The sequence below is a fragment of the Agelaius tricolor genome, unplaced genomic scaffold (genome assembly GCF_023055355.1).
Source record: "Agelaius tricolor isolate 1412-34295 unplaced genomic scaffold, bAgeTri1.0.p SCAF_2, whole genome shotgun sequence".
NCBI classification, from domain to species: Eukaryota; Metazoa; Chordata; class Aves; order Passeriformes; family Icteridae; genus Agelaius; species Agelaius tricolor.
In genome coordinates, this window is record NW_027269262.1 from 12,134,099 (window position 1) to 12,206,187 (window position 72,089).

The window sequence follows — 72,089 nt, forward strand, 5'->3', positions numbered from 1 at the left end:
ACTTGAGGGATTTTTACACGCTGCACAGACAAAAATCAGGTCAATAGCAAAGAAAGCCTGACAGGAACAGGGAGCAAAACAAGTCTGTCACCGTATGAGAGGACCTGAAAACATCCCATGCTGGCTGCTCCAACTCCACTGCAGTTTCTTCAATGGAAACACCAGCCCGAGCAGAAGTGAGTGTGAATTCAGATTCAGACCAGGCTCTGGTTTTAAGCGCTTTTTTGAGGAAAGATTTAGCTTTCCAAATAAACATATTTTGTTCCTGAGACTTTTCCCCCCTATAACTGATTTATTTCTTTCAGGCTTGAATGTTTAAACGTGCTTTAAAGCAGGGGGAAAAAATAATATCTGACAATCAAAATATTTTCATCAAATATTTTGGGCAGCTTCTCCATATCCTGCTCCAACTATGGCAGATAGTGATTAAAATGGTTACCTGAATAATGTTAGTCCTAGCCACTTTCCTACATCTCTTCAGATTTTAAACTGGTGAGCAGCAGAACTGCATAAATTTCTCCTGAATGGAATAAGACCAAATTAATGCAAAGGAGATGTTTAAGCAGAATTTTGTGTACTTGAGGAATTAATGGCTGCCAAACAGGAAGTCCTAGAAGAAATAAGCTTGCAAAAATGATCTGTAGATAACAGTTTGCATATATTAGATCGAGTCCACGCAGCAGGATAATACAATAATACTGTGCCTATTCTCCTCTGCAGTGGAGGCAAAGTGTTTAACTCTTGTATTTCAGTGGAGGCATGCCAGCAGGACAGCCTTTTGATTGTTATTTTCCTGTCAGATTAATTAACCCAAATTTTCACTATCCCGATTTGATGAAGCCTGAAATTTGCTTTCAGTTTACCTTCCAAATCACCCATAAGATGGCATAAGTATCCTGTCAGTATCCATAATGCTACTCAGGAAGGAATCCACTGAAATAAATTTTATTCAACAGCCAGCTCAGCACAGCAGTGCTAGCTACAAAACTCAGTTTAACACAGATCTTTAAAGAAGGCTTCTGAGGAAAAAAGTGCTGCCCTTCCTATCATACTAGATGCTGAGAAGACCAAAAAAAGTTGGGTAGAATTTTGTCTTGGGAATTTGCAGGTTTTTCTTCCCCAAACCATTTTTCAAAATGGTGATTCTTAAGGGCTGGATGTTTCAGGAACAGAAGACCCTTAGAAAAAGAAATTCCATCCCAGAAAAGGCACATTCAAAGGACTCAGATTCACAGGGCCTTCATTTTTCACACCATGCCTTAAAAAGCCCAAGGTGAAACTTCCTACACAAGAGCAAGGAGAACAACCACAGCCCTGCAAAGAAGGGTAGTGCTTCTAACAAAAGCCCACATTTTGCACAACTCTTCACTGGGCTGGGGGAGGTGTTTCATTTAATAACAGGTAAGAGAGTCAGTCCTTTTGTTGTGCCAGGTTTTTGCCTTTTAAGTCTGAAGTAGACAAAAACAAAGTTGAAATCCACCTCCAGCCAAATTCGAGACACTAAGTTGTGATTTAGGCAAGAGTGCTTGTTGCAATTTTGCTGAGCACTACAGTAGCTCTTTAATGATGGGGTGAATACAGTTCCATCTTTCGTTTACAACCTGAAGAGGAAACATTTTCCTCTTGACTAAATTGTCTTCATTGACTCTCAGAAGTCTCAAAACCAGCTTGAGAAGACATCTATGGAGTGCAAACACCCTATCATAAAATCAGACAAATGGCTACAGAACACATAGTCCCTTCTAAACATGCAAAGATATTCATGATCATTTTTCAGGTTATCTATTCTGAAGTTTTCTGACAGCTTCAGAAAGCTACTAATTCAAATAGTCTCCAGCCCTGCATAGGAGGTGAACATTGCTGTTGCCTTCAGGAAGTTATACCTCCATACATCTGGGTGGACTAGGACTTTGTCCTCTGTTCCAGGGCCAGAGGGGGAGAGTATGAGGAGGGATTGAGAGAACACAGTCATTACACATTTGTGCTCTTGCACCATGCTATTGTTTTCTTTCTTATGACCTGTTTCAAAATGTCAGAGCTCTTTCAAGCAGCATGGTACACTAATAGCCTCCTCTGCTATGGGGAAAAGCAATGTTTTTGTGGGTTCTTTCCCCTCCTTAATTGCAGAGAATATTCAAGATGTAGCAATACAACTCTAGTCCTCTGTACAAAGTCTTGAGCAGAGAATGTGGGACCCAGGACCACAAGGTAGAAAAAACATGTTAGGGGGAAAAAACAAGAAAAATAGCCTGACACCCAGTTCTCTGAATTCTGCTGCAGTTGCTTCCTGATTGTAACTATTCACAGAACACATGTTTATATGCAGTATGTGTTCATAAATGTTTTAATAAGTATAATTTAGCTGGTTTAGGGTCCAATGGGTTTATTTTAGCTGTGTTTGAATTGCTGTTGTTATTTTAAGTCATAATTTGGTACTGGAGTATAATTCCAATAACATTTGATAATCAGCTAGTAACCCTTCATGTAAATAGTACCCTTCTTGTTTATCCTTAATATTGCTAAAGTATTTTTAGTCCACTGTAGAGAAATAGTGTTAATAAATAACATACCTGAGCCAAAATGGTCTTAACTACAGACACTCTGTGGGTCCATGAGGTATCCCAGGGTACTTTACTGGGACACTCTTCAACAAGACTGCTTCTGTGAAATTCATTTTTTATTTGGTAGATCTTTAACTTACCTATCTTAAAGATCCAATCTTTCAGCAGAAACCTGGGACTCCATTTTCCTGGCCTATTACTTTATCCAGTAGCTGTTACAAACAGGCAGATGAACTTCAACATTCCAAGTAGAAGCTGCCAATCTTGAATTTTTGAAAAGAAATTTTCTGTAAAACCTCAGAGATTACCTATGGTCTTTCAAACCAGACATATCACACCAAACTGTCCATTTCAGTTCCTTCCACAGCATTTACTGTTTAAAATCACAGGATCTTACTACAGAAATAGCTTCACTAGATTTCCAACAAGAACGTATAAAAAATATGGACATGAACATCTTCTGGAATCACCCAGTTACTTTCCCTCCAGTTCAGTTTCTTTCAGTTTATTTTTAATAACTTCTGAAGCAAGGCATTATTTAGTAGCTATGTGTAAAGCATCCTAAGCAATGAAGAAGAAACCCTACAAAGATATTATTTTCTTTGCGAGACTAGTTAAGTTGCATAACCAGGTGACAGCAGATTTTTAGTATTATTCCTAAAACAAGAGTATAATGCAATTCTCTTTCAGCATCAAGCAACTTCTGTTACTCTGGGTACTTCACAGAGCCATCTTCAATACAGTGGTAAGTGCTCAGCACTCATCCTCATACAACACCAGAGTAATTCCCCTTACTTCGGCTTACACAAGCTTCAATTAGTTGTATGTTATCATCACATTCCCCATTAATCATTTAGCAGAACTCTACAGACGTACAGCAGCAACTTTCCCAATTCTTTCCTCGTAAGTCAGTCCAGGAAGCCCCCAAGTCATTTCTGTGTTTCTCTGAACTTCTCTGGATCATCTCTTTCTGACTAATTGTAAGAACATGGCAAAGGCATAGCTTTCTGTGTCACAATACTTGGAGTCATATCAGGCTCTTCCCATGCCCCCCAGCTCCAGAAGAAGCAGGTTAAAAAAGGACAAAGAAGTTATAAATTATATTCAAAGCAGCCAGGCTCACATGACAACAGAGTACAGACTGCAGTTACTCAACCTTCTCAGCAATAATCATCAAAAAAACCCACTTCAGTGTAACATTTCAACAACCTTGTTCAGACAGAGAAACAGCCTTCCCCTTTCATTTCCCTCTGCTCCCTTTTCTTGCTTGCTCTTATCCAAAGCTAACCTTAAGGAAACAAACAATTTTGCCCTCAAATGTAGTCTACAAAACATTGGACACAAAATGACATAACTTGCCATAGACTTTTCTCATACCTTAGCATCCTCTGCTAAGAGGACTTTGCCCCAAGTCTCTAACAGACAGCACCTGTCCTTCCAGATCCTAAATTTGGAAGATAAAGCATATAAACTGTATTTTGTCTGGTCAGAGCTCCTAAACCAAAGCCCACTCATCCTGTAGCAATGTCACTACTGAGACCTTGGCCAAAGCAAAACCACAGTATAGCACTGCTCGTGCCAATTTCCCAAGGATATTGGGAAATCCTTGGGTCTTCCCCAGCTAACAAGCTAACAAGATAAAATGCATGTCAGAGCTCCCAAGGAGAATTCAGGTTAGAATTTTCCTGTTTCCGCTCCCTGTTTCTTTATTCCATACAAAGAAGATTGATTTTATTCTTTGCTAGGATCCCCCATCCCATACTGTTACCAGTGGATGCAAGGGAGAATATCCTCTTCGCATTATTATTTCTAGCACCACAGATGAGAAGTTCAAATTGAGCAGGTGACTTGACACAATTAACTATCATCTCATTGTTATAACATCTTCCTCTCCACTACAATCAACCAGAGCAACGACTGTAAGATTACCCAAATTTTAATTAACATTAGCATCAGGAAAATTTATGTTAGACCTTTTTGTTCCTTGCCCAACTGAAACCTCAAGACCAAGAGATCATCTGTACAAAAAGAAGTGAAAGGTATAAATTTTCATAGCTTGATTTAAATGTTGGGGAATTGTGCTGGGGTTTCCTACAGGGTGGAGATGACTCAAACTAGGAAACAGCTGAAGCAGCTAGAAGTCAGGTCACCCACAGGTTTGTGAACACTGCAGTGCTGTCAAAGGCCTGTTGGAAGAGTAAATCTGTATAACAGAGAAGAGCATGAGATATAGTTCTAGGGCTAGTACTTGTGCTGATTAGCCAAAGCTGTAGTTTACTCCCTTTTTAGTCAGGTCACAGTGTGGTATCAGCAATTAGTAATTATTTTCACATTTATATGTATTACATTTTAAAAAAAGCACCTACAATAAAACATCTCAAAGCAAATACATTTTAAAAATGGACCAGTGTACACCATTATTTTAGCACCTTTTAATTCAGTGTACATATCACTGTAGTGAACTATTTAAATTAAAGGACCATACTTCTTCTCTTCCTCTAGGATTGCCGCACCATCCAATATAACTAGTTGTTGTGGAAAGGAAACTATCTTGTGGAGCTAAAAGCAAAATTATTTTCAGGGCCCTGACTCAGTGGAAGTCAGGAGGTTTACTCCAAGTGAGAATAAAAACCTCTGAAAAAGAATGAATGTTTTAAATATTTAAGTCATAGTATTATAGATGTACATGTACATAGAAGAACTAAAGTCTTTAATTTCTTTTCAGCCAGCTTGGTGTCAGGATATATAGAAACCTGTTGTAAATGAAGACCTTTTTTTATTTGGAGTACTTCTGATAGTTGGCTTTTTCACGAACACAGACAGTTGTGTTACTTTACCAGAATCCATTCTAATACAAGGGATGCTGCTGTGGAAAAGAAGGGCTCTTATGGACTTGCACACTGTCATAGTATCCTTAAGAAATGAGGTTTTGCAATTTCTGAGGAGTCACAGGCACCCAGACTTGAATCTAACTCAGATAATAATCTAAGCCGTGGGACCCTTCCCTTTGGCACAGTTCTGCTCTTCCTTACCAGCACAAGAAGTCTGGCTTAGCAGGCTGGTGCCTACAGGTCTCCCAGATGTGATGAGGGCTGACAAAGCCATATCATCATATTCATTCTTATTTAATTGCTTGCAAAACAGGATTGAACACTGCTCGAGTTCAATTTATTTTGGTTGGCTGCTTTTGTAAGCAACATCCATCCATATCCCCTGACACAGGGCCAGCAACTAACATCCTATGATCAGGGATTGTGCCAGTAGCCTGGATCTATCAGCCACCACTACACAAGGTGCAGCACAGGTCTATCACAGGATCTCCATCACAGAAAGAACTTTGGTGTCATGCACTTATTACTGGAGTGTGTTCCTCTGAGTGGCACATGCAGCCCCCAGACCATGACTACACAATTTCTGCTCATATCAGTCACATCCTAGCCACAAGAGCTTGCAGGCAGTAAAGAAAACCTCACCAATCACTCAATTTCATCACTTCATAACAACTGTAAAATGTTTCAGTTGTATGGATATTTCCCCTCAAAAGGGCTGGGTTAGGATTGGATGCACATAGTGAAGTTACTTCTAGATATTTGATAAATTTCCCATTCAATGACATAAATAGACTGAGAAAAAGAGAAAACATTTCCATAGATTGACTCAGAAGTATGTTCCATTTGACTTCAGTCTCAAAATACATTTCACAATGGTGAAAAAAGTAAAAAAGGTCCATTTGTTTTCAAGATAGGCACATATCTACCTACATGACAGATGACTCCAGCTGATTTCAGCAGGAGTTCTCATGGACATTAAATATCCCAGTCACTCAGCTCTTGTTGGGAGTGGCTCAAAACCCAGCTGAGCCAGGAACTAAATGTGAGCAGCTATACATTAATCTTAATTGCTATTCTATAAATAGCCTGGGAAAGAAGGAAATGGGAAACCCCAGTCAAATTGAGCAACCAGAGGCATGAAGGGGTATTTTTGTATCCCCTGCCTTATTAAAAGGCCAAATAGGTTTTCAAATTAGAAGGCTCAAACACTGACATTGAACTCTGTTTTGAGCAAGAGACTTGTTTTGGCATGAAGCCAAGAAACCCTAAAAGTAAATTTTACCTGATCATTTACTACATATTTTCATATTTCTCTGTTGCACTTCTTTAAACTTGCCTTATAACAGCCAAATTTGAGATCCCAAGATGCTGGACAGAATGATCACTTGCATAGTAACTGTTTTCCTGGATCTTCAACTTATTTCAAAGAGCCTTATGGCCACAACCTTATGGCAGTGAGCTGGGAGGAACCAGAGGGATTTCAGGGTGCTGAGCTTACCATGGGCCAGGCTGCATCCTGTTCTTCTGAGGTTCTCAGCATGGAACAGAGAATTCCACCTCATACAATGCCACCCAGAAGTACATTCAGTGCCATCCTTACCACAGATAGAAGAATTTTTACTCCAGTGGGAGGTGAAATCAATGAGCAACACCTGGAATGTCTGACAGACCGAAGCCTGGCAAGGGCACATCCCCTTAATGGGAAGAACAAAACTGCTTAAGCCTTCAAAATGCACACTAATTCTTCAGGGAGAGTCATGATAGGCAGGAGTTAGTCAGACACTCATGGACAAAGACACATCATTCTTTAACAAAGAAGGGGAAAATCTATGAGAACTAGGACCTTAGTCAATCCTGAGGTCCAGAGGGTCACGGATTCCTGTTCCAACTGAAAGCACCCCGCAGGATATCTGCAGAGATAGAAGCTTTGTCCAAGCCCTGCCAACCCCTGCTGCCTCTCAGGACAACCAACTGCCAAACACAGCAGCTACTGGAAGGAGCCTGGGAAAGGAGGAGGAAACAACTCAGTCTCCTGAAGGCCTTGCTGCAGCTCTGCCTGACACCATATCAGTCACAAGTCTAGAGGATTATAAGCTTCCAACCTAAACACTCTTATCACCATGTGTGGCTCTGAGCCCTGGGGGTTCCCTCCTGCCCATCAATGCATAGATATGTTATCATTTTCTATCATGTAAACTCAACTACTGTTCGAGTTGCACTGATGCATGATAACCATACAGTGTTGATCACCCATATCAGGCTGAAAATATACCTGAACTCTGAGGTGTTTATATGTACAGACTGGTAGAGAAGCTTGACTGGTGGCCCTGCTTGCATAAGGTTTCTTCTTGCTCTGTTAGTTCTACAGACTGAACATACAGGAAAAACTAAATATTTAACTAGAATTATTTTTTTTCCATTAAAATAAAGTTATAGTGAGAATAAAGGAAATCTGATTTTCAGTCAGGAAGGGGAAGAAATATCCTATTTTAAATTATTCACATTTCAACTTTGGTTTCTTTTTCAGAGACCTGATCAACATTGTCAAAACTACTTTTCATTTGCTTGATTTACTCCAGTACCTACTTTACTAAGTAACTCCACACAAAATAAGGAGGAAAAAAAACCCTATTTTTTTAAAATATCATCCAATAAAAGTAATAGCAAAAGGCCCATCAATACACAACCTGAATAATACATCAAAATATTATATACAAGTAAAATTGTCAATTATTTGGCAAATCACCTTTTACACTTATATGAAAAAGAAAGCATAACATTTTTAAGGCTGCAGAGATAAATATATATTGGCATTCACTGAAATAAGTTTGTGTTGGTGAACAGCTGTGCAATATGACAGAGTTGAAATATGGATTAAATGTGGCCATATTTGCACTATGAACACAGAGCTAAACGCTAGGAAAAAATACAGGTCTTAAATCTCCAAGTTTCACTGATGTAAACGGGAACATGAAAAAATAAAGGTTTTGTATGAAGAAAGACCTGCAGAGCCAGTTTCTTATTCTGCAATCAGAGCGAGACCCACATGCTACAGAGAAGAAGGAATCCATCCTTTTGATGTGGGCAAGCAAAGGAATGTGTCCTTCTGGACAGTAGCAGGCAGCTGCACCCAAGTGGCACGGGTAACTATGCTGTTCATCCCCCAGGGCCCCGCATGCTCCACTTGAACCTGTGAGTTCTGGAACATCTCCCAGCCTGTTCCTGCATGGATGCTGAAAGACCCAAGCAGGGTGGACAGGCTTGCTGGACTACCACCAGCATGGCCTGCCAGGTGAATTAGCTTTTCCCTGGCTGCTCTGTCCAGGAGAACTCCAGCACATTCCATGCAGCTGAAATATATTTCACTAAAAGTTCAAATTTACAACAAACATGTATAGAACTTTCTAACTGACCTGTAATTGGTGCAAAAATGTCATGGGGAACACCAAGCTCGATTGTGACAATTGTTATGCATCTTTTCATAGGAAGGTGTGTAATTCCAAAATCCCTTCAGATATGTCTAAAACTCTTGCCAGTCCTATATCAAAGAAGAACTTTGGTTAGCCCAAGGTCCTGTCTCCAGTACACCTATCCTCTATGGCTTAGGGAATGGTCAACAGCAGGTAAACATACTTCCACATTTTTCTTTATTCTACATGAAGATTAGGGTACTCCTAAATCAAAACAGGATTTTTGTACTTCATAGCCCTGAAAGTCTTTTCTTTACGAAACCTGTCCTATCACTTCTTGAGCCCATTCCAATTTTTTCAGTTCAATTTCACAGTCAGTTTTGTGTCACGTAAAGAAGGACCTCTTGCTATTTTGTTACAAAAGTGCCTCCTGATAACAGGCCACAGGATCAACTGTAGCTGCCATCTGCGAGAAATTTGCAACCATTGCAAATGGTTGAAGCTCTTCACTCACAACTTCAGACTTGCATTTAATCCCCTTACAAGGAATCTCTTGAAGAGTTTTGATAAATTCATCCCTCATCCTGATCATACCTTATTCTACCTTTACTATACCTTGCTTTGAGAAGTAGAGGTGGTTGGAAAAGGTTCAGGGCTGGGAGGCCTCCAACCACAGACAGGATTTGAGAGCTGAGTATACCAAGGACTCATATTATGCAAACACAAGTGAACTGGTAATCATGAACAAAATACCTTTACTGGTTGCTACTGTTTTTACCAATTGCAGCTCAATCTGAACTTTCATTTTTCATTAGGAAAATCAAAGCAGCACTCCTGTGTGGTAAGTGTTGTTTCAGAGCCTATCTGAAGCTCTTTTTTTTCACCATTAAAATTGCTCTCTTTCAAAAAGCCAGATGTACTTCAGCTTTGGTAGGGAGGATTGGACCTGTCTATGCCATCAGTATAGATGGCATATAGACAGGTCCAATCCTATGACAGGCTGTGCAGCTCTGTCCCTTTGTCTTTGATCAAGCAGCATGCCGACCATGCAGCACATGCTGTCCTCAGGTCCCTGTGAAGACCACAAAAGCTGGTGGGGGAGGGTAAGGCTAACAATAAGTCACATTTGAAATCCCTCCAGACGATCCCCCACCATTCTATCCATACCAGGATCTTTCATCCTTGTGCACTCCATTCTTGAAGCCTCATCTACCACATGTAAAAGCAGAAGCTCTGTCCTGCCAAAAACCAACTCCAATTCTCCACAAAAGTTTTCTGGTTTTGATCCGTTCTTCTGACCCTGAAGACAGACCACAGATGTCTTGAATAAGTAACTAGAAAGTTCTTGGATTTTGACTAGAGCTGTCAAAGAAAGAGCTCATGGTTAAGCTGGATGGGGCAAAGTCATCAGGGACAAGAGCGATCTTGTCCACTTTTCACAGCGAAGGTTGACCAAATTCTCTCCGTCCTTTCTGTGAGTCTGGATACTTTCTGCAGTCAGAAGACCTCCTCTGTTTTAAAATTCTTTGTCTAGAGCTTTAGTCTTTAAGAGTGATCTGTATTTTATACCAAAGTATTCTTTATATCAAAACTCAGTCCTCACCACTGCCCAATCTGCTGAGAAGTACAGTGCTGTGTGTTCCTGATTAGCTAGAGAAGCACACAAGGAAGGTTTTGGAAAAGCTTTCTAGTTCATATTTGTATCTGTGAATGAGCCAAAAAGTATTAAAACAAGGAAAAGGATTTTCAGAAGAACAAATCATCCATCACAGCTTTCCCCCTTTCCTCCAACAACTACTTTTGTTTAATGCTAGCTTCAGTAACAACAACAACAACAAAAAAAACTCATTACAAATTACCCAAGCTACAAGATAGCTTAAATATTAACAAGCATGTAAAGCCACTGGGGGTAAGAGCCTGAAGCTGTATAATAATAAAGCAAGACTCAGCGAGATTCCATAATTATTTGTTACACAACCCAAGAAACTAGCTAGAGCATTTCTAAGATTACACACCTTGCTTATGATGCCTAACCATGCCAGAAATTACATAAGGCTTTTTATAACATAATCATTTATCATTAAAAAGGCAAAACAAAGGGTCATTATGACCAGAGGTGACAATCCAAGAATTAGTTTACTTAGGACCTGATCCAAAGCCCATGATAGTGATTTGCATACATTTCAACATGCTTTGGATCAGACATTGAGTATTTTCCATGTTGTTCCCTTTTTTGCTTCTGTGGAACTAAAGGACTTGAACTTGAAATTAAAGTGGACATATATTCCTGTCAGAGCTGAGAAATCAGAGTTGGCACTGATTTTGGTGGTGGTAGTATCTGTTTGCATCCTTCCAGGGGAGGGAAAAAAAAAAGAAAAAAAAGCAGGCCATCAATTCATATTCCTAAGTATAGGTTTGAATACTTTCTAGGTATTTCACTTCAGGAAATGTTCTGACCTGTGCAGACAATCCTAGCAAGATTTGCAGGAAGCATCTGAAGCTGTTGAGATACAAGTGGATATATCTATTCCTAGGAAGTTTTATGTCAAGAAAAGTGCAAAACACATGACCAGCTGTACTGTTATAACAGGAAAATTACATGTGCAGCATGGAAACAGTCCTCAGCTGTAAGTCTAGCTCTATCCATCAGGAAGTCCTTTTGGATAAGAGTGGACACTCTAGTGAGACAATTTATCTGTAAAGCTGCAGGTGAGGACTCTACTTGTTCCCTTCCTCCAGACTTGTTAAGGGCTGTGGGGAGTACACAACTCTGGGGAAATACTATGAGAAAAAAAAAAAGAAGAAAAACATTCTCTCACATACAGTCATATATATTGACCTAGAAAACCTAAGATTTCTGCATAAAATCAAAGCAAAGACTTTGAACTTACTTGATGGGTAACAATCTGCAGGATCAGGCTCAAAAATACCTTGCTGTGGAAGTACTGCTCTGTAGCAGTTAAACATAATTAACCCAGAGTCAACAAGTGAGTGGGGGAACAGAAATCTACAGAGTCTTGAATACTGGGGTGAATGTAGACAAGGCCCAGTTTTGTTAATTGCTAGATTTTCCTAAAAACTTAACCACCATTAAATGAGGCTTGCAGGATCTAGATGCCTTTTTTGTTATAGAAAAAAAGAAAAAGTTTAATAACTCCCAGAGAAGTCTCCTTGCAACTGAGCAGGACAGTCCACATGGGCAGACTAACCTGGGACTTGACTTGGTTTCTGTGCCTCTAACTCATTTAGGCAACATTCACATCTCCAGATCACCATCTGACAGTGACACTACTCAGGACCAACAGAACACCCTTGGTCTCTCCAGATTCATAACTTCTCCTTTAGCCCACAGCTCTCTCAGTGTAGTTTGCAAGCCTAAGCTTGGCATCAACCAGGAGCTGCACAGTGCTCCAACATACATTCTTCCTTTTCACGGACACAGTCTGGTAATTTAATCAGGTCAACACAACAGTGGGTACCTCTCAGTGGGGCACAATTTCTTGTTGTTAACTGCTTTCTAGATAGAAGGATTCATGGTGCTGACCCTTGCAGCCAAGGATCCCACCAAAGCATCCAAATTCCATTTCTAAATCCTTTTGATTCTCACTCAGCAGAGCAGAGACCTGTAGCACAAGGAGGTGCTGGTCTGCGTGTCTTGACCTATGTCTGCAGAGGGACTGAATCTACCAAGGACTTGCCCAGGAGCTCACCTCTATAGAGGCACTGGAGATGCCCCATTTTCTGTTTCTGTGATGTCTACATCTGATCCAGCAAGTGCGATACCTGTGCCGTGCACTAGGTGAAGTCACTTTGCAGTCAAGGTTCAGAACAAAAAACTTCACACCTACACAACTCCCAGTGAAGAGGAGATTCCTCTCTTCCCACTACCCAAATGATAATTGGGTCAATTTGCCTTTCCCAAGGTATTCAGTCTTCCATGTTCTTCAGCAACAAGTCCTGGACATACTAACCCTTTTCTACACAGGTTGAAAAATCTCAGATTCAAAACTTTCCCTTTTCTATCATCCACCCTTACAAAAGGAGGAACTATTCCTACAGAGCATATTTGGCCCTCACTCTATTCTTGAGACACATGCTTTCCAAAGAAAAAAGACAGAATTTGATATTACTTCTTGGACACAAAGCGAAACATCCCTCAATATGAGGGAATTTGTAGGTACTTGTAGGAAAAGGCACTTTCTAAGCCAAGATGGGTTTAGCTTTCAGCAGGAACATCAGCAACCCTTACAAACCTTGTGTCTCTTAGATCTGCTTGGTAGGAATAGACACATTACTATTAGAACTAATGAAACACCCACATTATTCTTTCTCCCCAGTTAGCCTGAGCAACACCATTTAAGACGTCTAACTATCATTGTCTTAGTTTGGAGACACTTTGCTGGCTTTCTCTTGACTCCAGTTTCTACAGCTGGTGATTAGTACACCATTAAGAATAAAAACAAAGCAGAGCCTCCGTGGAGGTGTGCAGATAATCAAGGCAACACTGCAGCCTGCAGGTGTGTTTTAAGATAACACCAGGACACACCTGGATACTCCCCGGTTCTCCACTTCCTGAGGACAGGACACTGGCAGTGACAGACTAGAGGATCTTCTGAAGTCACTTCAACGGGCTATGTAGTGGACCAAAATAAATTATTCAGGCTGTGTTCATAACTAGAAGGAAATAATGATTTACCTTTTCTTCCCTCTGCCCCCCCAACCCCCACCCTTCTCAATAATTGAAGGACTTGGTGAAGGTTATTTGTAGAATTCTGTATTTATCCATGGATGTTTATGTGCATGGGAAACTCTAAAAACCTCAAGATGATGAACAATAAATATAATTTTACACAGAACTGGGAGAATAAGAGAGAAATAGAGACTTGGGACTGAGAAGAAACACACAATTGGGGACCAAATCAGCTAACACTCATTACCTTTGATTTAGCAGCCAGATACCTTGTTAAAGTCCCAGTAGGCAGTCTGGTGAGGGCAGCTTTTTTAAAGTCTATTGTCCCCTTCCATTGCTTTAACATATTTCTCTCCTTGGAGCTCAGGTGCTTTACCACCATCATTTTCAAGCTATTTCAGATGATCCTCTTCACTTAAATTACCTCAGAACTTCAGATCCTCTGTCAGCTTCTTAAATAAATGCCAGAAATAACATCTTTTACTGCTTTCTCCACATTCCTACAGTTAAATGTTCTCAGCATACTCCAAAATTTTGATTAGCTTTATCCCACTACGTTTTTTATTAAAACTCCTCCATGACCTGCCTTTTAAATCCTTCTAATTATTACTCAAACCAGATTCTGCTCTAATGCCTCCATTCAGTTTTGTGACCACAAAAGGCTTATGGATCTTTACTTCTATTTCCCAGAGGCATCCAGTAAACTAGGTATCATCTCTTCTTCTCTGGAGAAAGTCTAAAATTCTTGGCATGTACTACAATCTCTCTCCTTCGTTCCCCTGTCTCCTTCCATGGCAATTTATTCTGATGTAGCAGTCATAGAATCCATCTCCCAAGTTTCTACAATAACTGTTTTGACTTATCTTTGGCTGTAATCTAATGGTTTGGACATTTTTTTTTAATTGCCATACCATTAGCATTAGTATAGAGAGATCCCAAGTGCTCAGTTCACTGCCCTATTATTCTCAGTTCTGTTTCTGGGATGGCTTTTATAAGGCTCCTCATTCCACCCCCAACAGGTGTTAGGATACTAATTTAGCTGTGGACTCTTGCCAAAAGTCTTTTCAAACCTAGTTCTGTCAAGAAATGCTTTCTCCCTGCTTAACTAACTGGACATCATGCTTCACTTCTTTCTCAGAGCACACAAAGTTCATGATCAGCAGACACAGACACTCTACCTGTTCCCTTTGCTCAGCCACACACTCCCCTCTGGCACTTACCTGTTCCTGCCTGACTCTCTACTTACAAGGACAGGAGCTGTGACTCTCCCAAGCCCCAAAATTGTTTCCCATTTGGGTAGGGTCACACCTGGCTGTGGCTTCTCTACACTGACATAACAAAAAGCAGTCAGAGAAATGCAAGACGCTTTAGTGCAATACAACAGCGAAACACTACCACAAGTCATCTTCTCATCATGTCTCCAACTTAAGTACTTCCTACTGCACAAAACAACAGGGGAAGCAGTCTGAAGACCATTTCTGCACCCTTCTGAAGCCTGCCACTGACCATCAACAACCTCTCTGACCACCAATGATCTCTCATCTCTCAATTTTATTTATTTAGCATCTATTTTAGAGACTGCATTTGTGGCACCTTCTGCCTTTTCATCTAGATAAAGTCTTGCACAGACTCACATACAAAATTACAACTTGTTTTATCCACACCCTCTGCCTCAATGACTTCTAATTAACAGCATATCAATAAAAAAACACACAACTTTAACTTCAAAGATACCAAGAACAAGCCCATGTGTTACAAAAGGCGAACAAGCATACATTGGATCACTTTCTGCTAAAGATGACAACTCCTTTTCTCCTATCTCTCCCGGGTTACCCAAAGGGGATTGCAATAACTCACACTGCAGCTACTCATCAGATTTTGGTTGGTCTAAAAAAACACATAGCACACTGCACTACAGCAACTTCCCTGTTTGCAAACCACAGACAATACACACTTGTGACCACCAACCCAGCCTGTGGGCCACCCTTACTTTTATGGTTGCCTTAATCAGCAGTATATTGAAAAGAACTGTGCTGCTCAGGCTCAGAGCATTTGTATGCACTCAGCCTGGCCCTACATTCCCTCAAAACAGCAGGAGGTGATGGTCATCACCCTTCAAGTGGTCTCTCATGTCTGTTCATGAGTGGATTTGGGGTGGATGTTAGGTCCTTTGTCCCCAGTGCAGCTCCTAGTGCCATGGTATCTCTCCTGCAGCTGTCTGACACAGGCACAACTCAAAGTGATGTGGTGGGCATTAAGTATTGGAATGGCCTCATTTTGGCTACTTTTTCTGTGTGTAGATGGATCCCTCACACTACTTGATGCTCACCCCAGCGGTGGTTTCCAGGATGGGGGCCAGGCGCGCACAGAAGGAAGGAGCCAATATGAAGCCATGACAAAAAGACAGAATGATGCAAACTTCATAAGTTCAGTTTATTATATACATTTTAATATTCCAGTAAAAGCTCCTTAACTTTCTGTACCATTAAGGTATACCTAGATTTTTTCAAAATCTGTGTGATTGTTCAACCTCTCCAAAACTGTCTTCTTCTGGCCCAAAATTTTACTATGCACCTAAGGCCTTTTTAGCAGTAATGTTTGAGTGTCAATCTGTAAGCAATGTGTGATTTCTAACATTATCCACATGACACAAATGGGCAAGAAATTGTAGCAGGAGTACTAAGTGTTCGTACTATGCTGTATTTTCAGTGAACAGCAGCCAAAGTTAAGATTGAGTTTGAATATTGTGTTTAGGAAAAGCAAAAAGCCATAGAAATGTCACTCATTTCAACCAGAACCAGGACTTTTTTATGATTACCACTACTTTAGAAGTAAAAAAATTATTGTTGGAGGTTCTTCCTTGTTTCTCATACTCAATCCAAAGCTGTTTACATTAGTGGAAAGTTTCCAGTTTAGAATATTAACTGGGTTGCTCTTTTACAGGTATATTTTTATTGAGAAAAATCAGAAGGTAAAATACCTGTGAAGACAGTGAAATTATCTCAGTGTAAGTACATTGGGGTAAATAGTAATAATGTAGTTCTTAATGAAGCCCCAAAAGGGCCCTCAATAATTCAAGTGAGTTCTTACAAAGGGGCTTTTTTACTGGTCTAGGAAGAAGAGCAGAATGTAACACTCACTCCTGCACTTTATAATAAAACCCTCTTGAACCACAAAATAGCAGAAGAGAACAGAGATATTGTCTGTCTTTTGACAGTGTAATGCTGGCATCTTAAACAGCCACATGGATACTGTTAGCTGGCTAGAAACAGGTTCTGTGCTGATGGACTCACAGTCCAAATAGGTAAGATAAAATGCAATAAAATAAAAGCAATCTTCTTATCCCTGTTTTATGGGTGGGAAACAGAGCTCTGAAGAAATTAAGTGCCTTGCTGCTCAAAGCCATACAGGAAATCAGTGTCAGAGGAAACAAATTCAAACCTTAGTGTCATGGTAGTTCCTTCCTCTTGATACCACTTTGACCATCAGGGCTGCTTTCAATTAAGCCTTTTATTGAGGACATCTCTTTCCAGCTATGCAATTTTTTTTATTGCATATCCCACATGGTGGACCTGTAGAATTACAAGTGTCTCCAGCCAGGTCCTTTACTGTGTTTTATGAACCTTAATGAGCCCCCTCACGGAAAGCTGAAATACCTGCAGGGAGGGGGCAGGGAGCAGGGAAGCAGGAATAGGGAAGCAGGAATAGCAGCATTGTATGCGGCTTTTGGTGTGCGGTCCTGGCTCACCCAGTGGTGGGTAAACAATCCCATTTGCCACGTTTAAGGACAGGCACAATTTTAGGAAATCCAAACACCCTGTTAGCCTACTGACCTCCAGATAACCTGCTTCAGCAACAATGAAACTTACAGTGTGCTGGGGAGGCGGAGGGGCAGCGCTGGGAAGATGCTTTGCTGCCGTAGGAAATGGGCCAAGGAAAACTCTGTCATCATTTTGATGTTCGTCTGATGAGTCTGTAAAAGGAGAAGAGTATCAGCTTTCTAAAAAAACTATTTCCTGACAGAGATTTGAAGTGAATTTTTCTGCCCTAGCAGCACCAGCTAAGTGGTGCTGCCTCCACTTGCCTTGATCCTCTTACCTGACAACTCTGCTTTTCCACAGACCAAGGCGAAATGGAATCCAAAGAAAAAGTAGCTCCACGCTGTACACAGCTTTTCAACCTGAAGGCACAGAGGGAGTGGGCAAATCAAGCTCTTCTGCCCTAGATATATAGTCTCAGTGTGGATTTTGGTCATTCATACCAGAGGACGCCAGAAATGAAGTGCAGATGCAGAATTGAAAATGAAGGGGAAACTAGGGTTAAAAGCAGGAATGGGGTTTGTTTGCATGGCCATTTGACAGCAGCACACATTCAGCAAGCAGTTGATTGTATAAATACCTTCAGTTCACCTTGCCTAGGTTTCTTTTTCCTGTGCATAGTCAGGTGTTGGTCACACCGTCATGAAATCCTTTCTGTACAGGAAGGGCTGGGAAGGGACATTACACAGTGAGGATGCACTACCATTTGCATTTTTCACCTAGGAATGATGCCTGCTTGCATCTTTTGAAGTGCTTTCTTGGCTAATTCAACTGTCCCCACCCTTTAGCTAGTCTACTGCTCAGAAATGTACATGGAAGTGGCTTGCCCAGTGACTGCAGAGGACAGAAGGGATGTTTCTTTATTTTCTCTAACCAGGGTCACTTTTAGCTGCTGGGAATGGCTATAGTGATTAAAAGGAGATTGCATGTATCAGTTTAATATCTAGTTTATATATCTAGTTTAATTTGTTTGTGTTTCTAAAGCTTGGACTTACTGTGGGAAAACTGAGGAGAAAGACCTTTACAGCTTCATCAGCTTTGCGGTGGAATATGAAGGAACCTAGAGCAGCACTGTTAGGTGGGCTCACCACAGCACTGGGTGAAGAGAAACACAGGCTACACAGAATAGTTTCATTGCAAGCCTGTCTCTATTCAATCTTTTGAAAAGATCATTTGACTCTTTCTCCTCCCAGTCCTTGCTTGTGACATACTGGAGTTTTGTTACACCCAGCACTTGGATAAATAAAATCACCGCATGTGGTTCATGTAGGAATAGCAACAGCCTTGAGTACAGTACTGTAAGAGCAAGAGATTTTGTTCTTTATCACCTTGTTACATTGGTCCTGCAAGCCTAGCCATAAAAAACACCTTGTAACCATACCTAATATCCAATATGTCTGCAGCAAAACACATTTTTCGTGTATCGAATCCGGGCACGGCACAGAAAGAATGACTTGGAACGGGAAGAAAGACGGAACATTGAGCTCTAGGAAAACTCAAAGGAACACTTTATTGTAACATTTATAATAGAAGTTGGGGGGTTTAGTTTTGCCTCAAGGTGTAACTTGCTCATAAAAGTTCTGGAAAACCTGCTGTGTATAAGAACCCTGGCCTATGATGTCAGAATTCATTATGCACACAGGGGCTATTTACAGCCTTGTAAAGTTGTAGACAAGGAAATTGTTGCTGAAATATTGTTTCAAAAGTTTAAAGGTAATCATTCTACTGATGTATACACCTCAGCTATTGAACAGATCTTTTAAACTGGTCTTGTAAACTGAAAAAATCATATGGCTTGAGTTGTAAACATCCACTCGTTTCTTCATATGTGCCACGTATAGAATTATATATATGCACAGGGGTAATTTTGAGATATTTATTTTTATGCAAAAGTTATCTGCTAAATTATAAGTTAAGCAAATGCATCGGGTGGTCAGAAATAAGACAAACTGAAAGCAATTTTCAATGCCCTCTTTCCACTCCTCATTCAGACTCTTAAAAAGAAAAAGAGGAAGAAAACCAAGAAAAGAGGGACAGCAAAGAATTAAACCCAGAAAGGAACAAAAACATTTTCAGCTTTCTAAATCTAAAGATATTTTATCAAATAGTCTGAAGCATTAATTGAAATATGCATTTATTTACAGAACAACTGTGGATGCATGAAACCCCATCTAGGATCAAGCAGAATTTGATGCAAAAGCCATGGTTAGTTTAATGTGTCAGGAGAGTCTGCAGGAACCACTTGAGAAAGCAGTGAAACTGTGAAACAGTGAAACTGTGCTTGTTACAACCAGGACTGGCACTGCTGTGCTAAAAACTGAGGGAGAAAAACTGTTGACTGTAAAGTATGCTCTGTTTCATTTGATTGCTGCATGCTGTTTTATTCTTTGGCTCTAAGCGTTTTAATTGCTGCTGTAGTGATTTTTCCATCACCCTGAACAGGCTTTGTGACCAGATGTTATTTGTCAATTGTCCCACAGTAGCTGGCAATAATATAATTGCAGAAATATAGAAAAATATGCTTAGCACTGGGGATTAATAGCCAATCCAAGCATTTTCCTACTGAATAATCTTTTTTCAAATATTCCTTCTCACAGCAGTCCAAATTATTTTCTAGCTCTGGATGAGGTAACTTCCCAAGCATTCCAGTTATATTTATTTTTTCTAATGCACTTGTCAGCTACTTCAAACTCCACCCCACCTCCTGACAGCAAGGCCAATTGAACACCCTCTCATGGTGGCTGCATGGAGGACCAGCTCACAGCCTCAGAAATGGACTGCACCCAATGGCAGGAGCCCAAAAATAACCCCACCACTTCCACTTTTTTTCAATGTGCCTGCATTGTTCCAGTTGCACTGAGATATTACTGCTGATTAATTCTGCTGTACAAAAACATGCAAAATGGAGGAAAGCTGTAAGCTTGTTTTTTTTCCCCCTGCTTTTACTCATGTTCACAGTAAAATTTCCATTGGCTTCAATAAGCTCTGTATTCCAGACTAGCACTAACACAGTTTCATTAACTTATCTGAATTACTCCTTGTTTATTGCAGTGGAAGTGAGTGGAAAATCAAGACCAATGGGATAAGAAGCAATCCTATTATCCTGTCCATCAAGATTGCTCTGGTTTTGGAAGCAAGGTTTAGTTTTATCATTGGCTTTTTTGGTCACATAAGCTTTTACACCTTTCCTTGCTTTCCACAGACATTTTGGTAAGTTCACTCTTGTGTCAGTCTCTCAATTCTCCTCCCTCCTTCTGCTGCTGGGCTTCCTTCTTTGCCAGATCTATCCAGGGGGACCAGACAATTTGTAAGCAGTTCAAGGTACTTATTGATCCACTCAGATGGCAACAGAAAATGAGTGTCTAGTTAACAATAGTCCTCCAGGTCTGAGAATTTCTCTGTGCCATCAAAACATGCAAGTCCCAAAAGGCAACAGTGTGCATGGAGAAGGGATCAAGGCAAAAAAAAACAGGCAAATATCTATCACACCCCTCCAATCCTGTTAACCAAAGGCATCACCAAGTAACTTACATGAAGAATACTGCCACATCTTATTCACCTGCATCAGAGATCACCAATACATCCAGACAAGTGCAGTGATATCAGATTTACCTCATGCATAAATACCATTTGCAAAATGGGATGGCTAAGATTTCACCTCTGTGTTGGCCACCCTGACATAACTCAGTAGTTCTGTTGGAAACTGATTGAGCCACAGCTGAGAGAAATATCATGGAAAGAAAGATAATTGTATATGGATACATGAATTGTACATGGATAATTGTTTCTTTAACACACAGCCTGTCTGCACTGCAGTTACTGGTGAGTTTATGCAAATGCTTTAGGTACGTGCTGTATGTATGCCTATATAAAGATACAAAGGTAAAAGTTGTGTGTGTGTGCAAACGTGTGTTTATACCAATATATAAAAAATCTTTTATGGTTTTCCATTTAGGAGCTAAGCAATTGATGACAATCCTGTTGCTCCTAACTCTCAGCTGGGAATGTGCCACTTTGCAGGGCTAGGTCCAGTCTCAGGGAAGAAATAACTTTAAAATAAAATTATTGATAGTTTGAAAAGATAGACAAACATTAAGACACAATCTGGATGTGAACAAATATAACTGCTAGTTATTTCTACATCCAGACATCCTGGTGACATTAATGTGCCAGAGTGCTAAAAGTGCTCAAATTTTTAAAGAAAATTACATATCTTAGCCTCAGCACTAGATTCATTTTTCTGTGTGAAGCTCAGAGACTTGAACCTGCTACCTTCTGTGAGGCAATTTCCCCTTGGATCCACACTGCAGATTTCAAGAGTTGGAATAAGTTATGCTTTGGAGAATAAATTAGTTACTGGCAGGACAACTTTGGCAACAGATTAATCTCCCAATCAGTTGCTCTGCTAGCATTCTTCTAGCTGGGAAAAAAGGCCATGTCCTCTTCCTCTTGGGTCTGGTGTTTCTTGGAATGAGTTGGTAATAAGATTCAATTTGGAGAGTGAAAGATGTCATGTTTTCTGTTAAACAGATATGCTCCTGCTCTATTAAGGCACATGGGATTTTTTTTTCTTTTTCTTTCTGTCTCTTTTATGAGAACAAAAAGAGTAGAAGGGTTAGTAGTAGAAGAGGGGGGAAAAAAGCCTAATTAAAATTAAGCAGGATTTGAATAGCTGAATTTGAGTGAATACAGGACTTTCTATCCTCAGTACCATGAGAAGCAGCAGAGCTGCCTTCCCTGGGGGGAATCTCTACCTCTCATCCTCTTCACGGCTGTTGTTCCACTTATTTCTTGGCTCTGTCTTAGATGTCTTCAGAGCCTCCAAGCCAGTATGTCTGATCTGTTGAAACAATCAGATGCATGGTGAGCCATAAGACACTTAGGCTAATGTCTTCTCAGAATGCAGGAAATTAAGCCTCTATCCCATGAAGATGCACGCTGTTGTTCCAGTGCAGAGCCTCTGGAAAAGGGGGGACAGGACATATTTCTATATTTCTGTTTTCATTGCAGCCTGAATCAGGCACTCCACACAATTTCCCTAACTGTGCATTTGTTGTGCTGCAAAAGCATTTGTCAACTCCCACTGCACATTGTGGCTGCATTGCCCTGGGGCTGGACATACAACAAGGAGAGGACTCCTGAACACAGTGAGTATGGAACCTATTTCCTTGGACATGGCATGGATCTCTGTGATGAGATCCAGAAATCTGTAAGCTCCCAGAGCATTAATTTGCTCTCCTCACATCTATAATGCACGACACTGTATTTCTGGGGTGACAGCTGGAGATGGAGCCAGATTCTAACCACCCTCCCTCCATCCTGAGGTCTGCTGGCCAGACCTCCTCCCCACACCTCTGACCACTTCCTTGTGTCACTCAGCCTGACATATTCCCTCAGTCAGCATGCTTGTGGGTGCCCACCTTGCTGCCTTTGTCTGACTCCACAGCAGCTCCCTTCTGATGCAGACCCTGCTTTGCTTCTGGGGAGGTCTGACTTCCTCATCTGCAGGGTCCCTCATCAGCAGCCCTCAAACAGGGTGGGAAGATGAAAGTATTTTCTTTTCTTTCTTTTCACTTTTCTTTTCATGAAGAAGAATGAGGACAAGGGAAAGGAAATAAAGAAAGGCTAAAGAAAAATTGTCCCTCAAATCCATTTTATCCTATTTTTATTTGCCTTTTTGTTTTTCTGAAGACTGAAGACAAGGAAGAGAAGGGAATTTAACTATATCTAGTGCTGGAAGAGATCCATTGCTTTGCATGTCACATGCAGCTTTAAAGGCTGTCTGGTTTTGCAGAAGAAGAATAGTAAAATACCTTCATGACTGCATCAACTTGGACATTTTTCTGCTTCTTCTCTGGTGCCATTCAAATGGTTTTTCACACCCAAGCAGCCACAAGTGTTTCTTCCTTCCAGCCAGAGTCAGTGCCAAGCTGCCCTTGAGAGACCTCCGGGAAGAAGCAGCCTGTGCCCATGCACTGCCTGGGGTGCCTGGCATCCAGGTTCCCCCTTTGGCCATGGCAGAGGGAGCCACGGGCTCCCTGCTCACCACCCACACCCAGAGCAAGAGGTTCATTTAGGTCCACATAACCAGCACCATCCCTCCCAACAAATCTCACCCTTCCTCTCCCTTCGGTCCAAACTATAAAAACTTCTCTCGAAGTTTTAATAAAGAAGAGCATATAATGTATGTGTGATGTCAGCCTCGTGTTTAAAAGGCATAGCAGGTCTTTATAAGCAGAGGATATTGCTCTGCCCTGGGACAAATCCGAGGCGAGAGCTTTCGCTTCTGGAGTGATGAGGGATGTTTAAACGCAGCCTGGCTGCGAGGAGGAGCGAGACCCGCGTGGGGGCCGCCCCTCTCCCCCTGTCAGCTTGGGAATTTATTTTCGTGGCAAGAAGCAGGCATGGCTGGTGTTATCGGTAGGGATGACATGAGAGCCAAACAAGGGGCCCTTTGAAATCGGAGGGGTCCCCCCTCTTTCTCTCCACGCAGTGGTATAATTCATCTGAGTAGGGGGAGAAAAATATCGATATAGACGTATCTGTAAAACTGGGCGGCTCGGGAGCTGTTGTGGGAAGGCGCCCAGCGGGGGCGAGGCTGGCAGCCTTGGGCTGGGAGTGGCGGGGTCCCCGGGCTCCTGTCCCGGCAGGTGAGGGATGCCCGAGCCCCCATTCCCAGGATCCCAGCGCCACCCAGCGGAGCGGCCAGGCCGCCGCCGCGGAGCCGGGGGTCCCCTCCCGGGGCAGATCGGGCATCCCGGTGGTCCCCCGGTCCCTCCCTCCTCTCCCGAATACACCGCGGGGAGAAGATGGACAGCTTGCGAGGACATGGTTTTAAAACCTCACGTTGTATTTTCGTATTTTTGCTCCTCTGTTGCGGTGGAGGAGATGGATCTGCCAAGCTACAAAGCCTTAATGAATTTGGGAAAGCAAGCAATAATGGTGTAAATGGTGTGGCAGTGAAAGTTAAAAAAAAAAAAATTAAAAGAAAAAAAGGAAAAATAAATCATGAGGAGGTTTTTTTGGCCGGGACTCCATGATTCCGAAAGGTCAGTGGTATCATTTTGACGTTGATTATGTAGCTGTTCTGGTCTCAAGTCTGCTCCCTTCCCCTCCCAGCGTGGTGTGCGAGGATTGTATTTGAAAGGGAGGAAGCAGATACCGAAAGTGATGGCTGATGAATTGTCTAAACCCTTCAGGGACATTTCGTGCGGGGGCTCGAAGGCAGCTCATCAATAAAAGCCTCCCGGATGGAGGAGGCAAAGCGAGAAAGGGTGATGAGAGTGGGGGCGACATGGACCCCAGAGGCACAATTGCCCCCCCTTTCCCTTTGATCTGGTGGACGATCGTAACAGACATAGGGCTTTGGAGGTATCGGTGTAAAAAGGTGTGTATGGAGGGAGAGAGGCAGGGAGATGCAGCCGGAAAACCCACAGCCCCCCGAAAAAGAAAAAAAAAAAAAAAAGGCAACAACAACAAAATAACAAAAAATTTAAAATCGGTTTTACGGCTTCCTGCTCCCGCACCTTGAACCGGCCCTACTGAGGGTCACCGAGGCGGGAGGTAGCGGGACCGCGGCCACAGCAGCCGTGCCCGGCCCTGGCAGGCTCGCTGCTGAGGTGCGATCTTGGATTATTACTTTTTTCCAAACTATGTTCGTAAATCATGTAATAATCCGGCACTCAGTAACTCTGCCCTACCTTTGAGTGGGTCGTTATGTTTTATGGGCTTTACTTAAAAATTAATGCAAACCTCTCACGAAAGGAGAGGGGGGCACGGAGGGGGAGGCGGCGAGGAGGGAAGGAGAGAGCGGGGAAAGCTGCTCCTGATTAGTGCCTTCCCCAGCTCGGGGCCGGGGCTGCGGGCACCGCCGCGATGCGGGTGAGGGGCGCACAGGGTCGCGGGGCGGTGGCTGCGCGCATCCCTCCGAGCCCTTCTTCCTCCCAAATTAAAACACCCTCACACACCCTGCGATGCTACCGACACGCCAGCCGGCCCCTGAGGGCTCCCCCCTCGCTGCCCACCCGACCAGCCCCGCTGCCTGGCGCCGGGGGCGTCCCGCGGTGCTTTACACGCGGGTTTCTGCGGGAAGAGGATGCTGTCCCGCCGGGGGCGGCGGCGGCCGGAGGGCTCGGGGTGAGGGGGGAGTTCCTGGGGCGGGAGAAAAGCGCAGCCCTCCGCCAGGGCCGGGGGCACCGCTGGCTCTCTCTCACCCCACTGAAACTATTTGCTGCTGCAAATGGTATGGAAAGTAATTAAGGTCGGCGCATGTATGAAAATTATTGACAATGTGTAAAGTTAGAAATCTCATTTGATCGGAATGCAAACTTGGGCGGGGGAGAAGCCAGTCAAAAAGGTGCCGTGTGTTCAGATCTCGGGCCAAAGCATGTTTGCCCTTATTCGCGGCTGTCAACGGGGTATGCAGAGCAGGATCGGGAGACGGGGGGGCTCTTCCTACAGCCTTGCAGAGACACGATGAATCTCTACAAGGGCTGCCGCTAACATTTTCTGCGCTGGCGCTGCTGGCACTTGCGCGACCTTTACCACCGAGAAGCCTTTAGGATGTGAACGGGTGGAGGGCATCGGATCCCACCCGCGGGTCTTTTGCAGCCTTCCCTCGGAGGTCTGCCCGAGCCCTCATCCTGACTCCTTCCCGGGAGCGCGGTAGAGCCTCCACCTGCCCGGAGCCGCCTGCTCTGCTGCCGCCGCCCGGCTGCCCGCACAGCGCCGGCACCTCGCCTCTCCTGTGATCTCGAAACATCCCGCTTCTTATTTTACCCCGCGCCTGTCACGTTTTATTTACACCGACAGAGGATGCTCGGAGACAAAAGAGTATTTTTTTTTCTACGTCAAAGATGTTTTATATTTTTGGAAGGGTTGTGTTTCCTTTTAGAGAGGTGACCTATATCCTGACCGCTGTAGGGGGCTTATTTTGATGCTCCGGGAAGTTCAGTTGGAGCTGTGCAGAGATGGGAGGGGATAAAATCTTTAACATTGTCATCTGGTGTAGGAAACTCAAAGTCTACGCACAAAAACACCCGGTTGGAAGTACTCGGGGGCTGACACAAAACCAGCGCTGTTACTACACGAGGAGCGTGCCTCTGGGCAGGTTTATCGGCTGCGATGTCCGCGCAGCTCCGGCCGGTGGTTGAAACACCCGCGTTATTTGCAGGGCAGCCAGGTCCCCTCCATCTGTCTGAGCCCCTGCTCTACCCCGCATGTGGGGACCCCCCTTTCTCCCGTGTCCCACCATCCCGGCACCGCGGGGAGAGCACAGAAGGGCGTGCGGGACAGGGTGCCCGTGGGGCCCGGCACTCCACCAGCGGGTCCCCTGGCACAGCCCCGCAGCTTGGTGGGATTCGGAGTGGCCGAACTTGGGTTTCGGGAGCTCTGACGGAGCGCGGACACCTCAGGCTTGCAGGGTGTCTGTGTGCCACGGCTCCCGGGCAGTGAGGAGGCTGGGGCGGGATGCAGGGGATGCGGGCAATCTTGGAGGGGGAGAGCTGGGGGGTTAACAATGCGACAAAATCTTAGGCATAGGTGTCTCCCGGAAAGTCTAAACGGTGAGAAACTCTTTTTCAGCCCGCTGGAGAGACCAAATGCCTGTGAAAGCAGGACCTGTCCGGAGGCGGAGGATGGGACGGGCGGCGGGGGGCGGATATTTCTCGCCCCTGGTGTTCAATGCTCGCACTTCCCCTCCGCGGGGTCCTCCGGCCCTTGAGGCCCGCGGAGCCCCGGCTCCCAGCGGGACGGCCCCAGGAGCCGGGTCCTGCGGGTCCAGCGTGGGAGAGTTGAGTAGAGACTCTTCTCCCACCTGCTGAGGCCGATTTTCCCCTGGAACACACTTCCCTAAAGGCAACTAGATTCTGCCCTTCGGCTGGCTTCTCGCCCAAACTTTGTTTCCCGCCTGGTCTTTCTCTCCGTCCTCTGAGGACTGGGAGGCTGAACAAGGCTGCCCCGGCCCTGAGAGCTGTGTAGCAGGGAGGAAAGGGAAAGGTGCGGCCCTATGATTTTACGATCACCACATTCGTAAAGGTGTCCTGTGCCAGGCTTAGCTTTCTGCCACAGTCAGACACTGATAAAAAAATTCTTAAGGTATCTTCACGGAAAGCCAGCCAAACCCACGTGGCGATTCCCCAGGTGGATCCCCTGTAAAATGCTACTAGAGGTGCCCGCTCTCTTCAAGGAGAGTGTCTGGTGATGCTTTTGGAGTCAGGCTGGTTTTTTGGGGTTTTTCCCCAATACGGGAAAATGCAATGCATTTGCGCTGAATGTCCTTGTCTGCCCTTGAGATGCGAGACGTCTCAACCCCTCGGATTGCCGTGATCATCTCCCCTTTTCCTCTGCTTCGGGAAAGGAGGGAGAGACCGACTCTTCAACAGGAGCTGGGAAGAAAGGTCCTGATGGCAGCCTTCAGGGAGACTTCTATAAAAAGAGTCACGCCTGCTGCCCATTGCGTATGCAAAGAAGAAAAAAAGGAAGGGGGGGGCGTTAAAAAAAAAGCGGAAAAACCTCTCTAAACAAACATCGGGATCGCACGGCTACTGCCAGAGGTCCCGAGAAGTCAAGAGGTCCCGGGAGCAGCACAAAGGACGGGACAAGACCGCTGGGAGTCCCTTCCCATCCTGGCCTTTTTGCTCCCTCCGCCGCGGTGGGATTGCCCCCCTCCACACCCTCCAGGTGGTCGCCCCGGGCCGCCGGGGCCGGGAATTGGGCGCTCCGCTGCGGCAGCAAGGCTCCTTCCAGCTCGTTAAAATGCCCGCATGCCCCTCATGCGGAAAGGGATCTCTGTCAGTCACTGTAGATCGAGATCTAAATCCAGGCACCCTGAAACTGACAGTTGGAGGAAAATCCTCCAGGGCTTAAGGAAACGCACTTTTACAATACTGGAGGGATTTGTTTAAGTTTCAGTCTCGGCTTTAATTGAAAAAACGCTTCTCATCTGCAGAACCTCAGAGGAGAGGAAAGAGCCTGAAGCACACAGTTAAAAAAGGGAGGAAAAGAACAGAAAAAGAACAAAAAGAGGCGGGGGGGGGGGGAAAGAACTCCAACATAACCGTAAACATTTATCTTTCATATTTGTCTTCCATTTTCTTAACTGGTTTAGTCTAACTTATTTCATTTAACTCACGAAGCAGAAGGGACTGTGTTATGAACGTGAAACTGAAACCGCAATAATGAAGAGATTTCCTAGAATAAAAACTATGATTATACAACAACATCTGAGTAACCAAATCTGCCAAAAAGTTTAATTTCCGTATACTTTGGTAAAACAAACCAGTTGTGCTCCGAAACTAGGATCAGCTCAGAAATGGATACACCAACCAAAATAAACATCTCCACAAAACAGCAAAAGCACTTCTGTTTAATCATAGGCAATTTAAATCATCTTTTAAAGTATCGGGATCATGTCTTGGAGACTTTTTAATGCTGTGTTTCAAACAAGTATCTGCTGCGAAGAAGAGGACGTTGCTGACAGGTAGAAGATTGAATGTGTTAGCCCCGATTCCCGTGTCAGAGCTGTGTCAAGTCAGGACTGAAGCAGCATTCGGCTGTGCCACCGAGCTGCCTCTCCCGGCTTTGCTCCACTGCCTGTCCTGTCTCGCACCGCCGAGACACCAGTGACACTCCGGTACATCGTGACACCTTCTGTTGGGAATAAAAGATTTTTCTCGCTCGACTAAAAGTAATGATCCAAACGAACAGACTGAATCGGGGGCAGGTTAGAGTGATTTACAGGCAATGATCCTCCCCCTTGCCTTTAATTCCCTTGGTCTCCTGAAGATTGCAGAGATTACTTCAACGCGTCATCCGAAGATGACATTTAGACAGACATCCCGCCGAGGAAGGTGAAAAAGCACCCTCGCTCGCCGATCTAGAGCAAGGAAAGATGTTTTTTTATATAAAACCACGGATATTAAAAAAATAAGGGGAAAAAAAGGCAAAATAGGTCGTTACAACGAGATCAGGAATCTCCCTGGCCTCCCTGCCTTTTCAGGGAACAACAGAAAAAAAAAAAAAAAAAAAAAGATAAGAAGACAGATGGGTTGATAGAATTTTTCTTTTTTTGTAATTATGGGAACAATTTAAATCGATGCCTTAGGAAAGGTAAACATGGGTCTATGGACCGACCTATTATTTTTTCTATTAAAATGTGTCATAAACATAGCAGGGCTTGGTAGTGTTTTTCTTAGCTTATCCTCAGATACAATCAAGCCATTTTCGGACACATTCCCATGTATGTAGCAGTGGTGATCTGGAGGAAGCTGTCGACGCCTGTTCAGTTAATTTAGGTTTTCTTTGTCTAATTACTGTGGAGCTTAGGGAAAAGGAGCTGGGCTCAGGGCAGTAAACTGACACTTGGGCTCTGTGTGTGGTATCCAGGCAGAGTTTGATGGAAAAAGCCTGCTTCCACTCAACTGCAGGTCACTGTCTGGGACCAGCCCCACCCCCTCCCTGCCCGTACCCACCAGCGAGCTCTCGGCACGGAGCTGCACTGGAGACAGACGGACACACAGACACACACTGAGAACTGCAGGCACGCCGCTGACACGGCGTCCCGCTCTGCCCGCGTCCTTCCCACCCCCGTTCCTTCGCTCCAGCATCACTGTCTGCTCTGCCTCTTGCCCTGCCGCCGTCCTCCTTGCGTCTCCAGTTTGATTCTGGAGCCTCCTCCATCATTCGTGAGCAGGCCTGTGCCTCCGCCGGCCCCTCTCCTCCCTGCCCCCTCCGGCGCCCCGTTTCCTTCGGCAAACGGCGCTCACCAGCACGCGTGACCCCCCCTTTGCACGGGTGGAACATCCCCGGGGCGTGCAGGGAGGGCGCATCCCTGGTCCCCGGACTCTGCCCCTGCTGCTCTAGAAAATGAATGACATTTTAGAGGGCCATGGGAGGTGGCAAGGGGTAGCGAAAAGTCTTAAAAAGCAAATGTCTTGCAGGCTTGAGGAGCGGTAAACACTGCTGCTTCGGGCTCCGCAGGGTGGGCCATCCCCTCACACGCGTGTCCCGCACCAGCGCCCCTGTGTCACGGGGCGCACCCACGGAATTCAGGGTGCTCGCCTCGCCCCGGGGCCGTGTCGGGAGCAGAGGGCAAAGCGGTGCCTGCGGGGCCCCTGAGGGAGCCCCGGGAAGGCGGAAAGCGGGACCGGGGCTAGTCCGGTAGCGGGAGCGAGCCGGGGATGGTGCCGCAGCAGCAGCGGCAGCCGCAGAAGCAGCAGCGCCTCTTGCCTAGATGACGGGTGGACAGAGGCCAGCTGGAAAAGGGGTGGTCTCTTTCTTCCCCCTCTCGCTCCCCCTCTCCCTCTATCTCTGCTGATTTCTCGGCCGGATTTAGGGGGGTCTGCGGGGAAAGGGAAAAAAAAATAATAGCGAGATTGAAGGAACTGATAGGCGATCGCGCTGTGCCTTTGACGAAAAAAAAAAGTATATATGAAAGAGTAACAGTGCGGAAGAGATTGCGGGGCGGGGGGCAGGCTTTTGCGCTTCCTCTCCTTGCCGGATCAGGCAGCGGGATGGTCCCCAGGTGGGGGGCAGAGGAGGAAGCGGAGCGGCGCTGAGCGGAGCCTCCGCGGGCTGCGCGGCGCAGGGAGGGAGGGGGCCGGACCAGGGCCGGGGCCGGGGCTGGGCCGGTCCATCCCGCCTAGTGCCTGGCTCCGGCGGAAAGCAGAGGAGCCATTGCGCAAGGGACCGCGGGGAGGGATGCGCAGGGTGCTGCCGCCGCCCCACCGCCGCCCGCCGCGCTGAGGAGGTGCCCGGAGGACAGCGGCTCCCACCGCCCCCCCCGCTCTCCCCCTTCAGGGCACCCCCCGCCCCGGTACCCACCCCGCCCGGCTCCCCCCCTTCCCTCCCAGCCTCACCCCACCCTGCCCCATTCCCCTCCCTCCGCCAGATGACCACCGAGAGCGGGCAGCAGCGGCTGGAGCCCCCCGTCCCTCTCCGCTCCTGCAGCCCGGCTCCCGGAGCTCTCCAGATGAGCCGGCCGCCCTCCTCCGCCCTGGAGACCTCCACCTCCTCTTCCTCCACCTCCACCTCCTCCTCCTCCTCCTCCTCGGCGGCGGCGGCGTCCTCCAAGAGCAAGAAGGCCAGCTCGGGGCTGCGGCGGCCCGAGAAGCCCCCCTACTCCTACATCGCCCTCATCGTCATGGCCATCCAGAGCTCGCCCTCCAAGCGCCTAACCCTCAGCGAGATCTACCAGTTCCTGCAGGCCCGCTTCCCTTTCTTTCGCGGCTCCTACCAGGGCTGGAAGAACTCCGTGCGCCACAACCTCTCTCTCAACGAGTGCTTCATCAAGCTGCCCAAGGGCCTGGGCCGCCCGGGCAAGGGCCACTACTGGACCATCGACCCGGCCAGCGAGTTCATGTTCGAGGAGGGCTCCTTCCGACGGCGGCCCCGCGGCTTCAGGAGGAAATGCCAGGCGCTGAAGCCCATGTACCGCATGATGAACGGGCTGGGCTTCGGCGCCTCCATCCTCCCGCAGGGCTTCGACTTCCAGGCGCCCCCCGCCTCCCTCGCCTGCCACTCCAACGGCTACAACCTGGACATGATGCCCAACGCCATGGCCAGCGGCTACGAGGGACTCAGCGGCGGCCACCACGTCCCGCACATGTCTCCCAACCCCGGCTCGACCTACATGGCCAGCTGCCCGGTGACTGCCAACGGGGACTACGGCCCCGACAGCAGCAGCAGCCCCGTGCCCTCCTCGCCGGCCATGGCGAGCGCCATCGAGTGCCACTCGCCTTACACGAGCCCTTCGGCTCACTGGACAGCCTCGGGGGCCTCGCCCTACATAAAGCAGCAGGGCCTCCCCGCCGCCAACGCCGCCTCCTCCGGCATCCACTCCAGCGTGCCCTCCTACTCCCTGGAGCAGGGATACCTGCACCAGAGCCCCCGCGACGACCTCTCAGGTAGGGGCGCGGAGGGGCGGCGGGGGCGGCGGGGAGCGCGGCGCCGGAGGGGCTTCTCGCCCGCGACAAAGGTTTCTCGCGGGGGAACCCCGGACCGCCACGGTGTCGGAAAAAAGAGGCGCATTGTCTGCGAGAGGGAAAAAAATACGCGTGGGTTGGAGCTGTTCTGTTTCGGGACAGGGGGGCTGTTTGAGGGGGGCGGCCGTGGGCACGGCGGCGAGCATCCCTCCCGCTTGCCCGGTGCCGAGAAGGAGCGCTCCGAGGAAAGTCTGGCTTCGTCCCGGTTCCGTCCCGGGTGTCACGACCCCCTCCCGGTGCCGGCGAGGTGGCAGCGGGGCTGGTCCCTCCGCGCCGTGCTGCGGCTTCACTTGGCGGGGAGCGCCGCCGGGCATCGCCGCCGCCTCGGTAAACCGCGCTCCGCGGAGACGCGCCGCGGGAGTAATCAAATAAAGGCGTCAAATATTATCCTCTAAACCCTACCGGGAAAAAAAAAAAAAAAAAAAAAAAAAAAAAAAAAAAGAGAGAGAGAAAGAATTAAAAAGAAAATAAAAAACCCTCTAACCCCTAACACCAAACCACCCGCTTATCTTTGCTAGAAAGATTAAAGCGGATCGAGTATAATTCTGCAACCGGAGGGAAAGAGTTTTCTGGTCGCTGTCTCCCACCCCCTCACCCCCTCCCCGGCCGGTGATTACAGACAATGTCTGCTCAGAAAAATCCGAGCACAAAAATGGGTAAAAGATGTTGGGCTCTTACGGGGAATTTTTCCAAATAGCCCTTTTAAACGTGGGTCCCAGAGGTTAAGCAAACAAAGACAGTCTGGGCTGGACCACACCGAAGAGGATTTTAGCCTGACTTAACCCCTATGAGAGCGGGGTCTTGTTCAATTTTATGGGAATTTCAACAAGTAACAAATACAGGCGACCCTCAGCTCTGGGTCCCCTCCCGCCCCCTCCCTGGGCGCCTGTCAATCATTCTCCTGTCCTCCTGCGAGCGCCGCAGCCTGCCCTGGCCTCCCCACAGCCCGCTGTCGCCGCGGGGAGGGCAGCGCCATGCGAGTCCCCTCGCCGTCACCGCAGAAGGGACGTGGGCTGTCAGGGGACAGACAACAAGCGGTTGCAAACTTTCCTCCCTTAAAAACAAAAGAGGCGAACCCCTATAGAGCCCTGATGTGCCTGCTGGGGAGAGGCGGCTGCGGAGCGGGTCGCCGTCTCACCGGCTTTTCCGCGCAGGGGAGAGAGCGGACGGGATGCATCCCCAGCTGGGCTCCTCTGTGCCCACAGGGCTCTTCTGCTGAGGTTTAAACCAACTTTTCGGAGCTATAGGGAATCCTTCCACGTGCTTTTTGAAGCCGGGGCGAGAGGCCGGCGGGTTCACAAGGGCATCCCCCGCCGAACTACGTACCTTCTCCGTTAGGAATTTCTGCCTTGGTTTGTTGTTTTTGCTTGGATTTTTGTTTTCTTTTCTTTTTCTTTCTTTGGATCTTTTCCCCTTCCGTTTGTTTTACTATTTGCGGCCGCACAGTTCTCCACGCAGGGCCCATGGGGCCACGCGTGGTGCAGGAGTGGGACTGGCCCGGGAAGCGGGGCTGGGAGGCAGCTGCCCCCTCCTCCTGCCAGACACCTGAGGTAAGAAAGCTGATTCCTGGAACAGAAATTTTCGTCCAGAAACAGCCCAAGAATACCTCTACAAAACAAAAAGCAGAGGGAGAGGGAGCAAGGGTTCTGGTCCTCCCGGAGTTCCACTGCGGTTTCCGAGGCCGAGCGGTTTAAATCCGAATTGTTTCTGTTCAAGGACGGATACAGACTCATACGAACTGCTGGACGCTGTCTTAATGTCGACCACCAGTGTCCGTTTCCAGCAGCTCAGATTTAATGCCATCACTTTGCAAAACGGTGTTTCTCCGCTTATTTTCTACAGCTTCAGTATCTGGGCCCCAGGCTTTAGTGCAAATCATACGCAGTCCTTGATTAACTGAACAAAAAAATCAAACCAAATTCTCTATTTTATTTTTTAAATTTTTTAGTAGATTCAGTCCTCATTTATACATGATAAGTAAAATCTCTGTGGCACAAATATTTCAGAAGAGTGAAAGGAGATGGGGAAAAAGGATCCGAGCTCTTTTATTTGTACTTAAAATCAGCAATAATCTTTCTCCTGCTGTCCCCGCGAAAGCAGTAGCAAGTGAAATTTGCCTTTCCCTTTCTCTTAGTGAAATGCAAAGCAAATTCGGTGGCTAATCGCTGTTGGTCGGTCAATAATTCTCTACCCATGACAGCGTCAGGGAGGACTTCAAACCGTGAATTTATATCAGACTCAAGAATAAGAGAGGTAAAAATTGGAAACAGGAGGCTTGGTTCTGCTAAAAGGATTTTGAATCTGGGGGGCGGGGGGAGCCGGATTTTTTTCGCAGACTATTAAATCCTGCTAAATGATTGAATCAGGATTGTAATAAAGTGCCCCAGTTTATGGTGAGCATACCAGCAGGGTTATTAGAAAGCCGAGGAAATCCAGCGAAATAATCACTTTTATAAAGTGAGCTCTGCGGGGTGAAGGAGGGGACAGCGCCGGAGGAGAACGGGCTGTGCGCGCCATCGGCCAACGCTGCCAAAGGGTTCGGCTCCGCCATCCTGAGGAAAACCGGGAACCTTTCCCTCCTGTTTCTTTTTCTTTCCTTTTTTCCCCCTACACACTCACTCTTCTGCTCTTTCTTTTGCTGTTTTTTTTTTCTCCTCGCCTTTTTTTTTCTTTTTTTTTTTTTTTCCCTTGACCCTCGGTCATATTTGACAGGATCCCGCTAGTCGAGTTTGACATCCACACGCCAAACCAAAGCCCTCTCTGGCTCTGCCCTGCGGGCCTTGCTCGGGCAGTGCTCCCCTCCCCGCCGGATCCAGTAGGAACCCTGCCAGAGCGAGGATCCCAGCACCGTCCTACGGCTCGGTGTTGGGGGTGGGGTGTCGTCTCCCAGGCGGCCCCCGAAAGGCTGCCTTGGGCTGTGGGAAATTACAATGGGAATTTGCGAGGTCATTTGCATGTCGGTGCCACGGATGTACTTGGCTTGTTGTTGTTGATGAACCGTAGGGTGTATCTTGTGTTTATGAAAGCGCACACGCGAAAAGGCGTGAACGCTCTTACACACACATACACATAAATAAATACATACTGTATCAACACACAAACGGATCCTGACTGGAATTCAACCTGCAGCCGCTCAAGTCAGAAGCAAAATCCTCCCAGGAACGGGGTAGGGAGCGGGAAGAGCGAGGAAAGATGGGAATCGGGTTCAAAAGGCTGTGGTGCACGCAGAAAAACACGCAAGTGGCATCGCCTCCTCTTTCCCTCTCACACGCACACGCACAAAACACCCACTCCCTGATGTACCCCCACGCGGAGGCTGCTCTACCCCTCCAGGCTGATAAGTACCGAGGCAGAGGGCAGACAGACAGCTGTCCGTGTGTGCCCCCGCAGGAGGGATGCCCAGAGATACCCGCCAGGCCGGGATGCGGCCGGGCACGTGTCCGTGGGCATCCCCCTCCGCTTGCCTTCCTCCCCTCAGCCTGCGTGCCGCACGGCTGTGTGGTCTGGAACCTCCCCGCAGAGCGCGCTCGGGGCTCCTACGGGCACGGCTGCAGCTCCGACCTGCAGGCGATGGGGGGCTCCGGGTAATCCCCTTCCCCTCCTCGCTCGGGGCAATGGAACCCCCGGGCCCTCTGCCCTGCAGCGGGTCAGGCGCTGCCCCTGGGGGAGCGTCCGAGTCCTCTGCCAGGAAAGCCAAAGATGAGTTACCAAACCTTGGTAACTCCTGAGGGAGCCGAGGCCGGGGGTGAGGGAGCAGTGTGCCAGCTCTGTGCAGGCAGCCTCTCCTCCCTGGGGTGAGGGAGGAAGGACTGCCCCACCCGAGCAAAGCTCTCCGACTTCTGAGCAGCTCTTGTTATTTGCTTCTCTTGCAGTGGGACTGCCTCGCTACCAGCATCATCCCTCCCCGGTGTGTGACAGGAAAGATTTCGTCCTCAATTTTAATGGCATTTCTTCGTTTCACCCGTCTGCTAGTGGATCTTACTACCACCATCACCACCACCAAAGCGTCTGTCAAGACATCAAGCCCTGCGTGATGTGAAGGCCGCGCCCCAACAGAGACAATCAGGTGTCACCAAACAGAGCCGAGGTGTAGACGGACCCACGCAGATTAAATATAATGTGCACTCTGATAGCATTGATAGTACACGAGTCACTTAGCAAATGTGCCTAAGGAAGCAGTGTTTTTGGTCCCACTCCACCCCACGAAGGACACGTACAGCCGGTATAGTGCTCCAAAGGTCTTACTAAAAGAAAAATGCCTTGCGTGATGTTTTGGCTTAGGGGGGACCTAAGTGTCCTTATGCCAAGTCTGACCACCTTAATCACAAATCGCCTTTCTGCCATCTCCCAAAGAACCGAGCTTTGGGAAAGGGAAAAAATCGACATATTTTTATACGAGAAAGTGTCTTTGCATAAGAAAAGTAAATGTCTCCGCACCTGCGAGGACTCCCCCTTCTGTTACTGCGTTAGCGGGAAATGTGCTTTTTTATTGTGTTCTCTCCCCGAGCCCCACCAAGGACACTTTGTATGGACTTTAGCACCGACCAATTGATATTATTAAAACAGTATTGTTTAGCCCTTTCGTGTATAGACTGTAAGAAAAGTTCAATTTTTTCCAGTATTGCAGCAATACAACGTTGTTTTTTTTTATTTTTACAAAAGTTGTTTTCTACCACAATATTTTTTAAAGAATTATTTTAAATAAATCTCGTGTATACTCACACACTATTGCTTTAAAAGGAGAATATATTTGCACTTATGTATACTTTTTACAGTTTGCCAAAATATTTTGATGTAAAAATTTTTTTCCAATAAAATGTATATAACGACTATCACTAGACAGGCGTTTCTTTTCCCTTGGTTCCTTCTGAGAAAACTCTTCCACCCCGGCATCCGAGCGAGTTGAGGATGCAACCCCAAATCCTCCAGTCACTGCAGGAGGAGGAGGGGAGCAAGAGGTTGACCTGAGCGGACCAGTGCCATGCTCTCTGGGCTGCACCTCCCGCCGTCACCCACTTCCCATCCTGCTTTCCACCGCTGTTGGATAGACTTTGGAATAACCGAGGCAGAGGACATAAAAGCAGGCGGGTCAGGACTGCATGATCCTCTTTTGGAGGGCGCCTCCAGGTCTGAAACGTCCTCCCCGCTCTTTGGGGATGCATCTGCGTGTCCCCGTGTCCCCTTTCCCCATAGCGCCCTCGAAGTCCCTTTGTGTCCGAGGGGACTTTGCCAGGCATGGGGGCAGGAGCCCTGTGCGATGCGGGCTTGGACACGAGAGGGCAGGTCACGGGGGGCGGCGATAAAACCGTGGCTGGATAAGGTCTGGGGCAAGCACCGACCAAGGTCAGGGCAGAGAACCGGGCCGGAGGGGAGAAAAATAGAATAAAAAAAGTACAAAAGAAAACAAAAAGGGGCCCCTGAAGCACCCCAAGCGAGGCTATCCCTGTCCCCACGGTGCCCCGCGGGTGGCCAGCGGCCAAGAGTCGGAGCCGGGCGCCAGGAGCTGCTCGTCTGGGCATCCTGCAGAGCCCGGGGCCGCGCCAGCCCCACGGCCTGGGGATGCGCTCCGAACCCACCCCGGGCCTACCGCAGGGACCGGTCCGGGGGCAGCTCGGCACGGCCACCACCCCCCGTCGGACGGGGACACAGAATGGTCCCCGTACCGCAACGCGCACCGACGCCCGACTCTGCCCAGCCCCGCGCCCGAGCGCTGAAAAAGGGGAGAGAGTTTCAGCAAAATGCTCTGTGCATGTGTGCACACATATAAGTGTAGATATATATATTTACACACACACACACATATATATGTATGCACGCACACCCCCCCAGCCATATATATATATATATATATGTATATAAAAATTATATCTATGTAATTATACATAGACATAAAACTCTTCATCTTTAAAATACATATTTATGCTCAGACATGCCCTTTTCTTTCCTGAGCTTCTCAGGGCCTGTGATAAATTATAAAGTCAGTTTCAGCGTTTGCTCCGACCACAGTGCTGTGTTTACATTCTTTCCGAGGCAAGCCTGCATGGTCGTAATTTATATCCTAAACACTTGAACGTAACTTGTTTACACAGGAATGACAGGACCTCAAAGAGAAAAAAACTGCCTTTCCCTGCCGGCGGCCGGGCGCGGGGCGCCAGTGCCCTCCAGCGGCCCCGGCCCGCACCGCGCCGGGCTCCGGCAGCCCCGCAGCTCCGCAGCTTCGCACAATGCTGCCACAGCCAATGTTTTTTTAATTATTATTATTTTTTCCCCCACCTTCTGAGTGCTTTTATATAGCAGTAGATGTGAGTAACGCTCCCAGCGGCTGGTCTCCTAAGAGAGGGGAAGGATTTACTAGGGCATCTTTTGGTTTTGGACTTCTGTGTTCTCCCTTGGTAGTTTAAAACTATTAAGGCTCCCTTTTCCCCGATCAAGCCTCTCAAACAAAGGACGTTTCAGAAGCTGTACTCTTCAGACATCAGTTTCTGGGTGCTGCCAGTAAAACGAGCTCAAACTCCTTCTGAATTTAAGGGTGACTTAAATGACAGGGAGGAAAAAAATGGACAGATTTTTGAGTTAATTTGGTCTGATTTTGTTTTGATGTTTGATTTTATTGCAGTACCTTCTACCCTAGGAATTTAAGCCTTGTTTAGTCTAAAGAACTCCAGTGGCTGCAAAGCCAGTGAGAGTCATGACCAAGAGCTATGCCCCTGTGAGGACAAGGTACTTACATTTTAGCCATACAGTTAAAAATTTCCTGCATCTTTTAACATTTGTTAACAGCCATTGAACATACCCAAATACTTCACATTTCAGAAAGAGAAATTCTCTGTTAGATATCCAGCACACTGAGACTTCTAATCACAGCAGCAGGGAGGCAGTACTCATCTCCGAGACTTGTGGGGACTTAACAGTGTCAGAGAAAGTGCCAGAGAAAGCTGAAATTTCTAGCATTAGAAAAACCCCCGAAATCTAGATGTATACATTTCGTCTCAGCATTGTGAAAGAGTGCAGGAAGGCTGACCCAAAACTCAGCATGCATTTGCTGGTCTGTAGGGAGACCTGTGGCTGCTATGCTAAAGCGAGCACCAGTGGGTATAAAACATGGGATGGTCTGTGTCTCTGCAGCTCTTCCTTACTGCTCTTTTCTTTGACAATAGTCTATTCTCTTCCTCTTATTCTCTTGATTCCTTGACTGCTAACATGTCCCTGACTGCTTTGTTTCCTATGTTTTGATTGTAAGGAGTTACAAGATACTTTTTCCCCCTTTAGCAGTGTTATAACCCAAATAGTACCCAACAACAGTCTCACACCTCTGCTGTGTCTGGAAAAAAAGTCACTGCCTTTTTTCAGCCTAGGACTGCAGCTCTCACAGTGACTTTGTCCTTTCAGGTAGGCTCAAAAGAGGATTTGAGCAGAGAATTTCTAGGTACACTTCTGGTCTATCTTAGTGAACAGCTTGTGCATCCAGAAAGCTGCACGAGCTTTTCCAACCAGATCAGTCAGTCTAATGCGCTAGTAATGCAAACTGTGCCTCCCTAATGACCCCGGACCGCCACAGCTACAAGAAAGCTACAACTAAATTACAAATACTTAGTCATGTAGACTGATGGCATAGCTCACATTTGGTGAGGTGCTGAGGTAAATGGATTGAACATAGACTAATCCAAACATTTCCATTATTAGAACACGCTAGGCAGAGTCTCCGTGGGATGGGAATGAAATCACGCTGGAGTGCCTCAAACAGTTTGCGTGTGATCCGCTATAATCTTACATATATATTTTCTCCATTCTCTGGTTTCATCACAGTCTTACTGCCTCAGTGGAGGGATTTTGCTTGTGAGGGTGTTTATATTACACAGAAAAAAACCCCACTCAACCACTTGAAAGCTGGGATCATTTGAGTAATCATTTTAACTTTGGCAAAATTAACCAAATGCTGAGATATCTTATGTGGGATGTTGAATTTCTAGCTGGTAGTGGACCAAAGCATTCTATAAAACAATGAGTTTATCAATCCCATTAAATCTCCTTGCCCATTATTCTATTAAGACCAACAGCAGATTAACATCTTGCTGTGTTTTGGCTCAGCTGGCAAAATACCTTTAGCCAACACAATATTTTCAGTTTAGTGTGAGAGTTTTAGCCTGCTTTGGAGGCAAAGGAAAGTAAAGATTCTTTTTAACTCAATAACAATAAGCCTGATTTTATTGAACTAGAAAGATTTGCTCATAACATGTACATGAGGTAATATTTAAATAAGACTGTTCAATAAAATGCTAGGTATGTCACTTAGAGAAAGCAAGGTGCTGTTTTCAATTATAATTTTAATATACCTGAGCACGTGAGTACTCCCATTAAAGTCAATGGGATTATGCAGACGCTTAGAGTTAAAAGTGCTTTGCTGAAGAAGGATGATGGGACTAGAATTAAACACTACAGGTTCCTCCTATGTGCTGCAGCTGAGGTCTGTATAAGAAAAGGAGTAGAATATACCTGATTCATATACAGGATGAAAATTAATTCAAAACATACTCCAGCTTTGAATAGAGATGTATTCTACAAAACCTGCTGGCATTAATCTGCATGAAATACTGCCTTAGCTAATAAGAACACCCGGGCTTTATTTATATATTGAGCCATTTGATAGATATAAATGAAGAAAGAGGTAAATAGAAGCCAACATATTTTTGAATAAAAGCCCAGAGGTTCTTTCAGAGTTCAATGATCTTTGTGTCTAGATTATAAAGAATTCAGAGCAGCTTCATGTGACTTGCCAACTACTGAATAGAGCTCCAAAACATCTGTAATATTAAACAACTTCAAGCCTCCTTTTTATGCTTGTTTTCATCCAGCAGTGATTTATAGAAATCTATTGGCTTCTCCACTGGTCTTTTCTAAAAAGAAATATGCAGGGAGGAGGAGGAGGTTTTAAAATATATTGGGACACTGCTACCAAACTGCAGCTGGAAATTAGAGATATTTTAACAGTGGATTTAGATTTATTTAGGAGATTATGGAGAAATGCTAACTGCATTACATCAATTATTTTAAGCATTGCAAAATGAATTTGTGGTGGTGTGCAAAGTACAACTGAGTTCACAGGTAATTTGATGTTTTTAGGGTGATTCAAAGAGACTGTGCTGCTTTTGAGGAACAGGATTTCTTGGACTGGATCCCCACTGGTAACATTTTCCTTGCAGTAGAGTTGCAGCCCATTAATTCTTACTGTCCAAATATAGGTAGCATTAGTTTAAATTAGGAGTTTTATAACTGATTTAGTTGAGCTACTGAAATCCCTTATGTACACAATCTTATCTCATTTTCAGAGATCCTCTTTGGATTGGTTTATACCTGTCCCGATTAACGTATACCAAACACATTTTACTTGATGAAAAATCTCTCTAACTAGTCTAAAATTATTCTTTGAGACGGTATCTCACGCACCACAATTTTCTGATGTGATGAAAAGTGTGATTTAGTTCAAACTGCATAACTGGTGTTTATGGACACTCCATTACTGTAATCCCTCTTTTAGACATGTATAGCTGCAAGCTGCACCAATACGACCAACTTTAAAGTGGTATCAGCTGCCCAAAGATGATTGAAACTAAACAAGGCAGTGTCTGTGACTAGGTGTTCTTGTGTTAAAGGGCTGCAGCTTTTCCCTTTGAAATAGCTGAATGTTAGAAACTGGATCTAAAGCATGATCAATACTATAACTTTCTGGACAATCTCACTTATGGAATCAAGACCTTAAAATCAGACCTTGGGCCTTCTTGAATTCATGTTTTTTTTGGTTGTTTTGTTTGGTTTTTTTTCTGGGGGGGTGTTATTTTTTTAATCTGGATGTTTCCTTGACAGAGATTTGTTGACCATTGGTGGCTTGCAGAGCATTTTCTGGTGGCTTAGAGAAAGCTATTTGGCTACAGGATGGTGCTTCTCATCCTTTGTGCTGGAGACAATATGAACAATTGGGAGGGGGAAGATGTAGTGAAGATTAGAGTCAGCTACAGGATTCACTCTTCTTTAAAAAAGGAATAAAGAGCCTTCAATAGGCTCAAATTAAATATAAATTAAAATTGCAGAACACAGAAATATTTCCGTGTTCTTCCACTTGTCTTTCAACACATGGTGTCTTAATGTCAGATGGTCTCTCGGCCATTAATGAAGGGAAAGCAGAGCTGTTCATCACAGAGGAAAAAGGGGCATCAAAAAAGCACTGAAGGAGTGTACTTTGATTCCAGGTGACTTAACAGGCAGGGCCATAATAGAGAGGGTGAAGATTCCAGGGAGCGATGTGAATGTTATCAAGTTGGGGAAATCATCGATAAAAAAGGTTCAAGAATAGGAGTAACATCTGCAGCCAGGATAGGAAAATCCACTATGTCATAATGAAAGCCAGAATTATTAGGTCCCTTAAAAACAGATATCAAGTTCTATTCCTCATATCAAGTGCTAAATCCTGCTTTGATTGCAATGTACCCCCTTTTCCTTTCTGAAGCAGAAACAAAGCTGCCCTGGGAAGCGGGAACACTCCACACATCAGTGTATTGGTTTTGCTTAGTGTGAGGCAGCAAGGATGAGTGGACAGGAAAAAAGCAATAACTCAAGATAAGTGACCTCCAGTAAACAAACATAAGCTTGTTCCAGGGCAGCAGAGGAGCAGGGGGTAGGAGAATTCTGGCTTGACTACTCATTGAAGGTGTCCAGTGTAGTCTGAACAAGCACAACCAGAGTACAGGACTCAGCCAAGTTGCTCAGCAGGCTCAGAGGCTCTGTCAATAAAGCAGTAGAAACTGTTTGGTGAAGCCTATCTTAGACACAGGCACATGTAAAGCAGTCCAGCCTTGCTCAAGCTTCCAGCAGTAGGCAGTATGGAGAGACATGCAGAGATGGTAGCTCTTCAAATTCCTTTTTTAAAAGCATTATTTCTTCTGTGGGAATCAACCTACAGTCTGAATTTCAGAAGACTACTTTATCCCTGGATATGTGCCATTTCAGGCTTTCTCAAAGATGGCAAATGCTCAGCCCTGCCAACATCCTGGGAAGTGCAACTGGCACATTGCAGCCCACTGCAGCCTCCAGACAGTGAAGCCTGATCTAGCCCCCAAGAGAGGAAAGAACCACAGCTCTGTCCTTGCCTTCAGCAAGGCCATAATGAGGACAAGGATGGAGCACTTTATGCCTGATGTCAGTGTGTTTATGATGGTAACAGAGGTGAATATTCAGGAAGGTGGCGACAGCAGCAAGAGTCTAATCTTTTGCTGTCCCCTTTCACCTTTCCATGCCTTTTGATTACCCAGAAGATTTCTATGTCAGCCAAATTGAGCTTTATTTCAATCCTGGGACACAAACCTTGCTCCCATACTACTTCAGACAATGTCCTTTGTTGCCAAAACTATGGGGGCAAGGAATGACTGTGAGTGATTCATACACTACTGTTTCTGTTCTAATATTGTATCAGCAGATATGCAGACCTCTGCAAGCCCTTGACATTTCCTCTGCTTTTTCCACTGATTTCCTCCTTATTGTTACTGATTAATTGCTTGCACTGCAGTCCTACTACAGGATCAGGGTTTAATGATACCCCTTGGTAAAAGAAAAGACATCCACAGGTACTTGTTTCCCACATCTGAAGGAAGAACCAGGATTCCCAAAATTATTATTATTTTTTTTACTGTAGTCTGCTGATTCTGAATTCTGAGTCTCTAAGTTCCCACCTGTGGAAGGAAATTTCCTCTAACTCAGTTTCTGAAGGAAGGGGTCAAGAGAGAAAATGGCCAGAACAAATGAGGGCAGACTCAAGGCAATTCAGCATATCAGACTCACAGGAGATGTAGGGAGGGGCAAGAGAGGACAAACATTGGATTTGGCCCAGCAGAAGTGGGCTAGGTCTTCCACCAGCCATTACTGTATTTGGTTAGATCCTTCTTGGCCCCATCCTTCAAACTTCAAGGGAATTGTGATCAAAATTCCATGTTCTTATTGAGTAGAGGAGCATCTACTGTATGCAGCTGACATTTGTCTGTTCCAGGAGATCTCCATCCTCCTTTTTAACCACCACTGGTTGGGTTGGCTGCCTCCTCAGGGATGTGTCTAAGAGAAGTACAGAAATACAGACATCTGAGTCGTTTCCACCTGCCCACAGTTGTTTCTGGCTTTAAGCACCCCCAGGGTCCCCAGGCAGGAGCCACACTCCAGGGGCGAGGAACAGAAAACAGATGGTCATATGAAACAGACCATCCCATCTAGGGGCATTTCAGGACATATTAATTACTCAGGAGCATGAACCACAACAAAACATGGAGCTCCTTCTATATGGAAAAGCCTTTGATGGTTGGCTAGTAATGGCTAAGAATGAGACAAGCCCATAGTGCAGATAGGCTTTGAGTATGCCAAAAACACCCTTGTGCTGGCAAACATGCTATTCAGCTTGTTCATTTCCTGTATGCTGTTTGAAGCAGCCAGAGCCCTTTCTCACTATTTAGTCCTTTGAATACAGAGTAAAATAAAAACAGAAGAAGAAACATGCAGCTAGCAAAAGTTCCAAGCTCAGCACTTTAGGAGGCACTTGAGCACAGGGAGAGCAGACAGAGGACCCCCCAGGGCTGGGAAAGCCCCCACTTATAGCATATGTTCTGCATAGTCTGCTCTGTGGACATGTTAATAAATTTGTCTCTTGCCCACACAGCTGTCATTCACGAGGTCACTTTTTTCCACCAGAAAGAGGACTTGACAACTCTCTCATGTCCTTACAGACACAGGCAGTAGGCAGAAGCCTATAAAAATCCATCTGTCCATGGAGTGCATGTGCTTTCATGTTCTTTCAGGTGGACTCATGTCATTAAGAAAATGTAGCAAGTTCCTCATCAGTCCAGTCTCAAAGCCCATGTACTCTAGGAACTTGTATTTGAAAGGGGAACAGAGAATTGGTGGACTTTAAAAAGACCATTAACAGTCTAACATCCCCTGCTCCTCGTGAAGTGTCTCTGGAGGGTGTGACCTACATCCTGAATGTCCTTCCTTGTTTTAAAAAGATAGTCATCTTTCATAATTTTGCCAGGGCATTCAGTTCCCAAGATATCCACTTGGCAGTCTAAGAACTTCCGATTGAACTCAGAATTGGTTTATTTTCCAAGCCCATAGGTGAATTATGCACATACAGATATTAAGAATACATAAGATATTCTTTCATCCTGCTCAGCCTATTCCACCCTAGGTGCTTTAGGATATGCAAGAAATTTTGCAGCAGGCAAGTCTGTATCCACACCAATCCCTCTTAGAGTGAGATTTGCACTCATATTTGAAGTCAGCTCTTGGCCTCTCTAGCATCCTGTGCTGGGGGATTCCAGAGGCAGCTAGTCAGTATTTTAAAGACACATTTCTTTCTGTGCATTTTGGCTGTGTTTATTTTGTCTTAGATGCCAAGACAGAAGCTCTTGATTCATGTTAATTATGTTTTTATTATTTTTAACTGATTTTACCACATCTGCCCTTGTCCCCTTCCTGAGGCAGCTCAGCACCATCTTCAGATATCCTGGCCTCTGGCTTCTTACTGAGATACCTTTAATTCTCACATCACAGAAAATTAAAACTGCCTGGGCATTTTTCTATAGCATACATATTAATACTAGTTGACAAAACTCCTTTTACAGAAAAAGTCAAAATAGGCATCTGAGGAAGAGTAATGGGATCTCTTGGAAGTGTCTTTTTTGGAAGAACATGACTCAACCTCTTCATGCACACTTCTCTCCATTGGCTGTAAAAGAGCTCAGAAGATAAGCTCAGGTGAAGATATCTGCCCTGTGGTTAAGGCAGATGAATCCTGGCCAAGATGCCAAATCCTGAACAACAAGTAATAGACAAAATTGCATTGCTGGCTTCTAGCGTGACGCTGTGTAGTCCCCACCACTCTCCACAGGAAGCAGAAGTTTCTAACAAGCTGCCTTCAGAAAGATCCAAGTCTTTTTTCAGAGCTCTTATCAAGTGCTCCTCGACACATGAATATTTTGTCTTCCCCTCTACTGTATCTTTTTTTGCATTTGCCCCCACTTACCTCTATCTGCCATTGTAAAGGGCCTTTGCCTGCTTTGCTGAAGTGGCACTGACATGCTGCCCCCAGTGAAGCACTGAGCTTTGACTAAAATAAATAACTCCTTACTCCCATTCTCCTCTCCAGACTGCCAATATATTTGTTAAACAGTACTAGACCTTGGCACTTCTGTGCCATTTTTTCAGAGACAAAAATTTGCTATTTTTACGTCTATTGCCTCCAATTTCTTAGATGTCTTTCAGTTCATGGTTTCTCATCATATGACAGGCTTAATTTCTTAAGTAAACACTTAACAAATATCAAACCTCTTTAACAGAAGGATGTAGGATGCTGGAATTTGTTTGGTGTTTTTTATTTGTTTGGTTGGGAATTTTTTTGTTTTTTGTTGCAACAATCAGGCTGGAAACATATAGATGCAATGGAAAGATCAATGCCCAGAGTGTATACATTTCTTTTCAGGCCTGTGGATAAACTTCTCATTTTAGTTACACCAATGCAAACTAAGAAAGCAAGCAAAAACTTTGTTTGGGCTGATTACTTGGCCATACTTATCTTAACTGAAAGAAAAACCTGCTAAAAATAATTTGGAATTTTACAGTCTGATCAGATATTGTGTTATAAATATAATAAGCTAGTATTTTCAATAACAATGTCATTTGTAAAATCACCTTGTCCAATGCACTGGAAACACTAAATACTTGCAGATACCAGTGTTTTGTTATTGAATGCATGTGATAATGCAGTAACAGCAATCTGGAGAACCCAGTAAGAAGAGATGAGAATGAGAAAGAAAACCAGCAAAAATGAAGAACCCATAGAAAAATTAAAAATGAAAATTTTTATGAGATATGCCACCTTGTCTTCCCTTGGTGTTATTTCCCATACAGTGAAAAACAAAGGAGGTGGGTAGGAGGAAGTGCAGAGGAAATGAAATAAAGGAGGTTCTAAGGTTCCCCCAGAAAGGGTGAGCAGTGCCCAGGGCATCAGGAGGCAGCTGATGATCCGAGCACTGGCCTGTTTGGCCCATGAGCTGGAATGCCACCAGCCCCATCCAGACCCAGCACTGACAGACATTCCAGTCCAACACCATTTCCGACAGAAAGATGGAGAGCTGTGTCCTCCCAGCCCAAGAGCAGAGGTGCCAAGATGCCATGGAACTTGCCCAAAATTTGGGAGGGAAGAATGAAGCTTAAGTCACATTCATGCGTGCAGGCCTTCTTTTGTTATTTTAACCCAGTTACCGAAGCAATGTGTTCCTGTTGATTTTTTAAACCCTATTTTGTATAGAAAAGGCCAAACTGCATCACTGGATGGAGGTATTGTCTGGTTACAGAGCTCCCAGGAGTGGAGAACTTCCAGGCAGCTTCCAAACCAGCTCAGCAAATGAGGAGACAAGGGGATTTGAAACCAGAGATCTAGTCTGAAAGGGATGGTCCCCATCTGAAATGAGGGAGAGCACAGGGAAGGGGTGCCCAAGGAGAGCAAGGGAGAGCAGCAGGTACGCTCACCATGGAGGGATTATGTTGATATTGGCAGATGGATAATGGCTCTCATCATAATTTGGGGCTGTGGCATGCTGATGTGAACAAGCGTTTCACAGCTGTCAGGGTTTTTCCCTCTTTCATTTGTGACTCTATATTTTGCAGACCCAAAATTGCCTGGGAAATAGGTCTGGGGAAAGCATGACATCCCCTTGGTCCTAAGAGGTGCCACCAATGGGATGTATCACCAATAATGTGTCTGGAAAACAGGAAAACTCAGAGGAATGACTGTAGGAGAAGGATGGCTTTACAAAAAGCTAGCCTACAAAGAAAGACTTCTGATCTATGGATGGGGAAACACATATGGGATTAGATCTGGAAAACATGTATGAATAAAGAAAAAGACAAAAGAGAAGTGGTCAGAGTCATTCTGATAGAGAAAGAGAATGGGAAATCCAAAGAAAGGAAAGCATTGTGCAACAGGCAGGGTAGGACAGAAGGCAGCTGGGGAGGCTGGAAGGACTGAATAAAATTATGATGCTGGGAAGGCCTTTCCAAATGAAAGAGGGAAGTTAAGATGACTAACCTGCAGGAGGGGAAGTCCTTCCTGTTTGGTGCACTGCAGGAGGGGAACAGCTGCCGAAACAGAAATGCATGCAATGAAAATATATGAGGTCATGGGGAAAAGACAAATCTGCATGGAGGTGAAAATGATCTTTCATTAATCCTGGGTAGGCCATTTTCTGCTCATTCCTTTAGAGGTTTTATTTTCCTCTTTCCAAGACATATCTAGGTGACTAAAGGCATATCAGATCCTTACTGAAGTGCATGTGGTTTTTGTGCTCAGAGGGACATGGAGATCTCAATAATGGTATCTCCTATTAAAAATGGTTTTTGCTGCCACATAAAAATGCATTTAGCTTGCATATAGATAACATTTGTGGATTCCTTCAAAGATGAGCTTTAGCTGTCATAACTGTCTCAGTATTCCTGTTTCCCTTATACCTGTAGTCTGTCTGCAGAGATAAAGTCACTGAGAAAGAATATAGATTTTCTTCTTCAGAAAAGTCTTATTTTTGTCTTATCAGTGAAATAAGTACATCCTGTGCACAGAGACTAAAAAAAAAAATAAAGAATCCAAGTTGCTTGAGACCTCACCATTAGCTTACACTGCCAGATTATTATAAAATGGCTTAAGTAAATAAATAACATTGCATTGTCCAAAAACTCCTTTCTTGGAAAGCTTTATATCCAAGCTCTTTATGCAGTGAAGGTAACATTAACATCTTCCTGGTCCTTTAAAACGTAGTCTGTTACATTGCCATAAAAAATGTGGAGAAAAGATATTCCAAGATTATTCCAAATAAGGAAAATCTGAAGCATAATTTATTACAGCCATAAATTCTCATGTAAATGTCAGCAACCAGTAGGTCCTGGATTTCAGTGATGGCAGCTCTCCTAGTAGGAAAGATACAGTGTTTAGTTTGAGGCTGTAAAAATGCTCATCTGTAGCCTTTGGACAGCCAGTATTCAGAAACTGCCTCCTAGCCAAGGAAAGAGACTCAAGTGTGACAGATTCCCATTAGGATTGTGTCATGGCAACAAGAGCATTGGCAAAGCAGGGTGGTTGGTGTGGGACACTGTGTGGGTGTGTGTCATCTCCCAGGACCAACCTCAGCTTTCGTCTGGGGAACCCAGGATGCCTTTACTAGAGAAGGCATGTGCCACTTCAGCAAGACAAGAAGCCTGTTGCCTAAAATTGGATGCTGTTTGTCACTCATCACTCCCAGGGCTTTTGGGATCCGCAATATCTTGAGGGCCCCAGTCTGGAGAAGATTTGAATTCAACTTGACTGCTGGTAGTGGAGGCGCGGGAATAACATCAGGGTTTTGAAGCAAGAAGCCAGTTTCTGCCCCTGAACTAACTTCTTGTGTGCTTTTTATTTGATTAGGCCAACATATTTCATCCATGCTTTCTTCAGCCCAGGGGAGCAGAGTGCTCATGGCCACTTGCTCATGGCCACTTGCATGTCCTTCTCCTTAGCTCTGTCTCTGCCTTACCTCAGCCTGCTTCCTGGTATGCCTGAAACAGCCTTTGCCTTTGCAGCAGGGTAATTCAGATGAAAGGCAGGAGGTTATTCACAACAAAAAGCAACATCAAGGTTGGTCCAGCTTCCACAGCACCCAGTTGTACCACAAGCTGCCAAGGTAGAGATGCTTTTTACATTCAGAAATAAAAATAATTTATTTACAGGTTTACATTCTCAAGGTGAAGAAACATCATGTATTCAATGGGAGGAGTGCCTCTGGAACAAGGAACAAGGATGCTCTTCTTTTCCTCATTTTCTCACTTCTCAGCTCCTTTGCTTCAGGCTTATTCTCTTTCTATCTCTACCTCACTCATAGCAAATTTGAAACCCTTCCTTTATTTGTGTCCCCTGTTCCTTTCTCTGCAAGACCTGTACCCAGTCCCAAAATTACAGTTTCCCAGCAGTGGTGGGAAGTAACAATGGGGCTGGCTCGCACACTCAGCCCTCAGCCCTCAGCCCAGGCTGACACTGGTGGTGGCTCTGTGACTGCAGCTGGCCCAGCTCACAGGTTGTGGCTAACTTGCTTTATAGGTGAGACATCTTTGGAGCAAACATTCTGGAGATGCTTACCAGACACTTTGCAGCAGCAAGGCTCAGTCCCTCTCTTCAGGGCTGCTCAGCTGGCTTTGGAGAATGCAGCCTGACCACACAGTATCATGCCGTTGACTTTGGAGCCAAATTCCTCACTGATTACTCTTTTTTTTCCTCAAAGCTGAATGTTTAGAGGCAGTAAGTATGAGGTGCTCAAACACTCTTGCAGTTCCTTCCCCACACCTTAAAAATGATTGGGAATTTTTCAGTGAACACCCTTTCACGTTAGTAGGTACACAGGACCATCAGAGAGAATGGAGAAAGTTGTATTTTTATTTGGTGCAAATATGTCCAAAACTAAAGCAAAAATCCAGGGAGTATTAGGTACAGGAAGTGACACTGTGAAGGTAGGTGATGTGGGGAGCACCCTTTAGAAGGTCCTCCTCAGGCTTGGATGGGGCTTTGATGACATTTGGCACTCACTGAAAAAGGTCTTGTCTGCATCAGCCTATTGCTCATGTCAGCAGCTTGCTCATCACATCAGCCTCAGGCTCTGCTGGGGCCCCAGGGTCACACAGGGAGAAGAGTTGCTGCCTCAGATCTTCCTATGGGAAAGCAAATGCAAAGGTGCAGCTTTAGGGAAGAATTAGCCCCTAAACTCTAGAGGAATGAACTTACAAAGAGGTCATCACTGTTTTTGCAAGATCAGTCTTCCTATACATTTTAAATCTATACACTTAGAGGTGATGCCTTAGAAAAGAAAGATGCCTTTTAAAATTGTTAATTTAATTTCCAGCCATCATAATTAAAAGCTGGTGTCCTCAGAAAGTGAGGGCTGCTTGAGTGAAGGTCTCAAACTTTTTCTCGTTCCACTTCCCCTTTCTGCTCCTGTCAAGGGTGGCTCTGATTGCTTCAGCCTTTCTTTTGAATTTAAAAACACAGATGTAAGCAGATAATGAGGCCACAGGAGGAGAATCCTTCAGGATGTCTTGTTTGGTTTGGAAATATTTAAATGTCTGCTGCATTTCCTTTGAGCACAAGGCAGGAGTCTGTGAAAGGGCACTGCTCCTTCTGCTGCCCGCAGTACTGCTCGGGGTGGGAGAGTGTGCGTGCATGCAGGCACATGTGTGCATGTGTGCACGAGATGGCTCCTAATCTTTTCAGCATGGCCCTTTTGCCTGGGATAATGCAGAACATTTCTGTGGGTTACATTTCCCAGGAGGAAAAGATTTTAACTCTAGTAATTCAGGTGAAGGTTGTTCTATCGAAATAGTCTGCCAGTTTTGCATTATTACACCGAATTTACTTTCTAAATCACAGTGAAGAATTATTCTTTTTGTGGTTTGGATAGGTTTAAGTGCTTGTGGCCATTATGAATGATAGTTGGTTGGTTTAGATTAAGGTATCATAATCAAAGGGAAAATTTTATTATTGTGTCATATATAAAACAGTGAATGGTGGCTGGATGAATTATGTGATGAGTCTTAGAATGAGAGTCAATCACCTTTACAGTGTGGGTGGTACAATGCAGTTGTCCAAGAAATGTTAACACAGAAAGAGAAACCTTCCTCATTTTTCTCCATAAAGTTAAAACTGTGTTGGAGGCTGGTCTTGATTTCCTACTGACAAACACCTTGTGGTCTGATGACCACAGATGGGCCCTGGGCAGAAGTGGAATTATAATGCTAAATAAAAGGCAAGGACACTTCATGGCAGACAAATGTGTACAGAAGATCAATGGGTTATACCACAGATGAATGAAAAAATTTAATATCCATGGACTTTTTGTAAGATTTGAAAAGTCAGTCACATGCAAGCCATGGCTTCATCCAAAGACAGCTGAGATCTATAGAAAGTATTAATAATAAGATGCTATATACAGAAATATTCAAAAGAATTGGCAGTATTCATGCCAGAAAGAGTTATGCCATTGCCAAACATGAAAGATCACTTGTTGGCTTCACTGTCTTGTTTAGGCCCTGCAGTTCAAATTTAGAATATAGCTATCAATATAAAGAGCAATTGAATAAATTTGCAATACATAAATAAGACAAAATTACAATCTGATCCAAGAAATCTGATGAATTTGAGAATGCCCTGACCATGACAAATGTTTGTGACATTTTGAAGTGATTTGTTTGGGCTTTCAGAAACAAGATTGTTTCAAAGAAGTGTAAGTTACAAATACCATTGCACACTGGATGTATCCTCATACACTATCCCAGCATGTGCTTTTAAGCCTCATCTTAATTATGATTTTTTCATGTATGCTTGAAAGTAACTGTTTTTTATTGCCTATGTCTCTGTATGTAATTTTAATCCTTGCACACTGACATATCAATGCTTTTTTACCCATCTTAAAAATATTCTCAGCTTCCTTTTTTAGGTCACATATTTTTGAAAACAAATTACTGGAAGGATGAAAACCTTCAAATATTTTATTTCAATTTCTAAGAGGACAATAACTGTGAGGAAATGTTTTTAATGTAACTTATTGTATCAGTGGAGACTGATTGTAAAGAGCATTTTTTTCTACTTCAGCTCATTGTGCCAACAGCTGAGTGATGCAGCTACTCTGCTGTTAAAAAGCGTAGTAATATTGCAAGTTTAAAGAAGGATACCACAAAATGCACTCTACAACCACAAATGCATTCCAAAATGTTGTTGCTGGTAAATATATGTCCTGGGCTTGTCTTGTGGGCAAGTCAGAGAGTGGGATAAATCCATCTTCTGAGGATGGACACCGGATATGAGCTCAGTGAATATACATAGGCATGCAAGCCTGCGCACACACACACACACACACACACACACACACACACACATGCACTAACACACATGTAAAAGTAAATATTTATTAAATGGATATCTCAGTGTCAGCTCTGCTCTGTATGTTGACACGATCCAAGTCTAGAAGCCACAGCTCAAAACAAAACAACCAGTGAATACTTGACCTGGAACCAGCGAGAAATTCTTCTGCAATTCACTGATCTGCTAATGTTTAACCCTTACCAGTTCCACTTTTGGCATCTGCATGAATGTTTGAGACAGAGCTTGAGTGACAGAAAGTGAGATATGATATAATTATGTATCTCTAATAGATTAACTGCCTTAAGAAAGAAGGGCAGATGAAATAGCATGTGTTCTGAACAAGTGGAGAAAAAACACACAGTACATGCTGCTCCCAGAAGGGTAAAAGAGAAAGAAAACCTTTGAAACAGCAAAGATGGTTACATTCAAATTACTCCTTTCCAAGTCTGTAATTTTTCAGCTAGGTCAAAACAGAAAATGAGTGATTACTGTTACAACTGGCATACACTCTGCACTTTGGCTGCATTTAAGATACACAACACTTTCCAGAGAATCATGTTGGATAATTTGTCTTGTGTATTTTAAGCCTTTTTCACATGTCCTGAAAGACATAAGCAATAAAATACCTTAAGGAGTGCAGTGGCTGCAGAGGGGGGGAGGCTTGGGCCCAGTGTCAGGGCACCTGGGTGCTTTCCTGACTGTGTTCCCATCTATCATACAGCTCCAGATGGATTGCTGACACCAGTACTCCCCAGCTTGGCTGCCCAAAGCTCAAACTCTCTTTGGCAAGAGTAATTTCCATTGTCAATAGTACTGTTTATCTTCACACAGAAGAAAAAGTAACTGCACCTAGACACCCAAGTCCAGATTGACAGGCAGAAATAAGCACTGTGGTTTGCAGAGCTAAGCTCCCACGGGGTCAGTGTGTCGTGCTGTATCTGTTTGCATATCTGTGCTGCCTAACTGGCATGGTAAGGAGAGAGGGTCCTCAAAGGAATTTTATAGCGGGAAATGCACTTTGGTTCTAGGGAGACCCCACATTTGCAGTGCCCTTGTCATCCAGGTTGCTCATCTGCTGTAATGAGGTTCTCGTTTCTCCTTGCCTAGGCTACTTTCTTATGGAAAACAGATGAGGAGAAGGAAGCAGTGAGGATTAGAGGGGCTCTCACCTTGTGTTCAATATGAGTGACCACACACATATGCAGGAAACCAAATGGCACTACTGAGTTGCCCAGACCAGAACCAAATATGGCTTCTCCCAAGGGGGATCCTGTCTCTCCCCACTGTCTCCATACATGGGCTGGGGACACTGGGCTTCCACCTTTGGCAACTACCCAGTATTTTCCTTAGCCCAAATTATGTGGTACATTCTATAAATTTCTTTGAGCAATGTTTCCCCCGACTTCTCCTATTATATTAAAATCCCCCAAACTAATTTAGATAACTCCTAGTTTAACACTAAAGAAGCAATCATGTATAAATATTACAACATTCAGCCTTCTTATAAGGGCATCTTTATACACTTGTCAAACTTGAAATATATGCTCTGGCCATATTAAGTTCAACACCTGTCCACTTTCTCATAAATAAATTATTTTTCTCAAGAGAATTTCTCTTTGAATTCTTGGTCACAGGTGTATTCCTTGGCTCAAATTTAGTTACTGCTATGAACTTGGAAATGGACAGAAATTTTTGACAGAATTCTTGAAGTGTAGTTCTAGCCAGGAGAATCAATGTAAAAGTAGAATTCTAGACAGTAGAATTCACTGTCTTTGTTCTCCCCATGAATTCTGATTAGCTTAGAGGTAGACATCTTTTTACCTATGGCTAATATGGAGAATTGAGACAAGTGCTGAGAATCAGTTTCCCTGTTCAGGGAGTCATGAATCTATAAGGTCAGAAAGGACTGCCTGACACAGGTGACTGAGGGACTAATGAGGAAAGGTGTTCTCTTGGACCTGTTAGTTACAAATGAGGAAGAATAGGTCATGGCTGTGAAAATCTGGAGCAATAAAAATTTACCGTCTCTGGACGAGCACCTAGTTAGATAATATTTAAGCAGATTGAATCCACACAAATCTATGGACTGTGATGGGCTGCAGCCATGAGTGCTGAGGCATCACTGAGTGTTCATGAACGCTGAGTACATATCATTGTGAGGCCATTCTTGATAATATTTGGAAGATTGTGGAACTGGATAAAACAGGACTGGATAAAAGTGTCACTGCTAGCTTCCAGAGGGGCAATAAGGATGACCTGGAGAACCACAGTCTCACCTTGATCCCTGCAAACATGATGAAGCAAAATATCCTGGAAATCATTTCCAAACACACAAAAAACAAGATTTAGGGTATTCACTGTGGATTTATGCAGGCAAAATTATGCTTGACTGACCCGATGGCCTTCTAAAATGAAGTGACTCAGTTGATGTACAAAGTGATGGCTGACACACCAGGTGGGTGTGGTGCCTTTCAGAGGGATCTCAACAGGCTGCATAAATTGGCTAACCTGAGCCTCGTGATGTTCAGCAAAGGGAATTGCAAAGTCCTGCATATGAGCAGAATAACCCCAGGTACCAGTAGAGGCTGGAGCCTGGCCAGCTGGATATCAGCTTTGCAGGAAAGGATCCAGGGGATCCTGGTGGTCATCCAGCTGCCCATGAACCAGCAATGAACCTAAGAAGGTCAACAGCATCCTGGGTTGCTCTAGGGAAAGCATTATTGGCAGGTCAAGGGGTATGATCCTTCTCCTCTATTCAGCACTGGTGAGACCCATATGCAGTGCTGGGTCTGGATCTGGGCTCCCCAGGACCAGAGATACATGAACATTCCAGAACATGTTTGTCAGGGAGCCGCAAATATGGGGAGGGACTGGAGCATTTCTCATGTGAGGAGAAGATGGGAGAGCTGTGATTGTACATTCTAGAGTAAAGAAGGCTCAGAGGAATCTCATCAATCTGGAAAAATACCTGAAAGGAGGGAAGATGGAACCAGATCCTTCTCAGTGGCACCAAGGGATGGGACAAGAGAAAATGGGCACAAACTGAAATACAGGAAATTCCACTTAAATACAAGAAAAAAAAAATCACTGTGAGGGTGGTCAGATACTGTCACAGGCTGTCCAGAGACATAGCAGAGTGTCCATCCTTGGAGATACACAAAAACAGACATAGTCCTGAGAAATTTGCTGTAGCTAAAACTGCTTTGAACTAGATGGTCTCCAGATCTGCCTTCCCACTTTAGCTTTTCTGTGATCCTGTGACCCCTGCAATCCTTTTGTCTAATCTCATGCTGTACACAGCCCACAGTTTTCATTCATGGCTTCCTCATACACACGAATCAGACCTGCTAAATGAACAAAATGTCACTTTTGGAGAGGTGACTGCACGTGGCTGTAAGATTTCAACTGCTGGCAAACTCACTATGCCCTTGATGGAGTTATACCTTCAGTAATTCCCTTTGCCATCAAGGAAACACCCTTCACCTTACCTAATCATTATCTTCCCCCATTAATATTTAACAGCTAATAATTTAAAAATTTAAATCAACTACATTAAGCCCTCATTTCTGCTTGTGCAAAATTACCGCATGCACTGAGCCGAAACCCAGTACAGCTGACTTAAACTTTCCAGATGTTTCTGAGGGTGACACATGACCAAGAACTGTGGCCAACTATCTCTTTCAGACTGAGACAAGTAAAGGAGGGGACAATGGACTGCCAGTCTAGAGAGAGAAGTGGATTGGCTGAGCAAGAACGTAATATTTTTAAGATGCTTTTCAAAGTAAAATTATCCCCTCACTAATAAAATTACCACCCAGATGCTGGCAAAGGTTTCCTGTTTGATATGTACTAAAGGAGCTGATGAGTGCACCTGTCTCTTTCAGTTTCCCCTGAATGCTCTTTCTCCCTCTCCTTAATGCCACCAAAAATTTCCTCTGCTCAGTTATTGCAGACTCAGAGCCTCTTGCAGAGAGTGAAATACAAGCTAGACCCGGTGCTGTTATGATGTCCTTGAAGATTAGAAAATAACTGTATAGATTGTGTAACCCACAAGCCATTTAACCTGCCTTGAGAACACATATAGCTACCCACTTATCAAAAAGGAGGGCATCTGTTAATTGAGAGCCTGACATTTCAACCTATTTTTGTAAAACAAAGGCACACACAATCCACTACTGAAATTATTGCAATAGCAAGCTCACATTTTCACTTCTAATAGTTCACTTTGCAAGCAAGAATTTGTATTCCTAGTACTCTGCCATCCTGGTTTGGCTGATATCTAATCCCTACCACAATACTTATTTTAGCTAATCACCGTCGTTTTTCCTTAAATAAACCCACACTAACCGAAGTGGTGAGGGAATTAAGTACATTATTTCTTTTGTAGCCCAATATCTCCATCTTATGGTCATAGCATGTATAAGGACTGAACTCAGTATTCATTTTACCATGAATTGTAGTGGAGACTGTATAGCAGTTAAAACGCAGTTTAGTATTTTATTTGAAATAGGTGAGATCTTTGTGTGTTTTTTCAGCTTTTAGGATTTTTAAACTGAATGCTACTACTGAATTTTTTTCTTAGGGAAGGGCTAGTAGAAATTACTAGTGATTAATACACTTTTCTACATATACATCTATAGGTATTGTCCAGCAAACCATGAATTGTCACCACTGTGCTTTTCTTCCACAGAATTCCAAAGGGAGAATCAAGTCATTTTTGCAGTATAGTTTCATGAATATTTGGAATCAAGGCCATAAGGGACCAGGCAAAATCAGGAACTGATACATTGCCAACGTTTGTTTAGTGAATGGCTTAGTGCTGTCCTAAGTTTGCTGTTCATGACCTGCACAGCCTAGAAAGACCCAACTGGGCAGAGAGCAGAGGAGACCAGGAGGAAATGAGCTTGGCAGGAAACAGCTGCTGGTAGAGAGATGTGATAGACAACAGCACTGATTGCTCTCTCAGAAATGATCTCCACCATGTATTTCCATGGTGATATGGCACACTGTGGCTCACTGAGTGCAATTTTGTTTGTATGGGACTAGAATATAAGCTCCTTTCTCCACCAGAAAGAAGGACATAAATATGCTGAGGCCTCAAGATCACATGGGAATCCTGAAATCAGACTAGCATACCAGCCAGGCTAGGGAATGTGCACTACACATCAATCATACCTCCATTAATGATGCAATTGATAGCGCACCTCGTCTGTCACACGGTGCTCCTGTTCTGTCCCTGAATGGCAGCAAAATTTGTTTTTCTGGAGAGAAGGAAAAAACCCCAGTGAAACTGGGCCTAGCTAGCCTCAAAACATCAACTGCTTTATTTACCCATCTATGTCAGTCTCAGGACAGAGCAGGTCAGAGAATGTGCAAACAAATTATCCTTTCAGGAATGTCAAATAAAACCTATTTCTGCCTCAAAAGTTTACTCTAATCAGAGAAGCAGGCAAGAAGCAAACACTGTTTTGCTTACCTTGTCCACTTTGGACTGCTGCCTCTTCACATAACTCTGAACAGCAGAACCTGCTAACCACACATTAAACCAAATGTTTCTTCTCACACTAGAGAAATTAAGACAAACATTTATATTTATCAGTACCAGCTGGCAAAACCTGCAACAACAGCATATTTTTATGTGGGAAAACTAATAATTTTGACATATGGGTTAAGCACTTTCTGTCAGTCTTAATGCAGTTTAATGAAAATGGCAAACAGAAGACCATCCAGCTTGTCTACCCACCACAGCTCTTCTGTTTGGTCAAGTGAAAGTCTGTCACCAAATATGTTGCTAGGACTGCTTCTAATAACTTAGAATGTATGTGATGTTCCCATACTACTCAGCAATTTTGTTTTGAAATAAGATCTAAATTCTTTCCAAGGTTAATTTTAATCCGAGCACCATTGCAAAGGAGCACTGAGGGAAATTGTATCATAAGGAAACACACAGATTCCTGCTGTCATACAGTGCCTGTGTGGGCCCAGGAATAGGAAAGGCTCTGTAAGTGGGATGTAATACAGGTGCTTGTTTATTTAAAATATCACCCGACTACTGAAAATCTGCACAGCATGAATTACATTGAATTAAAACATTCCCAATCCCATGTAAGGAGGAGAGGCTCCAGAATGGCTGGGTTCCATGATGCGTACCATGAGGTATGCATGAGGGCCCACTTCAAAAGATGCAAGCAGCATATACCTGTTTTCAGCAATGCAGACTTTTCCTTAAAATGAAACCTCTCTACCTGGGCTTTGTAAAGAGAATGATGGCAAAATGAAGGAATGGGAAGCCATTACTTCATACTTTGATTTGTCATGTATTTTTCAAGCAAAATTGAATCCCAGAAGTCGTAATTTAGTCCAATATTTACAACAAAACCTGTTTTGGATTTGTTGGTTAAAGTCATGGCAGGTGCCAGAATTCACAGATTTCCCAGCTTTCTGCAGAGCAACTTGGGTTCCCACTGCTTTGAATGCCAGTGCAGGACCACACAGGCAGTCCAGCATGACAGCCCAGATGGGACTTTCTCACTCAAGTCTCTATTCTTCATGTATCTGTGGATGACAAACAATTTAAATGAGATCTGTGAGTTATTTCTGTAGGTTATGGGGCCTAGAGTGACTCACACTGTCTAAATCTGCACTTGACAACAGGCAGGAATAAAGCTGAACCATTGCAAGGCTCATTCTTGAATGAAAACGAAACAAGAGACTCAAATAACATCAAGAGTAATAGCAAGAAAGAAAGAAAGGTGGATCTGAAAGAAGTATGAGGGAAGGAAAGATGCCATTACAGGTGTTCCTTAATTGAAATGCTGGTAAGTTATAACATGGTACTAAGTTCCAAAATCACTCACCTCCTTGTGTACTTCACTTATATACATCACAGAATAGCTGCTGCACCCACCAAAAAAATTAAGCCTTTTTTCCCTAGTATATCAGTTACTAAAAGTAGTCAGTGGCCATTTACCACTGCCAGAAAAGCTGAAACATTAACTCCCTTTTGTTTAAGCTACAATGCTTTGAACCAAGATGCCAACCAGCTTTCTTCGATTGCATCAGTAAAAACAGACAGCGGATCTTCCTAAAAGATGGTGAGGATCATCATCCCTTTCCCAATTTAAATCTGATTTTCTCAGTTTGCTATAGAGAAGTCTCATATGGGAGAGATCCCATAGCACAGAGTCTGGCATTCTCCCTGCAAGGTCAGGAAAGGCTTGCAAAGGGTGGATAATACAGGCACACTTCTCTGTGGGACAAACCCCAGGGGAGTGAGTCTTAGGCCTGCAGTAGGATAATGCCTGCCTTGAATACTGAACTTTTCCTTCAGAAACAAGAAAAGCTGCTCACAGAGTTTCTGATCTGAAGGGCCCTTAAATAAAGGTATCTTCTGGCTTCCTGCAGTTTATTATTCTTGGCCTGAATATTGCATTTTCACAAAAATGCTCAGGAGTGCCACCTTCACAGCTTAAAGGAGATTAAGAACATTGTTGCCCAGAAACAGTAGACTATAAAATATCACCATGGAGAAAACAGAACTATGTAACTGCTGTATCTACTAGTACTTGCAGTCTCCTATTTAAGTCCTTTTCTGGCTCATCAATAGATAAAGCTTCAGCCTGTGAGTCCATATTACACTTACCATTATCTGTTTTTACTGCCAGAACAGTACTGTCATGGCAGACATATCCTCCACAGTAAAACTGTGTGTCAGACCAGCTATTTATCCATAGGATTTTGCAGTGAAGCTCAGGAACAAAAAGGAAAAAAAAGAGAAGATATGTATTTTCATACAGAATAAACATCCCTGCACCTGCTCCAGTGTCAGTGGCTGCAGCATTCTGGCAGGTGCTGCTTTGGTCAGAAGAGTCAAAAGGTTTTTGAGTGCTGTTTGTGATTTCAGACTTTTTACCTGACACAATTCTGAACTTCCTGGGCATTTCTTTGGTGATATTCACCTTTGTCTTGCAATGCTAAAAAAAAAGGTAAATAAATAATATAGAAAAATCTGGTTTAAAGTAAGTGTGTAACAAAATTTCAAACTCTCACAAACTCTTGGTGTTGTAGAGAGTACAATTTCTCTTCTACTGTATAAATAGTATACAGTAGAAGAGAAATTTAGGATCTAGGGAAAGTGCAATAGATTTATTGAGATGGCTTTCTTTGAAGAGGTAAGGAGTAAAACATATTAATGGAATGACATAAAAACTGCACCTTCAACTCACAGTACATTTTAGAGAACACTATGTGTGCATCATACTTAAAGCTTGTGAAGGATACAAGCCAAAAGTAAATCTAAGGATTGTGTGCATGGAGCAAAGCACACCAGAGCCTGAGTGAGAGAAAGCAGTGCTTTGACAACTGGTGAAGCAGCATTTACATAAAAGCCTTTTCCCAAGGAAATGCAACAGCATAAAATAGCTGAAGGGCCGGGGCCAAGGCCACCCACTGGATCCCCACAGGTGTGCAGCTCAGAGTTTACAGGTTTCTCATCCACCCTCACTTACAATGAGGGCCAAGGGGGGCTTCCAAAGGCAGGTTTTGCTGAGCACTGTGGTATGTCTGGAGTGAATCTGCTCAGCTTTTCACAGGACAACTGCTTTTGAAATCTCAGCATTGCACTGGTTCCAGGGCAGAGAGGACCTGTGGTGGCTCCAAGCATTACTGGGGCTGTCTCCCAGCACAACTGGGCTGCCTGAGCAGTCACAGTGCTCACACATCCACAGGGTACTGGGTCCAGGGAGGAGCTGCCTGTCTGAAGGGGCCCTGGGAGCAGCAGGGACTGAAGAACTGGTTCCATAAGTCCTTGCCTTGCCTTCGCCCTCGGCAGGTAAATGGGCCTCTCTGCCCTGCCACATGAGCAGATCACCTTGCATTCCCCTGGCTAACTCAGCTGGAAGTGAGCTGTTGGCAGGGCACAGCCTCTTCTTTTACTCCTGCTGTCTCCATCCCCAGGTCAGCATTCCCAAGTGTGACTGACTCCTGGCTGGAGAGTGGGCAAAAAGGCAGAATCCTTGACACTGGGAGACTTACAGCAAGCAAGCAGTAAAGAAACACAAATAGCTCAGGAGGTATACAAAGGATTTTCCAGGAATGTCATTAAATGTGGATTTTGAGGTTCTTTAATAGGACCTAAAGCAACCAGTATTCCATTTCCACGCACCTCATGAGTGTTTTGCGTTAAGCATTAATCACGACCATTGAATGTTTAAGCACAAAGAATTCATGTGTTTTCTGACACATGTGTTGATGTTGGATGTATGGTTAAGATATTCTAAAGATTAAGTGCTCCCGTTAGTGTTAGCAATTTAGAAGGCACACAGCTATTTCCTCTTGTCTAAATATGTGATGATGCAACAGCCAAAATAAATACCCCCAAACACAGTCAGGTTGAAGTGCCCATAATATCAACAAGACACAGTTCTTATATTAGTAAAATACTGCTTATAAGGGTTTGGCTGGATTAGAGAGAAGAAAAAAATGCAAGAGTAGATCCAATATACACTCATAAACCATTGCATAGGAAAAGGGATAATTGCAATTTAATTTGAAGAATTTTGAAAAGAAATGTCTTTAAATTAGAATTATTAAATACAAGCAATGTATTTACACTCATATAAATAAATTCATTCAAAAAACCATTATTATAATTGACTTATTAGAGCTAGTTATATTTATAAAGCTCTGAAACTCTGTCTGCTGCCATTAGAGATACACAATACTAAGCAAAAATCTAAAGTGATGCCTTGGCCCAAAGACACATTCCCTAGCTTGGGCCATATGGGGCTTCCTTCATGTGAGGGAAATGCTAGCTTGGCACAGGGCATCTGTGGTGGGAAGAATTCACACCCTTTAAATTTTTCTGCTATGGAGCACGACTGGCATGTTTGGGAGAGAAGTAGGGAGCATGGGAAGAAATCATGGCATCTGGAGTGGTGGCCTATGTGGTAGAAAACCTCAGCAAACCAGTTGCATGCACCCTTCCCCATGCAAGACCAGGAAATTAGGGAAGCACAGAAGCCATCAAGCCATTTTTCCTCCCTTAGTTCTCAATGTTTGAAGTGATGTCTATGCACAGGTGAAAATCAGAAAATCAGCACCACAGAGCTTGGTGGTGCAAAGCAAGAAGGGTGACAGTGGTTACATCAAGTGTGAAAGCAATTTTCTATTGGCTTCATCCTCTCAAATAAGGTGGAACTGCTCCTTGCCAGCCCCAGTGAGCACCTTTCAAATAGTTGCATTTTATAAAATAGGAGGGCTTTCAAGAAGTGATTTGAAGAAGGAAATGGAGGGCACTGACACACATTAATCAGGAGGCAGCATGGAAAGAGGCCCTGAGGCAGGACTGGGAAAGGAGAACAAAAGGAACAGTCATGGCAGATCACCAAGGGCAGGAAAGAACACAGCAGAAATAAAAGCACTATTTTCAGTAAGGTAAGAAATGCAAAGGGCTTAAGGAGTTCAACCACCTCTGGAGGGGAAAGAAGACATGAAGACAGCATAGAGATGAAGAGCCAAGGAGACAGGGAATGAATGGTATGAGGTGGTGAGCTTGCTGGAGGGATTTGGAGCAGGCCAAGGGACCGTGAGCAAAATGGGTTCAGCCCAGAGACTTGGATGTGATAACTGGAGGCAGAAATTACCAGAGAAATCCTTCAAGTGTTGGCAGAGGGAACAGTGGGAGACTATTCCTATTGGAGCACTCAGGAAAGAAAGCAAACACCATTTAAAGCAGTCCAGGATGAAGTGAAAAGAGAAAACTCCTATTGAATGATGTCACTTAACCTTTAAATAGAAGGAAAAAAGAAAAGAGGAATGTCAGGGTAAGAACAGCTTAAATAAAGTATAGAAAGGGACTAAGGGTAAAAAAGGCACACATATACATGGAAAAAGTCTTAGAAAAGAGAAAGGCATTTTGAATGTCAGGAACAGAGCTACTAGAAAATCCTTATGGGGCCTGTGAGATTCCTGCCTCCCCTCTGCCACACAGAAGTAGCCCATGCTCTTAGTTGCATCGCCGTGGGGCCATTGGGTGGCTGCACACACACAAGCATTCCTTCCCACCCACCCTCTGTAAGGGCCGTCTGCATCCCACGTCCCTGGGGACTGGGGAGCTGTGGCAGGGGCTCTGCATCCTAAATGCCCACCAAGGTTACCCAAGAAAGCTGCCAACCACTGGGAAAACAAAATGCAGCAAAACAAAATGCAACAAAAAATTCCTGCACAGCCCCTCAGTTTGCTGGTAACTCTAGGCCAGGTCTTCAGCTCATATAAGCTGGCATTGCTCCACAGACACCACTGGAAATGCTTTGACTTTCAGCAGTGCTGAGTAGATGACCCTGTGTTCCCATCATTAGCAGGGAAGAGTGTGTGCATCTCTTTTCTGTGAGCAGAGTCTGGACTCAGACCCTTCACTTAGAAGCCAAATGAGCACTATGCTAACAAAAGTAACCACCCACCAGTAATTCAGCAATGTGAAATTCCTTATATTTTCTTTTAAAATATTTAAAATAACTACTGGATACAAGACTCTTCAAAACCTGCTTTATCTCCCTCCATTCATGCTTTGCACTTCTTCTCCCAGCCAGTGATGAGGTCCCAACAGTAACAGTGCTTCATTTTTCATTTTCTTTTTTTTCTCATTTCAAGACTTACTACTTATTTTACAAGTAATCTTTTTTGGCATCCTCCTATAGTCAGGTCATTAAACCTGTTTACACTTTCATTTAAAACAATACCCTATCTTAAATGAGCAAGATAAATAGCTCTGTTGTACAATTTCTTCATTTTACAGTGGTTTTGTGTCACTTTATATCAGTGGAAACACAGATATGCTCTTTCTTTAGGAGTTTGAAAACTAAATAGCTGGTGCACATCTGTTTAAATTTAATTTGAACCTATAAGCTTCAAACAGAAAGTAAAATGGGGATGGAGGGGCAATTTGCTGTTTTTAGAAGTAGACCAGCAAAGTTCTCTTTTATTTCTTATTCTCCTATGTAATTATTAATTCCCCCAGACTTTCATGAAAGTCTTTCTGGAATCTGTTACTTTCATTCCACTCTTTCAATTTCTTTTATCTTCTTCTCTACAGCTCCTTAGAGCTCTGTTACACCGTATATTCTTTTCCCACTGTGTATTACATTAATCCCCCCATCCAATGAACACCTGTAAAATGTAATTACCCCTTTCTAAAAAAATAGTGTTGAATTTTAAAAGTCAAAATCCTGTCTAGTTAACAACAAAGCTTGTTTTCTAAATGATGACTTAGAAGCAGCCCAATAACATACAGTCAGTTCCTGCAGATCCAGCAGTGACTGGGAACTCTGCAGGGCTTGGGAGCAATTGGAAGACAAGAAGGTGGCTCAAATCCTTGTAAAACCCATCTACAGGATCAGAAGGAGCGCAACTGCGGACACAGGCTCTGGGAGAAAGTGTGAAAAAGAGGTGCATAGGGGAAGCCTGAATCCCCACCCCTCACCAGGTCTGCTGTGAAGAGACCAGGCATGCAGCAAGGCCTTTTCTTGGAACAGCAGCAGGTCAAAATCCCAGCTGCTGTGCCGGCAGCAGATATTTCTCCCTACTCCTTCTCCCTCACTGAGGATAAATGAGCAACCTGAAATGTGATTAGAGACTTATCAGCAACCAAAAGTACCCCTTGAAAACCGTGAGCTGAAACAACCCCAGGCCTTTTCTAGCATGGGATGTACCAGCTGGATTCTCAAGTTTGGGCAGTCCAGCTTTGTGTGAATAAGAACAACCAGGTCTCAGACAGCCTAAATATCTTCCTATAGAAACGAACACCCTACTGCCCTGTGGGGAGAGGCTGAACAAAGCGTTCATGATCCTTTTTAACAAAACCAGCCTCTGACTCAGGTTTTGGCAGACGAGGGAGAAAGGAGGGATCCTTCTCAGTGGGAGGGCTCTGTCGGGGGAACATCAGAAGGACCCACCAGATGGACTCTTGGACTACATCTAAAGCTTTCTCACATTTCTTTTCCTTCCTCCCCGCCCTCCTTCCCCTCACACACACGCACACACTCAGTTTACCTCTTCCCTACTCATCTACAAAGTGGCTGTTCAAAGCCAGGGATGGTTACGGATGCCCACACGTACACGCAGGCTGACACTCCGCACGTGCCGGCTGCTGCAGGAAAGGTCCTTGGAGACCGGCAGTGCAGCAGGCACCAGACACATCCTCCTCCTCCAGCCCAGACCCACACTGCCCATTAATCCCTTTGGACCAGGCTGGCCTGGGTGCCCTACAGCCTAACATCCTCCAAAGCCTCTTCAGGCACAGCCTGGCTGGAATGGGACCTTGCACAAATGTGCTCCTTCCAATAGGCAAGATATCACACGGGCAAGGCACAGAGCAGGCTGTTCCTACTGACCCTCCAATGCCACCATTTTAATGCAGTGAAAATGGCAGAGGGGAAGGAGAAAGGAGGAGTGGAAGACCAGCTCTGAGCTGATTGCAGTGGGATTTGGAGCTAATTTAATGAGCAAAATTACTCCCGGATCCTAAATTGCTATGGTTTCCTCTTTGATTTACTGTCGGTACTCCTTTAAGTTTTTAAAGGAACAAATATGATTACAAAATGCATTTGACAAGTGAGTATTTCTGGTTATTTTCCATGTAATTTACCTTGTTAATCTTTATTCTCTCTCAAAACAAACAATGGTTTGACTCTTCCTCATATTGAGGGCATTAGCCTGCACCAGTTCACCATTTTGAGCAGATCTATTTTCTTCAAGTTCTTGGCAAGAGAAACCCCTTTGCTTTAGAAGACAGTGAAGTGCCCTGTCTTGTCTTGTTATTCCACTGGGAACAAATCATTCTTTTATGTATGCTTTGATGTTGAAATAAAAGGGGTTTTAAATACCATTTCACTGGACTGGTTATAAAAATGCTGTAATTTCCTTGTTATTTGTCTTATTGGAAGTAAGTCAGCAACAAAAGCACAAATACCATATACACAGAAACTTCCTAAAGAGTCCTTTTATCCACAGTGCTGTGTTTTATTGAAAGGCTCCAAATCTATTGTCTGTGAATGAAACTCCATTGTTATTGTCTACATGTTGTTATTCTCACTCCAAGCCCGAGTACGGACATACACATTAACCTGGTCATTCTACAATAAATCACACCCTCACTCAGGAACAAATTTAACAGGAGAGGTTGAATGTGGTGTGGATTGCATGTTTCCAGTCATGTTTTGCACTAGGGGCTGTACAAAGCTCCTGTATTTGGCCTTGCCAACACTAATAGTCCTAGAAAGCACCTTGGTTCACAGATACTAAGGTCCTGTTTGCGACTCCAGTGGCACTTGCACAGCAGAGGTCAGTGGACACATGTGTGAACATTTACAAGTCATGCATAAAATCCCACTTGGATGAAACTGCCGCACAGCATAAATTCAGCCCACCACAGATGTCTTGAGTCATGAGCACAGTTCATGCCAAGAAAACTGAAGGCTATTAAAAACACCTTTTATGCAGAATTCAAAACACTGAATCTTACAACTCGCTTGCACTTGTACAACTGCATTGACTCCTACAAGGCTTCTTCCCACTTGGTCCAGCAGAAGCAAGAGAAGTGTCAGGCCTTTGTATTTACCTTCATTTCAGAGTTGTGCAGAGATGTGTACAGACCTGTGTTCAGACCCAGTGCAACAGAAAGCACATTGTTCTGTTACCTCTGTGACACTACTCTCAGAATGTGTTAGCACTTCCACTGCCAAAGCCAGCATGACTCCCCACTGAGACATAAAGTGCATGACATTATGCAAAGGAAGGTAATCAGACTGCTAATTCTTAAATAGATCTTAATGAAAGGCAACAAAAAATCAGTGTCAGGAAGAACAATAGCCACAAAAGGAAGAGGAAGATACAACTTTTATTAACTTTTGCTCACAACCACAAAGAGTTCCTCTTCTATAATCTGCTACTATTCATAGCAAGTAGGGTAACTCCTCAAACATTCATAAAACACCACAATATAATTGTACTGTTGACAGTACAAGTCAGTAAATCTTGGACAAGATTCACGGTGAAATCTCAAATAAATTGTGGTTAAGGATGTGTATTGGTCATGGACTTAAAACAGTCATAGAGAAACAATGACTACCTTAAAACACAGAAACAGGCCTGCACATGCTGCTGCAAGACTAAACTGTGAGAAATTCAAACAATTCTTTTGCTTTGTTTTGCAGCAAAGCTTGTGTCATAATCACCATGGAATTAACAGAAATAATCAATTTCACATTCAGCTCCATAGAGAGGACAGGAAGGTATGCTGTGAGAAGCTAAAGAGGAGGAGTGGAGAAGGGAGTGTGACAGATTAAAAATATCTCAGAATGCTTTGTTTTACCTTTGGAAACCACACGCTGAAAAGAAAACTTATAGGCAATTATGCAGTCCGGGCTATAGGGGGCTGTCAAGAAACATACAGAATCAGCCAGGGTGGACAGTTTTAATCAAATCTGCATTTGTGATCAGCAGACACAAGATTAGTGAATCAAGGCAGAAAGACATTTTATTTTTGGATTTTCAAATACTTCTTGATGAAAGATAAAATGGTAAAAGCTTAGCTATATAACAAGTAATGCTGTATTTTACAGATCTTTAAAAAATGCTTCATAATTTTTAACTAGTAACATAAGCCTGGTTTGGGTATTAAGACTACAACAATTGCCAATTTTAAACCCAAGAACCTGAAATACAAAAGAGGTCCAACAAATTTTAAATCGGGAACAATGTTTCATTGTCAGGGACCATGCTTAATAGGTGTCCTTGGTATTTAGTATCCCATTATCTGCACACCCCTTGGCTTCTCTGAGAGGCTGAGCCACATCTGAGGCATGTAGAGACTTCCAAGCTTGTGGTAGAGCAGAAAATTCTAGATTTCCAGGTGCTTTAGCTCACTGAACAATACTGTCTCTTCTATCTCATACAGGTCTTCTTTCCTTTTGGAGGCATCTTCTAATCTGAGTGTAGAAACAGTTTGCCTGGATAGAGACCAGGCAAATTGTTTCTACACTCAGATTAGAAGATGCCTTGCCCTCTGCTTTCTTCATTTCCTACCTGCAAAAGGGAACACCAGACTCTTAGAGGCAGCTACCATCACACCACTCAAAAGGTGTAAATTTGAAATTGGTAACATGTTAGTGCCTGCTAAGTTGCAATAGGGGATGGAGCTGGGGCAGCTTGTCTCCAGTATGGTCCTTTCTCTTCTGCTGATATTTATCTCAGTTGGCTGACTCATGGCAGCCCACAAGAGAGCCAAAAGGGGACTTTTTACAAAGGCATGTAGTGGCATGACAAGGGGAAATTGCTCTAAACTGACAGAGGATGGGTTTAGAATAGATAATGATAAAAAATTCTTTTCCGTGGGGGTGGTGAAACACAGGAACAGGCTGCCCAGAAAAATCTGTAGATGCCCCCGTCTGTGGAAATGTTCAAAGCCTCTTTGGAGGTGGCTCTGAGCAATCTGGTTTAGTGGAAGGTGTCTCTGCACATGGCAGAGGGGTTGGAACGGGATGATCTTTAAGGTCCCTTCCAACACAAACCATTCAGTGATCCTTTATATATCCCCAGTGCCTTATCCTATACATAGCATTAATACATATATTAATGTTCATTTGGAGTGCTTGAGGTATCTTCTGATACCTCTGCAGGCACTGCTAACTTCTTCCAGAACTTCTAAGGGCTTCCAGGTTGAGAAAAGCAGGACAAGATCTGCAGGGAACATGGACTGATGTAGTTTCCAGTAAAGAGAGGATCAGGCCCAGAAACACAGTGCATTTCCTCTGGAAAGGAAAGCCCCCCACCTCTTTCACTATAAATACACCAGACTTGTGAGCTTTGTTTTGAGCCCAGTTTCCTAAGGAAACCAGGTCTATGCAGTCCTGCTGTGTCTGTCTGTTTCTGTTCCCCACTCCTAACTCTCATTAGTTGTCTTGACCAGATTTGACACTGGGGGCCAGAGTCTCCAGTACTTCAAGGTTCTTTGTACCTCAGTGACCAAGGGGAGAAAGGTGTTTGTTGTCCTTTATGTCTCCCCTAAGGGAAAAATTATCATATGCTTTTTCTGAGACAGAATCCAGAGGGGAAGAGACCTTGCGAGACAGGTTAGCAGGAAACCAGGTTGTGTTAGTTCCTCTGCTCCAGGAACTACTTGTTTAGTTTACAATCTCCACAGGAAGTATCCAGCATGACAGATACCATGCAGACAGTGCCCCAAGATACCTTTTTGAAGCTGTACATTTCAGTTTTCAAAAGTTACAGATCTCTTTAGAGATCTGAGAGGGTACTCTGTTAGCCTTTGAAGTCTGATCATCTGATGTTTCTCTGTCAATCACCTCTCCATCTTTGTGGTGTCATTATCTTCTCGGGGCAAGAAGATGTTGGGGTGCACTGGAGGACCTCCCTTGCCCAGGTCCCCCCTGCCTACACAAATCAGGCCTTGCAGATCATGCAGACATTTGCCTCTCTGCAGATTCAGTGGATGGCAGGGATCCCCAGTCATGGTAGCAATTTGTATTCACCTGCTCATGTGCATTCAGCACAAATTAGAGGAAAATGAAACCTTAAGGATCCAATAAGAGACCATTTTATAGCCAGCCTGTATAGAGTGAAAAATGCACACGGAAAAATGCAGGAAGTCTACTCTCAAGAGAGCCTTATTTGTTTTACAGCCCTCTGTTAATCACAGCAGAGTACTGTCCTGTGATGTATATGCATAAAATCATCACTCTTTTTTTGTAGTGTAATGATGCTGCTTTATCTACTGCCTCTGCAGCTACATACAACAAGTACAAAATCCCTGCTTAAAGAACGAAACACTTATTAACAAGAAAAAAAACCAACAACCCATAATTCAGAATTGCATTACAGATTCCATACAGGATCATATCTCATCTAGTTTGCTTAACAAACATATCACGTAGACGTATCTATCTTAAGACAGACACGACTATTCATTGCAAAAATGACAGCTATTTTTTTGCAAACCAGAAACTAATGAAGTAAGAAAATGTATTGAGAGATTTTTGGCTACGAATTTTTGGATTGTGAGCATGGTGTTTACATGGCAGCTGCTTTGCTGGATACTGCCTCACTGATGGCTTGTGGCATTGATTTATTGACATTCCTGAACTAGAAATTAAGGTAGCCTCAGGGGAGGATATCAACTGACCTGTGAATTGGAACATGTGTTTTGGGTTCTTTTGTTGTGCCTTTTTTTTTAAACAGGACTTCTACCACTGACTTCAACTTTTTCCATATAGCACAAAAAAATTCTTCCACATCCCAGATGTATTCAGACCATGACAATAAATTAGGACAATGGGCTCATGCTGACTTCTGTCAGCAGAAGATCTAGCTCCTGTGGTTGAATTTTTTTTCCCTATACAGCATTAGAAAGAAGAACTACCTTTTATTTTTCAACAACTTTTTCCAAAGTCAAGATTAATCTCAAGTAACGAAATGTGAGGTCAGTGAATACTGAATTCTAGCCAGGTTATTAGCAAGTTGGTGAAAGAGCATTCTCACAGAGCTGTCTGCCACATCTGCTGATGTTCCACAACAGAAGAGACTCCCCAAAGTCCCTGTCTTGAATTATCCCTACACCAGGTTTCTACCAGTCTGTCAAATTTTATCTGAGTCATTTACCCACCCACTCTGACAGGAGCGTGGGAGCAGTGAACAAAGGGCAGGCATCCACTGGGAACACAGCCAGAGTGAAGACTGACAGGCCACGCTGGGCCCAGATGATTTGATACTGTGTTTTCACAACCAAATTGTGAGGCAAGGATGCTGCCTGTCTTTACACTGGC

The 72,089-nt window shown here is 44.3% G+C and overlaps 1 protein-coding gene across 1 annotated transcript; it reads left to right on the forward strand.

Moving 5' to 3' along the window:
- Positions 1-31,008: 31,008 nt before the first annotated feature.
- FOXF2 (forkhead box F2) lies at positions 31,009-37,120 on the forward strand. The gene is given in 3 exon segments (XM_071452984.1): positions 31,009-31,032; positions 31,034-32,213; positions 36,164-37,120. Coding segments are annotated over 3 exon segments (1,371 nt in total). The 3' UTR covers positions 36,331-37,120.
- Positions 37,121-72,089: the final 34,969 nt, after the last annotated feature.